This window comes from Neolamprologus multifasciatus, chromosome 12 (assembly GCF_963576455.1).
Source record: "Neolamprologus multifasciatus chromosome 12, fNeoMul1.2, whole genome shotgun sequence".
In the NCBI taxonomy this organism is placed as follows: Eukaryota; Metazoa; Chordata; class Actinopteri; order Cichliformes; family Cichlidae; genus Neolamprologus; species Neolamprologus multifasciatus.
The window spans coordinates 7,957,905-8,029,993 of record NC_140450.1 but is presented as its reverse complement, the minus strand read 5'-3'; the positions used below and the strand labels follow the sequence as shown (position 1 = coordinate 8,029,993).

The window sequence follows — 72,089 nt, the reverse complement described above, 5'->3', positions numbered from 1 at the left end:
TCAAAAAGAAGATGAAATGTTTAACCTTGTACCAGTGAACATGTAGTCAGATTTGAGTATCTATTTTCACAGAAAAAGTAATTTGTCTGAATAAATGTTGGCAAGTATCCTTTGCTTGCTGATCTGGAACCAAGTAAAATTAGCTTAAAATGCTTTTGTGGTCATAATAAGCTGTGGCTTCCAAAGCCTTGATAAAGGTTTGTTACTTAGCAACATATCTAATAACTTTAGGAAGTTTCACCCACTTTCAGTGTGCTGTTAAAGACTTGTCATGAAGTCATTCTGATCTATCTAGGTGGATGTTCATATTACACATCCAGATCTACAATAGAATTAGGTTTTGATTCTAGTCTCAACTCTACCCTTAAATTTCTTTCTTCTTATTTTTGACAAGATCAGATTTGTGTCATTCGATCTCACAAAGGTGTTTGCTGATTGTTCACCCACATATACTATTTCTATGGGTATTATACTTATTATTTTTAAGTCTGTACGCCTTTCAAATTTCAACGCTCTCTTCAATCTCTGGTAAACTGAATAAATTAGCAAAATATGAATTAAAACAATGCCATTTTTGTTTTGTTTGTTTTTGGATACTAGTACATGCCGTGCTGTTGTATTGTTTGGTTTATGCATGCTACTGGCAAATTAACATACTGAATCATATTGAGAAATGTTAAAAATAGGGATGTTACGTGTTGTTTATATGTTAGAAATTGGTCATTTTAGCATTTTGCTCTGTGGTTGCTAAGCAATGTGATGGCTTCACAGTATAGCATGGTTAATTCAACATTAGTGGATATAAACGAAATGTTCCTGTCATGAAACTAAAATGGTACGATCCTTTTATCCCAAATGCTAAAACTGATTGCTAGGCATTGTGATAATGTCAATAAAGCACCTAGCCATGCAGTCTGCCTTTACAAACATATGTAAAAGAAGGAACTCAATGAATTTGAGTGTTTTACTATAGAAACATGCCACCACTGCAAAATGACAGTTCTTCCCTGCTAGATATTCCATAATAAACAAGAAATAAACTTAGAATCGACTCACTCAGTAACTGCAGAGTTCCAAATTTCCTCTAGCATTGACATCAAGGAGAAAAAAAAACATGCCACAAGACCTACATGGCATGGGTTTCCATGGTGGAGCAGCTCCTGCAGGCATAATGTGCAGGTGGCCCACTTTTTGTCCATTGATCTAAAATGCTGCAGCGAGAGCACTGACAGGGACTAAAAAGAGAGCATATTTATTCTCTTCACTGGCTCCCTGTTAAATCCAGAATCAAATTTCAAATGCTTCTCCTCACATACAAGGTAATAATCATTCTATCTTAAAGAGCTCATAGTAGCATGTCAATTCAGAGCAGTTCTTTACTCTCAGACTGCAGGTTTACTTGTGGTTCCTAGGTTTTCTAAGTAGAATGGGAGCCAGTGTCTTTAGCTTTCAGGCCTCTCTTGTGGGGAATAAGCTCCCAGTTTGGATTTTGAAAATACACCCACTCTACTTTCAAGATTAGTCTTAAAACATTTCTTTTTCTGTTAGGGCCGCATCACGTGACTGAATCCTAGCTTAGCAATGCTGAAACTGGCCTAGGCTCCTGGAGGCACTCAGTGGTTTTTCTTCATTCACCTTTTTCCACTCATTATGTATTTATACACCACTCTGCATTTAGTTATTATTAATCTCTTTCTGGTTTCCACAGTGTGTCTTTTGTCCTGTCTTCTTCCCCTGACCCCCAGCCGGTACCAGCAGATGGCTCCCCTCCTTGAGAGTTCTGCCAGTTAAAAGGGAGTTTTTCCTTCCCGCTGTCAGCAAGTGCTCGCTCATAGTGGGTTGTTTGAATGTTGGTTTTTCTGTTTAAATGTAGGGTGTTTACCTTACAATACAAAGTGCCTTGAGGCAAATGTTGTGATTTAACTGTAAGCTTAAAATTTAATTTAAATATTGAATTGAACATAGCGTGGTACTGATAAGAACATTCAGGTGGCACCTGTGTTTGAAGTCAAGTTACTATATTCATAAAGGGTCTAGGAAGAGTTTGTCTCTCTTGACATAAACAAAGGAGGTTTTTGTTGAATTATAATAACATTCACAAATCTCTGTTTGTACTCATTAATCCTGAACAATTTCTAAACACAAATACACATAGCAATGATATTTATAAACACTTGCGATATTTCATTAACATTACACAGCTATTACTATTTTCTGTTATTCCTTCTTGCTTCATGGTTTCAGCTCAGTCACTAGCCAGATAATCACATTTATTCTTTTACTCATTAAGCTCTTTTGTTCATTATAAAATACAGACACACGTATTTGATTTTAAACCGTAAATATTTACGACTGTCTGATCAAATTATTTGTAAAATCAGCTAAAAACTAACACCAAACAACAGAAAACCCCTTTAGTTTAGACCAAGTTGGAGCGGATTCTATGGTAAGTTAGATAGCAATATGTGTTGAGATGGTCGCTGCAGTACCTGGCAGCTTGCTTAATAATCACATGGCTCTCTGTACCAGATGGCATTTCTGGCAACATACCTGGCAATCTTGGATGAGTCAAAACAAAATGACAATGGAGATTAACACAATCTTAATCTTCATATTCACTGGGAATGCCTTTTTACCCCACAAATATCTGCACCTCTGTTGTCAGTAAACAGTATAAAGAGGCATAAAGTTTTACCACTTATTAATGTTCTAATGCAGTAGCCACTGAATTTGATCTGCGCTGCGCTATAGTCAAAATTCATAATCTGCATGTTATGAGTGAACTATAGAGGATGCTTTTATCTGGATCCATCTGGAAATCCTTCAGAATCTCAAAGATGAAGCAGTGATTATTATTCACATTAAACAGATTAGACTTTTTTATGTCTCTTACAGAGTTATACCTTCATGAACTATCATCACAATGAGTATTTCATTACTTTTCAAACAAACAACAAATATATTTTTAAGTGACAGAAAAAAACAAGTTGAAACCATATTATTAAAGGAAATTCGGTTCCAACAAGCTTCCTACACTTGTAATTCTTAGTCTGTATGAAGCTGTGAAGTAATGTTGCATTCATCCTTATGTATTGCCCATATGTCCAAGTCATAATGGCCATTTATGCTTATCACTAACATAGTAATCTGGCTAAACAGAATGTAAAAAATGTGTTTTTACAAGAAAGAATAAGGAACACATGGCCAGTGCAGACACATTCAGCCTCCACTAGCAAGATGTAGAGTTTATATAGTATGCTATAGACAATGGGAGAAATTGTGTGTAATGTAAAAGATAGTGGTTGGTTGTGATAACCTTTGTTAATTCACCACATATGGAACTCCAAATAATGTTATACTGTACCAGCTAAATATGGAACACAAGTATTGTAAACCTTTAAAATGTATCAGACATTATGCTTTGAGATTATTTCTGGTGTCTATTAAAAAGGACAAAAGACAATGAATGCAGGGAAAACATGGAGTGTTAAACTGTTCGCCAGTTGGGAAAACATTCTGTTTTCAGATTCCACTGTTGCCATCTATTAAGCGTTACTAATGTGCATGTTTCACAAAATCTTTATTTACTTGGAGAATATAACCTGGAACAAAGAAAGTGTATGGCTTTTTTTACAGATTAAATATGTGTTCAAACTACCGTAACTAATTAATGCTACAAGCAATTTTAAATTGATTTAGTGAATGAATCATAGAAAGTGGCCTGAAGGCATTGCATGACGTGTTAAGGAGACTTCTTTTGTCACCTTTGGACAAAACGGTGAGCGATTACAATTGTGCTGACATACGGTGATATTTCAGCCTACAGCATGAAAATGGCAAATCTCTTCCCTGAGTGAATGCTCATCCTTCTTTAATGTGTTCTTGTCCAGGAAATGCTCTTGGGGTGAATGCCTCTTGGATGACCTCCCTGAGCTGATGAATTCCTTCACAAAAACACCCCATGATATTGCACGAGCCCTTGAAACAGACATATTGAAAAGTTGTCTTCTGTCAGGTGCAAGTTTTGCTATCATCACTTTTCATTAAAAAAAAAAAAGACCTCTTTTGGATTTAATAGAAATCCAGAACAAAAATATAATTCTTTCTCTTTTGACATAGAGGATCTTGAATTTTCCCTGTTCAGTGTGACTGGTATTTAGAGTGGGCATGTGATTATTTGCATTGTGCATCAAAGCAGTGGGGCACAGCAGAATAATAGCATTCATCCAAACTTTCTGCAAAGCACGTGTAGCAAATCCATAAATGATGTCTTACAGTGAATCAGGGATGTAAGTTTATTCAGATGCCTATGAAATTGAATTTTTTTAGCAGAGTCTGAAACAATCTGAGAGCTTCTGCAGGTTTATCATTTGAAAAGCCAATCTGACTGGATGTGTGACCCATTACATGCATCAATATGGTTTGTTTTCTATTACTGTACCAATAACTTAGATTAAGCTTGGCAGAATATAATGGAACTCACACTGTACCCCTTATCCCAGGGGTTGAAATCTGCCTGATAGTATTAATAATGACATTCTGCTCCCAACCAATTAATCAGTAGCTACAACAGAAAATAGATGCACTTTAGTAAAATATCGGAGAAGAATTGCTTATGTTGCACAATGCACTCAAAGATTCAATGGAGAATTGAGGGGACAGATGAGGAGGAGACAAGCGGATACCGTATACTTCAAAGGCATGTTTGGTGAAATATCTCACCCTAACATGGGAAAGTCAGTTCAAGCCTATAGTAGGGTTGGGTGATCTACTCCATAGTCTATCACACTACCCAGCCCTTTGTGAAATCTCTGAGGTCTGATAGCAACACTGACAGGGCAGCAGAGAAGGTTAACATGCACACATTGTGATAGTTACTATCCACCACAATTTCCAATGGGTGACCCAACAACAAAAAGTGCGCTTGTGAAAAGATTTGTTGCAAGGATGATTTTGCCAACTGTAATTTGTTAACACAAGTGGATGGATATCAAACAGCTAAAAACAGTATGTGATCATAAGACTTGCTGAAAAATTACTGTTTTCATAAGACCTAAAGTCTACTATCTCTTCCAGTGATTTTGTAATTTTTTATCTGCCTCTCCTTCATTCTTCACAGTGCCCCCACCACACAGGGTGGAGATTTTCACAGACAAAAGTCCCCAGTGGGGAAAAAAGGAGATGAGATAAATGGGCATCTCTGCTAGTGCATAGTCACATTAAGTTCTAATTTAAAAATCAAACAGTCAGAAATCCTCCCGTTTTCTCTCATTTGAGAATGACTGTGGATCAGTGTAGCTGCTCCACAGACACATTAATTACAAAGTGCAGAAGTCTGAACTTGTCAGTTATATGTGGAGATGCAATGTGAAACTATTGTGAAGCAGACTGAAAATATTATGGATCTCATAAAAATTATTGTATTATTCCAATGAATCAAAAAGAATCTGAGCTAACTCATCTTGACTGCTGACTTGATGTACATGTTCCAAGATTCCATCTTGTATTCTGCTACTATGTGCTGGACAGTCGCCAAGGTGCCTTTTGCACATCCTGCAAGTTGGGTCCTAACAGCTGTGGAGCCTCCTGCCTCTATGATCTAATGCTTAGGGCCTGCTCTTGTACTGCAATGATTAGAACTACTTTTCTAGCCACTGTGTAGGATTTCTTTTGTCAGCCACTTCCTCGATCTGTTGATGGTACATTTGATGCAAGGGCTTGGTCCTGTTGCCAGGGTGATAGTTACTCTTCCTTTTTCTCATCGCCATCTGTTGCCAGGAATTCTTGACGCGGATAATCTTGGGGATGCAGCATTTTCCTGATGTGTTTGCGGACGGTTTCTTCCAGGATTGGGGGTCTGGAATTCATTAATCCTCACCCTCCCTCTTGGTGCTGCTTGTTCAGCCTCAGAATGCAAGACTTCAGGTGAATACCTCTGAACATTGTGAAGCTTTTTTTGTCTTGACATTGGTTACTACTTTGGTGAACTTATTATTCCAGATTCATATTTGATGACCAGTAGGGCGTTTGTATTGGTGGCCTGGATCTTATTCCTACCATTCAGTTGGCTTCTCAGTACCTGTCTTACCTTACCGTTTGGCTGTGGCTGACCTTCATGCATCTTTGTCAGGATTCCCCTTCTCTTGTGGGATACCATAGTGCTTGTAGCTATCCTGCATATCTGCTTTTCTGCCTTCTGGTAACTCCCCCCATTCATTACATCAATCGTCTTCCCTCTCTTTGCATCCATTCAGTCAGACTTATACAGTCTGAATGACACCCCAATGTACTCCCTATAGACCCTAGTGAGGTGGATCAGTGTGTATTATTGTCTTGCTTGATGTCATCGAAGTACAGGTGGCTTTATTTGTTGAGGCCTATGCAGAACATCGGCAGACTGTGCATCACCTTGGTAAATTCCACGCTTGATGGTGACATGTGTTATTGCCTTGGAGTTGGCCGGTAGTGCTGTCTTCTAGAATCTCATTGAGTTCATTATAAATGTTATAAGTAGACTATTAGCCTTGTATAGCTCCAAGCACTCTAATATCCATGTGCCAGGTGGTATTCAGGTCCCTGGACTTAGAGTTCTGGTTTACTGCTCTATCAACCAGTAGCAGGTCCTTTGGCCCTCTGGTGTTATTTTCAATACCTTTCTGAGCTGTGCTCATATATTGACTTGGTTGCTACAGTGCCTGACAGGAGCTTCCATGTGGCCAGTAATTGGCCGGTAGTTTGATGGTGTTGTACCTTTGTGGGGATCCTTCATGATCTGCCCTGTTTGGATCAATACCTGCTTTTGCAAGCCAAACAAAAGCTGTGAGCCCATTTTTTGGCAGTTTCTGGAGCCTCAGTTATGGAGATTTTTGTTGTACCTCTTTCATGCAGGACCTGGTTCTTCCCTAAAACTGGACACCAGGTTCACAGATGGGATCTTGTCATAAAAGAACTGTTTTGTTAAATCAGCTGTGTTTCTTATGAGTAATATTGGTAGATTTAAGCTATCTACTATCATTTTGGATACATTTATTTAACAACCACTTTAATTTATCATGTCAATATGTGTCTTTATACACCGTTTACTATGATAGTATGGACTGACCTATCACATCTTCTGATTCTGAAGGTGAAACTCACAATTTCACAACACAATAAAACCTACCGGTAATTAAAATGCTTTAAAGAATTAGACTTTAAACTCTTTGAGTTAAATAAACAGTAAGAATTACATGCATATTGTTGAATGTGGTGTCTGTGAGGTGGAGCAGTGTTAGGGACGGAAGACCCTAGAAATCACAAAAGGCCCAGACTTGTTATTCGTGTTTTAAATGGCCAGAAATCTGAGCACCTGGTACTCGCTGGGTCATTGGTGTTGATAAACAGCCCCATTTACACTGTCCCCTTTAACATATATACTAAATATTTGGCGCAATGGGGCAGTAAAAATTGTCCTTATCGCCACTCAAGGGAATTTCTACTTCTCTAAAAGGGGACTTTGCTTGTGACAGAGCTTGCAAATTAAATTACCTCTCCAAGATTATGTTCTCTGGAAAATTAGGATCTCAAATGCAGGCTCAGCCTTAGTGGGAAGCTGATGAACTAATAGGGCACTTCTCATGTGACCCACATAATTTCTTGTCCTCAGAGGTGTGTTGCAGAATGCTGTGAATTCAGCCTGTCAGCACCTTCTGCATGCTATTATTAGAGATGTTCCCTTCTCTGGACCCTGACTTCATGTTAAAGGATGGATGTGATGATGGCTGTGATATTTTGAGTCCATTCTTAATATTTTCAGTGTTTTGCTGTCAGCCATCATCATCAACATTTAAGATGAAAAAGGAACATGACAGCTGTTCTTTTCATTTTAGCTTCTGACAAACTATTCTGTCATATATATTTTCTGAACAGGACTCAAGACATTTAACATTGTGTCTGTCATGTGTCGAGGCTTGAGCAATTTGTAAGAAATGTCTCCCAGTGCCTGCTTGCCTTGCATAAAGAAATCCACTGATCTAGCCATGTTTTCCTGCAAAATCCTTCGATATGAATCTGGCTTATATTCCCATAGCTGTCTGTGTGAAATAGCTTGGGCTCAAATAGGGGTAATATATGCATGCCTCTGAAACAATCAGTCTTGTTTATCCAGAGCCCTTGAACCCCCAGGATCAGAAAGTTTCTGCAATGAATTCTGATTTGCTAAATCCCTGTCCAATAAATTGCCTCAACTCTGCACAAACATCAAAACAAACTCTCTTCTTTTTTGTGCCACCAGCTGTTAGATTTGGGTGAGGATAACAGAAAAGAAAGGGTTGGATGATGGAGACATGGAGTATTCACAATTTGCTTTATTAATGTTTCTGTCCTTCTCACCCCATGTCTGCCTCTCCTTCATTTCCCCTTTCCAGAAAAGTCTTTGGAGTAAATCTCATTTCCACTTAAGCGCGCTGAAGTCTTTGCTAACTACGAGGCAACAGTAAAAATTTGATAGAGAAATAGCAGGGTGCTTTAGCAGGTGCATTCATTTGAAAGTTTTCTTGGTCAAGTCTCACACGAAATCTCAAGAGTTATATTTGATGTTAATGAAATTCTGTTTCTTGGATGTCTATGAAGTTGTTATAAGGAAATGAAGGAGTGTGGGTTGAGAGCATGCATTTTTATCTCAGGTGCTCATTGAAGAGCAATACTTTGGCTTGAGTCACAGTTTGCCCAGAGTGTAAAATCTCAGTTTATGATGCAGCTGTCCTTTTGCAGCACTAATGAAAGGAGATGTAAAACACAACAGAGAGAATCAGATTTAGCACTGGGGAAGTGATTAACTGCTAAAAGTCACAGTTGCTATTTGGACATCTGCTTACTTGTTATCGTAGCTTATTGTAACTAGTAATGCAGCTACGTTTACATTTGGGGTCAATACATGAATATTGTGATGTAAATCATGACCATGATGATGGCCGATTTCTCATTATTTATTCCCCTCATCAGACATCATTAGTGATGTATCTTCCAGGTTTTTAAACCTTTAGCACACTGTCATACAGAAGGCTTGGAGTCTGCAACCACAATGTATGCCTCAGATCTCTACTTTTTTTTCCCTCTAAAGTCTATGTTTATACTGAAACTATTCATTGCCTAAGATGAATAAAATAGCAGTTTAAGCTAATGCAATGTTGATATTTAGCACTGAATGGAAAAACTCCAACTGAGGTTTTTAAAGTAATGGATCATCTGTGACCTGATTGAAGAGAGGGCTCACAAATATTGCTGTACAGAGACAAATCTATACTAAACCATCTGGCAGTTGTTAAGATAATTATCCTAACAAGTGAGAATATTGATCCTGTTGTAGGGGAAAGGTCAGCAATCTAACTACATTACCACCCATTCACCTAGCTGGACTAAGAAAAAAAGACTTTCATTAAGTGATGTTTAAATGATTAAAATGTGAATATTTAGCACACAAAATGCAATGAAAACTCCACTAATGCTCACTTTAACTTTGAATAACATCCTAACCCTGCAAGAACTTTCTAACAAGCTTCATTTCTCTATTTGGTGCTTGGTTTGATCTTTTGCCAGATCCTGCGTGTCAGATACTTTGGATGGGATTCAACAGCCTTTTTGATCTGTGGAGGGTAATGGCTGTATATAAACTAGAAAATTCAGGAGGAGCATATAATTCTTCCTCTCATCACAATTTCAGTGTTTTCTTTTAACTTTCTCTTTATCATTTTTCAGTTTTTCCCCCTTTCACTAATTCTGTCTATATACACATTCCCGACATCCTAGTAGACTAGATAACACTCAATAAAAAATGCAGCCAACAGGAGAAACTCTGGCCGTGAAGTGATATACTGCATATCAGCCTATACAGACCTCTCAGATTACGCTTTTTAATCACATATCAACACCAGCAAGGCATTAGGTGGTGGATCTTATTGCAATGACGAAGCATTACATTAGGATGTCAATTGCACAAGATATTTCATCGCTATATTTCCCCCTGGCTGTCCAAAAGCCCTTTCTGTTGCCGAGTTTATCGCAACAGCTTGAGAGTAGATCACCCACCAGATGTTTGTAATCTCACAACGAGAAGCTTGTGACTGGGGTTGCAATCAGATAAAGGGACATAGGAAGGGATTATAAATGGTGACAGTGGGAAAAGGCTATAGCATCTACTATAATCACTGATAGATGGCAAATTCTCTTTTTGCTCCTGTTAAAGGCTGTTTAGTGTATTCGCCAACTTAATAATTATTAATACATATACGGCAACACAGTCTGAACTTTCTCCAGCAAGTTTTCTTGTAATTGCTGTAAATGTTCTTCAGGAATAGGTCTCCGAGGTTGTTGAAGGGCATTTGAAAGCTTTCCTTTTGATGCTGGCTCCCTTTTGTTCTGTTGCTCTGTTAAGATAATACTAGACTCTCAATAATGCCATAGTCCAGTCTTTGGGGAGGTCAGTCCACGGCTGATAGTGTTTTATGTCTGTTTTTTCTATCCAGGTTTGCTGTTATGGTATTGGCTTTTTGCCACTTTTAGTTCAGTAATGTGGCATACCTAAGCCTTCTCTCTGTTTCCCTCCTTAAGGCTTCTTGACAACCACTTTTCCACTGAACCAGTTCTGATGACTTGCTTCAGTAGATGGATAGCTAAAGTTAGTTAAGAAGAATTTAAAGGCCTGGAGACGTATTGCTCTAGACCCATTTAAGAAAATTGCATGAAAAGCTTGCTTATTGGAGGCAAATATAAAGAAGTTTTTGCACAGTACTGTAAGCCTGTTACTTTTTAGCACAACATTCACGATAATATTGACGTAACTGTGAATAAACTGGGGGAATTTAGACCTCATACAGAAGGCACAAGCTCATTTCTTTTAGCTCGTTTGTAAGGCCCCATTGAGAGTGTATGGTTGTGTGGGCAGGTTAATGATATCAGCTTGAGAGTAGTTTTTAATCACGAACAGACTAATGAGATAGGTTGTGCTGGAGTTACTCCAGCAATAAACGGCATCACACGTGGCTTCTTCCCTTTTCTCTTCCTTCGTTTCTCAATTTTTCTTTCTGCTTTCTTTACTCTCTAAATCCAAGAATGAAGAGACTTTGGCAAACTCCAGCGACAAATGAGTACACAATTGTGTGGATTAAAAGGAATCAGTCATATTTACACAAGTTAACAGCAGGACAGAGTCACCCTGTGGTGAGGCACCAGCAGGTTACTGGCAGTTGGAGAAGCAGAACTGAGAGTCAACCCCCTTGAGAAATAGAATAAAACACTGAACACATTTATGACTGACAGAAAGAGGGCTTCATTTACGTATCCTGGAAATTGAATATATGAATTAAAACTAGCTGAAGAAAAAACAAAGATGAAGTCAAATGGCTTTTAAAGAACACGTATTTTAAATAATATAATTATTTATAGTAAACCAAAATAAGAAGAAAAAAATTGTTTTTTTATTATTTAATGTTTTTTGACTCTGAACCCCTGCAAGGCTGAAGGTAACTTTTTAACTACTTAGTACTCCAACATGTTTCACTCCATTAGTGAGCGAAAACTGGACCCATGGAAGTGTAAAGAATTGGACATAAGTCCCTCTAAACCCCTGAGGGAAGTAAGTCGGTTTGCCATGCTCTCCCAGTTAAGAGCATGCTCCACCTGTGAAGATGGCCTAGTAGCAGACAGTACATTAATGCAACATGTTATTCTATGCTGACTGAGTCCCGTGGTTATATTTCTGTAACCCTTGGATTTTGATGCGGGCTGGTGTCAATGAAAAGTCTGACAGTTTTTAATCCTGTAGTATGTTTTGAAAACATAATCCATAAGATCTAAAGCTAATTTAGTACAAAAAACTTTTCAGTGCTGGACAGAGACAGTGCTTTATAACTCAATTTATATCTAATTTCTGAATTTTTAAATATTTGTTTTTCAAAACATGCTGACTATTCAAGGGAAGACTTCTATATGTCTAATACTTCCTGTATGTCTTGGAGAGCATTCTTAACTTTCTAACATATTAGGGGTTTTTTCTTTGCTAAGAGAAACTATTTTACAGAATTTTTGCCTATGACCCTGTCTGGGAAAAAAAAGACGATTTTATTTTATTTTATTGTATTTTGAGGCATAGAGAGGATGAGAGCAAGATGAGGGTGGGGTGCGGGACAAGGGATCATGTGCATATGGGTGGTTTATTCTTTTTAATCATATTAAGATGGATCATTAGATGGACCCATTTACAAAGTGTTTTCATGAGGTGTGCGGTACCAAATCCTATTGGAAATCGGCCTAATCTATTGCAAAAGCTCTGTAGCTTCCAGTTGTAGCTTTGGTGAGGACTCTGCATCCCTAGCTTCAAGCCTGAGTATGAACATGCATGGAGCATTAATTTGGCAGAGTTAGGGCTAAAAACAAATTGCCACTCTACCTTCCCAAATCCTGGTGTGATTGAGAAATAATGAGCAGCTCAGCCTACATAAATGGTTCACTAGATTATCCCCTTCAGAAACACACAGCTCACCTCTATCCTGGCCATGAAGTCAAATGGTTTTATAACGTACAGACTTATCATGGATATAACAAGATAAAGCCTGCGTGTGAGTCAGCTAGGACAACTCTCAGCAGGCAAAGGTTCTCAGTATTAATGTCAGTCTATTCATATTTCTTACATTCTATGATAAATCTTGTTAATTTGGCGAATGTTTTCCAGCCTTGTGCCTAACACATAGCGCATCTTGCATCTTTTTTTAGTATAGGACTAGTACTGTGATAACTCTCTAGACTTTGACCTTCCCTGGATGTTGAAAGCTTCATTTTCGGTCCACCCCCTTGAAGATTATCCCTTAGCAGCATTTCACGTTATGATAGCACTAATGGTAAAAATAGAACGATGATCCTCATCGTTCAAAAGAGGATCAGGATGGAGGTCCTGCTGATATGACCTTTAGAGTGGGCTCTGGAGACTAAAGCCAATACAGTCACAATTCTAAAGTTGGCTCAGGAGAACACCGAAAGTGGTGAAGGGCAGTTGAATTACAAGATCCAATTTACACCACAAAGAATGTATTGAATTCTATATTTACTCCACTCACAGGGTTCCATAAACTAAACTAAGACTGCATGAGTTTGTCACACTGCTACACATTTCTAAGCAGCTTGCACCACATGCTAGCAATACTCTTGTGTAAATTGCTTTTAAATAACTGACTTACAGCTAATATGAATAAAGATGGTATGTCCGATTATATGTCTAGATTTCATCTACTTCATGCAGGTATAAGTTTTTTCTTTAGAATTTAAGTAGTCCTGCTTTTCTGTGAGTTAGTCCTCTGACAAACATCGCACGTGCAGAGACACATATCATTAGATGCAACAGTAAAGCAACACTGGCCAATACCTAGTGGTACTGTGCCAAGATGCCAGAACGATGCCATTTAAAACTTATAAGAACACTGCACGCTTGTAAACACAAAACTGTATGACAGATGTTTAAAAACTTGCCTTTGAAAATGTTCAAAATGTTCACTAAGCAGATTAGTAAATGGTATTAAATGGAAATATAGTAAATGTAGAATGTTAGATAAGTGTGTATGTAATGCAGTAATGTAACATGTTAGCACTTAATAAATTCAGTAATTACATCACAGTTACAATTATGCCATTTCTTATGTGACAAAGGTTCTTCAGTTATCTGTGCGCTAAACTGAAAGAAAAAACAATTTGATAAATATGTTGGGTTTTGTTTTTTGTTTTTTTTCCCTGTGCACTTGCGCTACAATCAACCTTTTTCAGCTCCGGTGTGGGAGGAGAGAAATGATAGACCGGTCTACAGTTATACAATTTGTCAGGAGTGAAGATATGGCCAATATTTTTACTGCACAAAAGGACAAGCGCGCGATGGTAAAGTGGAAACTGTATCCAGGACAGAAACAACTGCATTACACTGCTAACAGAAAACTGACTCTTTGCAAGTGTCTGCACAGACTGCTTTTTCAACGTTGCTTTGCGTCGTCGGCTTTGTGTTCATATCTAAATGCTTAAAGAAAGATCGTATGTATGTAGCCTGCAGTTTTATATTGTTAAGTGGTAATTATGTGGCAATGCTTTTCAGGTCATTTTAAACAATAATGAAGAAGTAATGTCAAAAGTAATGTTTTAAGCAAAGTAATGAGTAATGTCTAATAAAATACTTTTCCTGAGTAACAATTCCAATTTACTTCCATTTATATATAAACTTCCATTTATATGTAAGTTTATATATTACTCTTTGGAAATGTACTCATCTTATATTTTCAATTAAATGGTAATTGGTACCTTGTAAATGGTAGTGAAGTCATGTGACTTTTTGATGCATTTTCATACAAGTTTACAAATATGACCCATGTTTAGTATATTCTTTCCAACATGAATAATAGCAGGTGACTGCTGGGAGAGAAAGGTGAGAATGAGGGTGAGAGAGTGACATAAATAAACAGTAATAGAGGGGGAATTAGAGTGAGATTTGACAGAAAGTGAGTGTGATAGAGTCAGGGCAGTTAGTATGCAGAACGCAAACACTTTTAGACCCTCTGTCGAAGTCTGGAACTCCTCTGCAGTGAGCAGTCTAAACTTTCTCATATAAGCCTTCGCCTGGGGCCATGAGCTCAGATATTTCAGTCACATTCACTGAAGCTAAGGAAAAAAAATGTCTTATTACTTATGATCAAAGGTTGGTGTTTTCTGGAGGAGACATAGAGCGTCTGCTAGAATTTACATTAGAAGTTGAAGGCGGGTTATTTTCAGTGAATAAAGAGACATCCAGAAAAAGGCGGGGATTGGTTGTTTTCACTGCTTTTAAGCTCACTTCCTTTGAAGAAAGTTTACATGGATAAACATTGCTTCATGAAATCTAAATATGATCAATGGGAATGAAGAGATAAATCTCTATTTCCCTGTTAAGACACACAGTTAGTCAACCTTAACTCTTTAAAATCTTCACAGCAAATTCCTTGAGCAGAGCCAACCCACAGCAAAGGCATAGGCAGTTAGGGTGAAAGATGTCAGGAAGATTAATCATGGTTACAGTGACAACATTATCAACAAAAATAGACTATTTATAGTAAAACGCAAAGAATCAGAATTTCCAACAATACTCGGTGTCTGCTAGCATGACTTTAGCCATATAACCAGTGTATGAAAGCACTGGCTAAACAAATCTCACGCCAAATAAGAGGAAGCCTCACAGTCCTTCGTTCATGAAAAATATTGGGTAATATGGGTCAAGCGAGCTTTCTTTGCACACAGGACTGAGGCATAGTGTGGGCAGACCAAGACGGGTCTGACGCTAATGAGCAGAGCAGTACACAGCCCAAAAGCTTAAGCCTGTGAGCCTGGGGTATGGCCTATACAACCTAGGAGTTACAGACAAATTTCCACACATACTAAAATATATTTTCAGATTTGCCACAAGAGAAGTGTTGCAAATGTCACATTTAACTCAAGACTTGGAGCTCTTGGAGCAAAATGCTTAGACTGTGCAGATATTGCAGATCCATGTTTTGGTGTAAATTTACACATTTGTCTAAATATTTACAAATTTCAGTGCATACAAATCTGAGTACACCCTAGACTGATGGAGGCTGAGTTACACACATTTGCAAAAATATGCTATTTAAATGCATCCAAAATGACTGTTTTCACAAAAAAAACCTGGGATGGTTGATGTTGTTTACATTTCTTCTTTTTCTTGGACTTTAAGATGGGAGAATATTAGTTTTTTCCTATCGTACGTCTGTAACCATCACTGTTAAGTTCACTATGAATACATAAAAAAACTCAATGTATTAATTACCATAACCATATTATTATGTTATCATAAAGTACTCATTTCTGAGAAACACATACTGCTGGGTTAATAACATTTTGGTCAGTGACATAGTTTTTGTAGTTTCTGCACTGTATAGTGGATTTTCATTCAAATAATCAACATGTGATGGAAGTAGTCTTTCAGCTGTATGTCAAGACTTTTGATGAATGTAATTGTTGAGTAACTATAGACATTTTTATACATTTTCATTTTTTTAAATTCTGTTATTCCAACCATACCACAGATGGTGTAATAATTTTGATAGTTACTTCTGATTCATGCATACTCAACAGCCTCTTCCCACTTCAACTGATCACATGTCTCCAGCTTTTCCACAGCCATCAGAGGGCTCATTTTAATTAGGACAATTAATGAGAAATTCACACTACCCTCTATCTGCCCTTCCTTTGGAGATAATAAAGAAACAACATTTAAGATGAGGTTTAATAATTTATTGAATTATATAATTAATTATGGATTATCTTTTAAATATAATTCTCTATTAATATTATTTTATAATGTTTTATTTATGGATTTAATATTTGCAATGTTGGAGCTTTAGCAGCAAGGCACTCATTTTTTTCTAGATTTTCTTTCTTTCTTTAAATATTATACTACAATGTATCCAGCTAGCAATGTCTTTTTCTGTTGAACTTAATGTTACTCAACTTAAGAAGTGGCAGATACTAATAAATAGTGTATTGGATAACAGTGAGTATTAATTTCTTTTACCAAAAATACTCTACTAATCATTGATTTAAAAAGGAGAATATATTATTCTATTAATATTATTGATATTGGCATTAGAAATTTTTATATTATGCATTTTATATATAATGTAGCAAATATCTTTTTGCAAACATTATTTACATGGATGTCAGCTGCAGATTGAAGAATTGAGACTAAATTCAACATTTTGCTTTGCTGATTATTTTTCCCTTAACATAATTTTTTGCATAGCCTGCAGTTATTTTGATTCCCAGCCAAGATGCTAATACATGTTGCATCCGGACCCTCGCTGCAGATGGAGTGCCCATAATTAGCTTCATTTCCCTTCATCAGTGTAAAAGGAGGGTGGAACTGTTACTCAAACCTAGAAATATAGTCAGTCTCAGGGGTGGATTTCAGCATCTGATGAAAAAGTTCTTGACGTCCAGCAGAAGCCTGCAGGCCTGGGTCATCATGATTCTAGACACTGTTAAATGGAGTTACAGCCTCAACGTTGCACAGTTGCAGATTTCACAGCCTCTACTGGGAACTTTAGGGGCTTGTAAAGAGTCCAAAGCTGATGGGATTTTAGTCCCCTTGGCAAGCAGCTGAAATAAAACTGGAATGATCCCGTCTTGAGTGGCTATATACAGCTGCAGTCCAACAGTTCAAATTTTGAACTTTGTTGTAGCAATATTTTAAAAATAAACAAAATCACAAAGGGAAATCCAGAGAGAACAGAATGAAAAACAGAAAAATTCTAAAGGGAATGTAAATGTAAAGGGATAAGAGAGAACGTAAATGAAATGTGCTTTTTAAGGGTGGATCATATATTGTCAAGTGTTCCAAATTTTTGTGCTCCAAGAAACTCCAGCTTCCTCTCAGCATGAGTCTCTTTTTCAAATCTCCAATCCACCGGCGTGGTGCTTGCTAGAATGAAAATGCTTCTGATGATCAAGCTAATTTACAACTGTTCTCTTGATGTGAAGCATATTTTTACTCGAGTAATGCCTTTTAAGTAAAAGGGGACTCATATCAAAGTAATAATTCCTTCTGGGGCACTAGATAGGTTTTGTTTGAAAAAGCAGAAATTGTGATTTAAAGAAAATCCGTCTAGTACTTATGTGGTATGTGCTAGCATGAGCAGTGCTTTGTAATCAAAGCAGAATCATAGCTAATGAGACAACACATTAGTGAAAACACAATTTCAAAGTAGAATTTAGATTACATTCCTTTCCTTGAAAACAGAAAGCCAAAATCTCAGAAACTGGGACTGTAAAAACAGTGAGGTCAATAAGTATTTGATCACCCTGTGATTTTGCAAGTTCAAATATCCAGTTTTATTGTGGGATTGCAAATGTTTACAAAAGTATATCTAATTGCAAATTTGTATTTATTAAATATGCATGGAGAGCGTGGCAGATGAATCTGGGATGCATGTTTACTTTTTTAAATATCTGAAAACTAAGCTGCATAAAAGCAAATACTATTAAAAATGGCCTTGTAGCTGCCTTATGACCTCTTGTATTTTTCAAATGTACAAAATCCTTTTGAAATATTAAAAACATTTACTGTTAATCAGCAATAAAGATACAAAAATATATCTGCAAATGTAAAAGTTTATCTGTAAAAAAACAACAACTTTGCCTCTAGATGTTAGAGGTCTAGTTATAGAAGGGCCCTTTGAGCAATTTAAATATCTGTCATCAGCTATCAGCCCCTACGTATCACTGGCATGTAACAGTCCACTTTCAACATTGGTCTGAGATTGGTAGGTGGAATTGGTCACAAAGAGATGTATGGTATGTATGTCCAATCTAGCCTTTCTTTAACAACATAAGCAAACTGCTTTTATGCTTAACTGACTTTTGTGTTTAATAACAATAGTATTTGTTTTGTTAAAAAATGTGTTTAAAAACAAGTTTTGTTGTGTAAGCTATAATCCAGATTAGTGGCCTGTTAAGTGGTTAAAGTCTAGGTTGGCTTTATAATTGAGAAATAAAGTAATATAGCAGTAATAAAACTTTACTTAAAAGTAATTAATTTTTTTAAGTTAAAAATTAATTTAACTTAATTTTATAAAGTAATAAAATTAAGTTAAATTCCACAGTTGAAACATAAGAAACATTATGTTACATATAAACTAGAGATGGCACGATACCACTTTTTTATGTCCGATACCGATACCGATATCATAAATTTGGATATCTGCCGATACCGATATGAATCCGATATAGTGTGTTTTTTAATCAGTAAAACTGTTTTTTTAATATCTTGCTGCTTTTTGTATAAGTTCATACTCAAGTTAAAAAACAACAACAACACTAAAGCTATTCTGTTATACCTGTATGTAAAAAAACAAACAAAAAAAAAACACACTGCACTCAAAATATTTCATAGATCAGCAACACTGATCAATCTAATAAAGTTAAACCTACCCCATCCTCCCTATTCTGGTATTTTAAAGAGTACTTAGCAGAAATATTAAGCAACCTAACTAATAGGGTTGCAAACTCCCAGCAAAAGAAAATAGGGAACCACCCTCTTCCTCATGATGCTTAATCAATGTAATCAACTTTAATTTGATGCAGGGTGAAAAAAATTCACAGAAATAAATTATTTTTCAAGAATAATTAAATAGATTCAACATCTTTCTTCAACAGAATTGCAGACTGCACAGATGGTACCTTCCCAAAGGAAAAAGTACTACTACTAAAAAGTACTAGGGTATATTAGACTTAACAGTTACTATATACAGTAATGGACTTCTATACTTTTTACATCAGATTAAAACTTTGGGTGTAAGATTCAGATAATTATTAAATAATTAAAAGCTAGATATTTTAAATGAGAATAAGAAAGAAAAGTATATCTTTGTGCCCCCTTTTGCCTGTTCATGCCCTATCGGCCCCCCTGGCTAAACTTTGCTAGATCCGCCCCTGCACAGTTACCAGCCAGCTGCATAGAAAAAGATCCTGGTCTAGAAAGTAATATTAAATAAATTCTAACAACAGCTTATCAAGCTTAATAGTGCTGCTGTTGTTCAGCCGCTGGTTTCCTCTTTCTGGTGAGAAGTGGGCCAAAAACAAACAAGAGCGACGGACTCGCGACAGAAAAGCCGATCAGCTGATCATTAAGCAGTTTCACGATTGAAGTAGCAGCAGGAAGAGAGAGAGAGAGAAAGGCAGTTGCTCTATATATCGGTTGTTAAGCTTAACGTGGGAATGCTTTACAAACATTCAGAGATGAACTTACACACTTGCTTTACTTCTCTCTGAGATAACTTCCTCGGAGATGAAATGTTTGCTAGCAGGCTACAAATACACACAGCCGCTCTATCACGTGACCACACTGCTCCGGCTCGCCATGTCGCCAGGTTTTGTGAGGTGCTTTTTTGATATTTAATGGATCGGATTACATTTTTTATTTCTCTCCGATATCCGATCCAGTAATTTAGGTCAGTATCGGACCGATACCGATACGTAATATCGGATCGGTCCATCTCTAATATAAACCCTGCCATATGTTAGATCTGGTCATTTTGCTTATTAGAAACTTTATATATTGGAAGTTTTTAACAAGCATGTAATGGTTATATTTAAATTAGGTGGTCTTTTTTTAAACACATATCTCTTTAGGCCTAAACTGACAGTCCCAATACCACACTATCAGACACAGTAGTAGATGGTGTTTCTAATACTATATGTGTTAGTCTAATTTGATCGTATGGGGTCTACATTGACCTTCTGTGTTGTAAGTTATGATTGCACAGCCATTAAGGATCAAATCAGTTTCTAAAAAATGTTCTGTTTTTTCTCCCTCTGCTTGCTTCTTACTGTCTTTGAGGCTCGGGACCAGCACTCCTGCTGTTGGACAGAAAGACATCAACTCAGTGGTAAGTATTTTGGTTTTCCAATATATTAGCTGTCAGTGACATTTATATTAATCAGGCTGAACTTTAATCATACTTTAGGTCAGCCTGTTTTACTTATTGTTTTATTTGTGCTTTGGTTTGGGGAAGTTGTTTCTTTACTGATCTTTTCCTGTCTTCTGTTATTAGACTTGAGATATGACTGCACTATGCTGTTGCTGTTGACTCCAGTTTGCTTGCAGGACAACAGGAGAGATGAGTCCTCCGTCACAGATGGTGTGGTCAGTGAAGATGGTCGCCAGCAGGTTCAAGCTCATTGCATCTCCAACCCACATCCACTGCCACTGTACTTCAGGGAAGTGAAAGACTTTCTTCTGCACTTACATTTGGATCACCTCGATCCATGATAGTCATTCAGGCAGTAATGCCTGGACTGGAAACAAGCCATCCTTAAAATATTACAACATTCCAGCTCCTGTGTTGGAATGAAAAACAAATGTGTTGTTTAAATTAGCGACTGCACTTGTGACAGAACAACAAATATATTTTATTTTGATTATGTAAGTAATGTAAGTACAAAACAAACTTGTGGTAGGCCTAAACTTATTTTCTGAATAATTAAATCTGAGACTTTGTTTCATTGTAAGATTATAACAGTGATGGCAATATAATTGTTTGTTGTTCATGAGAATAGTGTCCAGTATGTTGGCTGTTATACTTTTTTGCGTTTGAAAATAAAAGTTGGGCTGATTTTAACATCATTACAGAAAGTGTTGTTAATTATTTTTAATCACATTCAGGTTACCACAAATTGTTTTTTTTTCAGTTAGTTGAACTTGAAATGTTTGACAGCAGGTAAACAATTAGTATTGTACAATCAGAAATATCAAGTTATTCTTAATACTGCAGACCATAAGTTGTCCTAAAAGTCATCTTAAGTAACCTTTACTTAGTTTTTTTTTGAGGCAACGAGCTTGCATAGTTTTTTTGAGTTCTGGGAACTAATTAGAATTTACAGTGTAGCTCAATGCCAAATTTTTTTGTTTATTTGTTTTGTTTGTTTGTGATTATTGTCTGGCTAGATATATACATATGATTTGATCAAGTCACATACAATTACTGGGACCCTTTTAGCCTACAGCTGCTTGTGTATCAGCATAGGGAAGACAGCTTATTTTGGAAAGACTTTGTTGATTTCCCTGTTGATTCCTATTTAAGATCAATATCCTCTCACCTCCCACCTTCAGTCCTTTTAGACTTTAGGGTTAACCAATGACAGCCGAAAGCTGCAGGAGTCCCAGCCTTCTACTTTTTCTACTTTGCAAAAAAAGAGATGTAGGGCTGATGATAAGATCTTGACTTAATTTAGTTATAAATATAACTCCACATTATCCTGGCCTTGTGCATAAGCTGCCATGGGCCTACCACAGGCAACTAGCCCCAGCAGAGCTGTATGACAAGGAGACATTTTAAAGCTTAAATTATTCCGTATGCAGATATTTCATACTGTATTTTCTATGTGAAGAAAGCAAAGCAGTTCTTAATAAGATGCCTTGAGGGTCTCTTCTGTTCTCAAAGTCAAGGTTGTGATGTGAGGAGTCACTTTTTAAATATTCTTGCAGCATTTTCATACATTGCTTAATAATTCAATCAAAATGATGAGGGATGTGGCAGTGTAATATACAAAACTAGGTCTAATCATATTCTGAATTTTGTAAGCTGCCGGGAGCGAATCATTCAACATCATCATACTACATGTGCCGCAATCATTAAAGACTTGTAGATATACTGCATGCATGTATGTTAGATTATCCACTGATTTGTGTGATTTTTCAGAAAATCGTAGGTACATGGAAACACTGTGGAACAACAGCGTAAAAATTAATTTCCATTGTAACTAATTTTTGAAAAAAATATTTCTTCATCATTATGAGAGCAAAGTCAAAATAAACGGGCCCATTACCTAAAGTGAAAAAAGTCTGAAAACTATGTCACTCACAGGATAATTTTGCTGTTGCTCTAGCAGGTTCTCTTTGGACTGTGTTGAGCATCACAATGCAGAAACTTTGAAGAAGCTGAGCAAAAAACAACCACAACCTGGTTGAATAAAATTTTCAGTTGACTCTTTTTTTTTTTTTTTTTTTTGGATAAGAATTGCACCCCCTCCCAACATCTATAATAAATAGAGAAAATCTTTTTTTCATTATCATTATCGTTATCATTATCATTATCGCTATCATTTTCAAATGATAGCTTAAAACCTAAACTTCAGATCTAGAAAAAATTGGATAGAAAGTAATTGTCCTCTATGTTTAAAAACACCACACAATAATAACATCTAAGAAATAAGAACTTTTATTCATAATATATTCATACTTGTACACAAGTAAAATAAAATGCATATCTATGGTTCCATTGCAATCTCCATAAACAAACTGATAGCATTGTTTTTTTTTGTTGTTTTTTTTTGGTAAATGCTATCCATTATCCTTCCTGTCATGAAAATATAACTAAAATCAGGGGAGGCAAAACATTTTTTTTATAAACATAAAAAACCAAAACATTACCCAACAAATGCATGACTTTGAATAAATAATGGGGAGAGATTGTTTATCTTCATGAAACAGACCAAACATTCTTTGTGTGCTTTCTGTCTCTGATTTCCTGTACGAGTGTTCTTCTTCTTATGTTTTTTTTTGTCTTTTTTTCGTCTTCCAGTGGTCTGTCTAAGCAGTAAAAGCTTTTGAGAGGGAAAGGGAGGAGTCTCCAAAGTGTAGCTTAGACACAGTACAGTTGAGTACATAGAGAACAAACAATTTTGGGCACCAATTCATTATTTACATTAGATCTGTAGTGTTCTGTAAAGGCATCCATTTTGTTAAATGTACTCTAACGTCTTCATTATTGTTTTTCCTCAGCAATGTTGGGTCAAAGTGACTCCTCTCTTTTTAGTCACTGCCAGCTTTAGATGCCCCTGCATCTTCTGTATCATTGTCATGAGCATCAACATTCTTGAGTCCAGTGTTCTGAGGGAAAGCGGGAGTCCTAAGACATGGCTAGAGATATCCAGGTCATGGGAATGAAGAGAAAGTGCAGCACTTGCAAATTAGAACCCCGACCTTTGATGCAGTGGGTGTCTGATTTTGGCTTTTTGGAACACTTCTTTTTCTTTTTGTTTGATGCTGTGGATGATTCCAGGTTGTCTATAAGGTCAGGGTTTAAGTTTTCCAAAGACCTTTCCAGGGTGTTCGACAAGGTTCCTAGTGGTCCATCATTCTGCTTGTTTTGGGTCTCATTTTTTGTTCTTTCCGGATCCTTATATTTGGTTTTGGACATGTTCTCCTTTTCCTTAAGGGGGTTGTTAGTGATTTGGCGACTCTTTCCAGACAGGATAGAGGACTTGTCATTATCTCCAAGGCAACACCTGGGGATGGTGTCCCCCACAGGGCTTTCAGTGGAAAGGAATTTTCCAGACTGTGGCTTGGAGCTAAAGAGATTGGTCTGGATTTGAGGTGTTTCCACACATCCCTCCAAATCTTGGCTTTTCAGTCGTTTAAGGTCCTTTCCCGCCAGGAACTCGGGGACATTGCACTCCAACTCAGAGCTGGAACCTTTGAAACGTTTGAACCAGTCCCACAAGCTTCTGGCCCGACAATCGCAAATCCACTGATTCCCATTTAAACGCAAATACTGGAGAGAAACCAGTGGGTCCATGGTCTCCCCTGTCAAGACGGTAAGATTGTTGAAGAACAAGAACAAGGATTTCAGCTTACCGAGGTCACTAAAAGCCCTGGGTTGGACATAAATAACCCGGTTTTGGTGTAGCAGCAGCCGGTCCAGATTGATTAACCCTCGAAACATGTTGTCTGTTACTATCTTGATCTTGTTATTGTGCAGGTGGAGATAGGTGAGGTTACCAAGATCCAGAAAAGTGTCATCATGCAGGGTTAGAATGTTATTGTCCTGCAGATAAAGGTACTGTAGAGAGAACATTCCTCGGAAAACCCCGACAGGGAGCTCTGACAGGCCACACCTGTGCAGGTGAAGGGTATGCAGCTTAGTTAAGCCCCGGAAGGCTGTTGGGCTGATGGTGCGGAGGTTGCTGTTGTCTCCAATGTCCAGTTCCTCCAGTTTTTCTAAGCCATAAAAGGCTCCAGCCTCAATGTAGCTGATGTTGTTGGAGTACAGCCAGAGAACAGTAAGATTATGGCAAGAACTGAAACTGGTGGACCGTACCACCGTCAGCTTGTTGCTCTGGAGAAATATTCGTTGGCTCCGTGCTGGGATCTCAGTAGGGATGGAAAACAGTCCTTGTTGTTGGCAAGCCACAGTAGGCCTGGGTTCTCTGTAGCACACACACTTGGCAGGGCAGCTGTCAGTCTGAGGCACAAGGTTCAGCCACATCACCAGAAAAAGGAGTCGCCCCCCTAAAGAAACAGAAAATCATCAGTGGATTAGTAATTAACGTAGGCAGAAAGATTTACTAAAATAGGTAAAAACAAATGTCTCCAGGTCAGGTTGTAACATACAAAAACCCTTGAATCAATAAGTACATTTCAATCACACAGCAAATGTAGAAACAAGCCTGATGCAGAGCAATGAAAATTGTGGCTGAAACAGTTGTGAAGTTTCTACTTGATAATTTTGTGTTTTGTGACAGGATGTTACTATATAAGCAACATAAGACTCCACCAGTTAATGTGACAGTGCACACCAGCAAATTACAAAACAGACAAATTCCAAAATATTTAATTGCATGAAGTATAATATTCAGCACATTACTACAGAATACCTAATCCTCTTCGTAACAGAGATTCAGCATGAAATTCAACAGTCATGTTATTTGGATCTGGGGACACATTGCTTCCCTGATGACTCTGATGACTTAAAGACCTAAGCAGCTGAAGAAGTCTCATTTAAAATTGAGTGGGTGTGTTTTGTATGGAATTAGCTTGCTCTAATAGGGGGGGACACAACTAAAGATGTTTTGATCATCTAGAAACTGACATTTAACGTGAAGATTGCAAAGAAGCTTTCATGCCAGGGATTGATGCCAAGGGCCATTGTGGAAATGGGCTACAGGAATGTACAAGACATATTATATGACACACCGCGAGGTTTGTAAAAATCCATGTTTAAAGTAATGCATATTCATGACGCCACTGTTAGCATGAACTTGTTAAACACGACAATGACTGACATGGGCTCAATCATGTAAACAATGACTTTTGACATCATTCTGTTGTAGGAACAGCTGAGGTAAAAATAAAGTATCTATTGGGGCTGATATATCTTTCACGTAGCGATGAAGGTGTCAAAGTGTCACAAGCATGTCTAGTATCATCATGTAATGGCAGGTACTCCTTTAAATCTCTGAATCCTCTTCAGCTCCTGTTCTTACTGAGGATTTCCAATCTCTGCTCTCATGCACATGTGAGGAATCCCAGGTTTGCAGGCATGACAGGTAGTGAGCCTCTGGAAAATGCATGAGCCTTAGTCAGCCCTCCCTCCAGCCTCACTCTCCCTCTTCTCATTCCCTTGCAATGTGTTGTGGTGCAGCTCATCTCTGGACCTTGTTAAACGGAGCTCTGGTGTGGCCTGACAGCAGCCCTCTGCTGCACTTTCCTTGCAATCTCCCTGCTCAGCCGTCAGACTGCCACCGGAAAGCTGTCAAGGCTTTCCACTCTTTCTGCATCGCAGCACTTTTCCCTCAGCACTGCCTAACAATAGCAATATTTTATCGCACGGCACGCTTCGTGTATCTCCTATGCCGTCTTCATTTTTTTCCCCTCTCTCTGCTGTCTATTCATTAACAGGCTATTTCCACCCACACATTGCATGTCAAAGCCTGGGCTCCTCAGCTCTCTGCATAATGTCTTATCTTTGTTAGCATCTGTTAAAAGATAGCATATGCCACACAATGTCATGAACTCCAAAACGCATCTTCACTGGATCAGACCAATTACACTATAACCAGAAATCTGACAGTCATAGCATCCTGGCAGTTTTGTATTATGTTACACTTTCATAATCAAGTATTTGATGTCATAGTGTATCGGTGTATCAGTGTCAGACCTTTCACCTTTCACTCTACAGAAAGTCATACACAATAATCTGAAACGTTACATAAAAAAGTATGCTTTGGAGCTGTCCCGGAGTTCAAGCTGTGGAGTTGTTGACACAAAATACAACAAGGTTATGGTGAAAAATCCATTCCTTATCAGCTTCTGCCAGCTTTGGTTTCAACTCTTAATCTTCTGCTATCTCTTTTGTCAAAACATGGCTCAGAGCACAGCTTTCCCGCTTTCATACCCTGCCAGTAGCCTCTTTTCTAAGAGCTATATTATTGCACAATAGCAACCTTCTAGTCTGTTTAAGCGCGGACAAACTTCTTTGTTTTCTCTTGAGAGACACCCGAGTCAAGTACATCATTTCACCTTCTCTCTCTCCAAGACCAGCACCTCTATTTACATTTTCATTATTGGGGTGATCCATGTATTCTACAAAAACTAGTCTTGCAGTGTCTGTTTCACTGGCTGCTATTCTGTAGGTGAAAGTATCACTTTATTCACCCATCTTTTTGAATGGCAGTCTTTAAAACCTGGACTGAAACGTACTAAGAAATGCAAAAAATACTTCATACGTTTTATTGTTTGAATTTCAGGATTGGGATAAAAGAAAAAATAAATCAATATTCTGAGAAAGAAAATCGTGAAAACAGTCTGTGTTGTAGATAAACAATATCGGCAGCCAACTCCCATCCAAAAATACTGGTATCAGTACCCTAGTAGTAGCTAGAGGATACAATACTGGAATGCAAAAACAGAGTTGTCAGCAAGAGAGGTATGAGTGGGTGCAGACTGCTTTGTTTACTTATTGTATGAGTGAGAAGTCACTTAGCCAGACTTCTCACTCATTTTCATGTGCCTCAGGCATGTTTGGAGTTGGTGCTCCTTTGTCTTAAAATACAACATACATTTAAATGCTCTGGTCCTTCCAAGGAACACAGAGGGCATACTGGGGCAGCAAATTCAGAGTGCTTCAGATTCATCACGGTGGCTTTGCTTTGAAGGGCTGGGGATTGGGCAGGGACAGCTAACATGACAGTCTTATCCCCTTGGCCCAGAGTGAAAGTGATGTCTCTGTCAAAGATGAATCACAGTAGTTCTCCAGAGGGACCTCCTGGCCTCCTTCTGAAATTATACATTATTGTGTTTTGAAAGTAAGAGGAGAAGAAGAAGGAGAAGAAGAACTGCATATGAGAGCAATGGTCCCTGACTGAAAGGTCATGTATGCTCCATGAATCCCTCTTTGTATGCATATTTTTCTTATATCAACGTAAAGAGAAACTATGGATGATACTACTAGACCTCTTTCCTAAAAATTACAGTAGGGTTATGTTCACATAAAATAAACTGTTTCCATAATCAAATAACTAATGTCATTAGAGTGGGATTAGAGTCAGAGGTTTCACCATTTACTCTGCAAAATGTACGCTGCTGATTTAAGAGTTTATATTATTGAATGCAGATTTTTTTCGCGGATACATTTTCCCAATTAAATTCTCACTTCCAAATACATTTACAATGTTTGACAAACACGTTCTTGCTTTCGTACTGTATCTCTGTCTTAAGCCACATGGTAAAAATGATGAAGAAGCTTTAAAAATGTGGTTAATGTTGCGAATGGGTGTATATATTCACCTGAACCATGATATTTTCCTAAATCTAACCAAGTAGTTTTGATGTCTGTGCCTAGTAAAACCCTGATCTGGGAGAAAGTTCAGCATTTTTACCAATGCCGCCACCATCCCCTTTTCTTCTGAATTTGTCTGTCTTTAAAATGAGAACTGCTACCTTTCTGGCAGAAAGTCATACTGCTGCAGGGAGAAAATATGTTACCCTTAAAAGGTAACTGAAAATGCAGTTTTGTTGTATGGAAACATATTTTTTAGGATACCGGGTTGATATGACAGTTGCATGAAGTCCAATTTTAGCAAAGCCTATGCAACTAGAAATGACAATCTGAGCTATAGAGTAATATAGGGCAATAACTTGAGGCACTGCATACTCACAAATTGTAGCACTAAGAAAACATTCCAAATTCATTAATTCTTTTTTAAAGACAAAACTACTTTTATGCTGTTTATGCGTTTATTTGTTTTCCCTCCGTCATTTAAAGTGTATCTTGACTTTTGGAACTCTACTGTATCAACTTTTTATGTAAGTGTTATGACACTGTGTCTTTCTGTGTTCATTTATCCTCAGGGGTTGACTATTTTTGCTCTGTGTTCCCTGCCTTCTGGTATTAATTACAAAACAATATGACAGCTCTGTCTACTAAATTTCTTTCTTAAATACATTTGTTTGAGATTTATCATCAATGTTTGTAATCAACATATATTTGCCCTTTATTTTATTGCCTTCCTCTTGTTACTCTGCAGGCAGCAAATCATTTATTTGATTCAATAGACACTATAACCATCTTAATCTTCTAACATGGCTAAAGCTGTGAAAGATTTTATTGTAACACAAATCATTATGATTTCCTAATAGCACACTGTTGTCATTGGCCCTTTCATATTCACATTCAATTTATTGCCATTTACCCCAGTGTATCATGGAATAAGTGGTTTCTGTATTAATCTATTATTATTATTATCATCATCATTATTAACTATTTTACATAAATAACGTAACTTGACATGTTTTGCTAGTTAAAACCAATGTACAGCACACTGGTATGAATGTGAAGAACCTGAACAAACGTTTATATTAAGAAACTAATTACATTTCTCTCTGTAAAGTTTCTCTTTTTGTCTGTTTAAACTTTGGATACATTCTAAAACTTTCATTGCTGTAGAGATTTTTACAAAATAATGTTTTAGGAAAAGCAAGAATTACAGGGTAGCCTATAGTCCCTCGGTCATGACAGAACCGGAGGATATTCCATTTAAGTTTGCTTTGAACCTCTTTTCCTTCATAAGCCTGTGAAAAGTTTTATTAAGGAGAAGAAATGGTCTTCACTTTCAAGAGCTTCACGGAATTGCAGAGGAATAGGTTGGAAGGGCATATTCATATGGAAAAAAGTTATGATCTGAAGTCCACATTGACCTTTTTAATGCTACTATATTCACTGAAAGTATAGTTTTCAAAAGAGACACTTTTCATCTGTTACTCAATTTTCATTGGTGTTAGTCTTACTTGTAAGTCAAGTTCTTCACTTACATATTCCAAAAGTTTTTTTTTCACATAACCTGCAGTAAATAGTATAACATTTACTTTTAAAGTTTTGTAAAAGGCAATTTAGTATTTATTATCGAAAAAGTTTTCTTTCTTTCTGCATCCGGATGTGAACTTGTGTCAATTTCAACCAACCTCCCAGAAGAATGTCCACAAAAACTCAAAACAAATACACAAAGACAGATTTGTGCTTGTCCTTACAATATTGATGAACCAGATGCTATAATCTTAAATAAAGATGCACACATCAGATCAAACAGGTTATTTAGGGCACGATGGACCAGAGACTTCAGCTGGAGTCTCTCAGCTAACCATAGTGTTGCTGGGGCACCAGTGGCAGCTTTAGCAGCCAGATGAGCACACAATTAGAAGACGAACATGGGGACAGATGAGGTCCTGTTTGACACACATCTGACACAGCACTTGCCCAAGCAGATGGCTCATGAATAACTGAAGGAACCGGAGGTCGGCAGGCAGAGGAAAAAACTGAGCCAGCCAACGGTGTGTGTATGTAAAAAGGTGGGCCTGCATAGATTTGCATGCATATGCATTTACATACATTCTTTTATTGCCTGGTGAAATTTAAAATAAATGGCAATGCATCATGCACTGGATACTTCTGACTAAACCTAACTGTGGTAGACAAATAGGTGGTCATGTCAAACCACTGAGAAATGGCAGCAGTAACAAAAGGCAGTGGGCTGGCAAGATCCTGACAGTTAGAGACTGAGCTTGCAATCAGAGGGCCGTCGGATCGAATCCCTGCTTGACTGGCAAGCAAGTGGAAGGGAAAGTGGAGGTGAAGAGTTCTCCCTTTCAACAACTGCCATCAAATTACCATCGACCCTTCAATGATGCACTGACCTCACAGCTGCTCAAATTGTCACTCAACAGGATATCATTCGAGACTGTGTTAGGCTCAACATTTGCAAACTGTTAGCGCTGTATACCACTGTGGAAGTAACTTGATAAATACAAATACTCAACTAAAAATGTGCACAAGTACTATAACAATAAATATTTTCAAGCATTTCTTTTTTGCCTCTATTTTTATTTAATGCTTTTTTGTATTTCAAATGCCAAGAACATTTTACATATAACAAAACTATAACATCAGCTTATGCAACAAAATGTAATACTATAAGAGGACATGACTTAATGTTTCCTTGAGAGCCATAAAAACATTATTCAGTTCTTTTTAAGCAGTGCCATGTTCAATTGCAGATAAATACTGAATATGCTCTGGTACTGAATATCAATGACATGTTCAATTGGCGGCATGTCCCCTAGTATATGATGGATAATTCTTGCATCGGCGATTGTGCAACTCTACAGTGCTTCTGCAACTATCAGTCAGTTTATCTACTAAATGGTACTGCCTTTTCTTCCAAGTTGCATTAATAATAGCTAAGATAGAGTTAGATATGCTTGAACGCCACTAAAATGAAATATTTGTGAGGTGGTGGCAAAGTGCCATTGGATTAGGGGGCAGAAATGGCATATTCCTCACAACTCTATTGTATGTTGGCAGCAAACCAAGTGGCCTTCAGTGCTTCTACAACTCACTATGAAATGTTCCATCGAAGGCGTTAGGAGTCAAGTCTACCCGTGAGGTTTTGCAGAATGGCTCAAATTCAGCTTCATACCCACCCCCACATGTCACAGACATGGACAATTTTCTTGTGTGAAACCATGCAAAATGCATAATTCAAGTAATGTTAACTGAAAATAATGCTAGCAGTGTGCGTGTTTGTGTGTGTGTGGTGGGGTTGGCTTTGGGGGACTGAAGGAGTTCAGATGCACTCCTTGAGCCACAGAAGACCAAAAATTCAGAATGGCCTACTTTAGGGTTTGTGCCATGCAGACTGCCAGTAGTGCAGTTTTTTGCTTAACAGAGTGTATGAGGCTTTACCTTATCTGCACATAGCTGGAAAGAAAATAAATGAGGGTAGCAGCTACAGTACATGCCCCATGTGCCTGGATGCTGTTTTGCTCTGAGCGAGACTTTAGCGCAGGTGTTAACAACATTTACGATGCATTCTTTTTGGGGGGTTTAAACAGAGCAGACATGAAGTACCTGAGAGGATTAATGTGAAAATCTTTTCTGCAATGAAATTCAAAACAATGGTTAAACAACAGTTTAGAGCCAAACTAATAAAACAATGAGTGCAGTGTTTGTTTAATTGCATTTGTCAGTAATTTTTAATATTTTTTTTTATCATTAATGGGTGTTAGGTTAGGCTACTCTTAAATGCATCTAATTTTGGATGGATGGATGTTTCCTAAGGTTTGCCACTATGATTTAGAAAGTACTTTGCATGGTCCAAACTGTGTTTGTTTTGATTTTTGTATTTAATTGTTTGCAATGTAACCAGTTCTATTTATTGAGTCATAGATGTTTCACATTAAATAAGTTATGTTGTTTCCAGAGTGTCTATTGTGGATGCACATCACTCATGTTGAATGCAATAAAATATTTACCACTCCAAAAAAATAAGTCATGGTCCTGCATGTGTAAGTTGATGGAGACTGCTACAATCACATTTAATGTATTGCCGTGGCATGGAAACGACGTATCACTAGCAATATTGTTCTCAATTATTTGAAAAGGATTACAGCCCATGCAAACGAAAGCTTCAGATAATGACACCATCACACATTAAGTGCTAAAAACGGAAAGTTTCTGCTCTGCTCTGAAAGTGTCAAAGCAGTGACAGCCCCCACAGGCGACCCTGTATATTGCTGAATCTAAAGATGATGAAACACCGTTTGGTCGAGCTGAGAACATGCGGTAATAAGTGGTTGCACAGCTTGATGTCATTGTAGCCTGTCTTTGCTGTGGGCAAATTTGAGCTTTCAAAGAATAGTATACTGTGTTTAGCAGGGCTGGAAGTAAAGTGGAAACATTAACCACTCAACATTTTTCTGATGGCTTCATTACTACAAAATTCCTATGTTTGGCAGACGCCCTCTTATACAAGCAATGATTGTGCTTGTTTAAGAGAAACAAGCTCTAGATAAATTGTTGCATTTGTGTGAGTTACAATTGGGGGGAAAATGCATCAAACAACCGCTTAATCTTTGTCCAGTCTAGACAAAACAAACGTCATTCTGTGAGTAATCCATGTAGTTGTTTGGGAGAATTGCTTTGAAAAAAATGAGTAGCTGTTGGGAAAACCAGCAAGGAATTCAGAATTCCTACCACCTTGTTGTTTTCGTTCTTGAGACAGGCGCTCAACTTAACCTTGCAAAACCCTTGCATCAACGATCAAAAAATTGCAAGCATATACATTAGTCACTCTGAGGTAATTCATTGGTGGGTGTACAGCAGAGACTGGTATTTTCAGTTGGCAGATTTCTCATTCATGTGAAAATGCAATGAATGACACAGGTATTTCAATGCCTAGGGGTGATAGGTAGAGAAAATGAGGCTGAAAATACTTCTGAAGACAAACCATTATTGACACCCATTTTTACTGCCATAATGTGTTATCTAACCTTCTTCAGTCTTCTCCACTTTTGCAATATTGCACTCTGCTATACTGGCCTGCTGACTATGCAGGCTGGTTGGAAATGTGTCCTCTTCAATCACCTCGCACTGAAACTAGGAAAGAAGAAAGGCCTGTGTAGGAGCCCTTTTTGGGTTGATACCTTATGTATGCTGCTAGAGGTCACCTTTTGGGTTTTTTGGTATGGTGTGTTTATGTGTAGGTATTTAAGGTAGACACACGTAATTAACGCCAGGTGTTTTTGTTTGGGAGGAAGCAAACAGTTTGTAACCGCTGCGCTGTTATGTTAAATGGTGTTGGAATAAAGATTCTAAAGGTCAAGATAAGTACAGCTGGAGTTATTGGGCTGTACCAGTGATATCGCGTCACCCCCGCCAATGAACACCGCAGTGGCTTCAAGCGTAGGCTTATCCTCTACAGCCTGCTTGAACTACAGACCATCTCAAACTGGTTGCAACACCTGTCAAGATGTTGATATTTCACAATCCATTAGTCATCACTACATTGCAACATCATTACATGATTAATCAGTACGAATTCCTCAGACATCTTAATACCAGTCAAAGACCTTTGTGACAGTTCCCCATCACACTAGTTGTGTCCAGGACTAGATCTCCCTATTAAGACATACACAAATGCGCAGAAGATTTGAGCAAACAATTGCTAGTAACCACATGTAAAATGTGTTTTTAGCAGATTAAAAAAGTTAATCACAACAGTAATATGTCAGGCACTCAAGCTGAAATGGTACACTGTCCTGCCCCCTTTACTTGTGTACTAGTATTTTGAGTTCTGTGCTCCGGTTTGTTATTTGGTAATTTCAGCTTGTTTTCATTATTGCTGATGTCCGAATAATGTTAGCTAAAGTTTTGATTTCCCATGATGCCAAATTCATGGATATTACAGTACTTTGAGTTTTTTCTTGTTACTATAAAAATCTGTTTACTGCCTCTGTGTTCTTTTGTATCGTGTGTGCTCTTTGAGCTCTATCTTTATTAGTTCATTTTCTATTTGGTTTCATTGTGGGTGGCAAATGGGGTGGCTGTAGCTCAGGTGGCAGAGCGGATCAGCCACTAACCAGAAGGTCGGTGGTTCAATCTGCTCCAGTGGCTGCTCCAGTCTGCATGCCAAATATCCTAAGCCCATGTTGCTCTCCGATGCATCCATCGGAGTGTAAATGTGTATGAATGTTAGATACTTAGCACTTAAGCTTAGAAGTGCTTGTGTGAATAGGTGTGATTGGGTGAATGAATTAGCTGTATAAAGCGCTTTGAGTGCTCGGACAGAGTAGAAAAGCGATATATATGAGAACCAATCCATTTACCATTGTGATTCTTTGTTCTTAGTTTTGTATTTGTTTATTTCTTCAGGTTTCGATTTCCTAAGTACATTGTCATATTGTTTATTGCTATTCTTTGTCTTTTTTGGTTACTGTTAATTTCATGTTTTGTTAAGTCTTTTTGGTACTTTTGTCAGCTACTAAAAAATGCTTTGCTTTTTGTTACATGTGCCCTACACTCCGCTAGTGGTGATATAATTAAACTGAAAACTATCGATATTTAATGAAAACATTTGTCTATAAACAGCTCATTTACTTCACGTCATTCATTTTGAGGCAGGGGTATCTTCTAGTCTCATCTGTTAGAGATGCTTTACTGAAGCCTCAGAAATGGTACTGGAGGCAGAGTTCTAGATTTTGAAGTAATACAAATCATTTTTGTGTAACAATGTGAAGAATTTCTTGCTGTTATGCTCCCAGAGAATATGATTACTGAGTTTTGATTTTGTTTTCCCCCTTCGAGCCTTTTTTTTCCTCGGCAAATTCAAATAGTTTGTCTGCAAGTTATCTGTTTTTGTTAAGTTTCACTTCTCTCATCAGCAATGTTTTTAGTCACAGTAGGCGGCTCTGGGAACATGGTAGAGCATTTAGCAGCTTAAGAGACAGATTTTTCCCTTAGGCGCTGGTGAAGAGCAAAAGGCAGATAAAAGGAGAATAATAACTGGAGCAGGCAATAGATAGCCAGGCGAATAACTTGAGCGAATAAGTTGAAGTCACACAAATGACTGCTAATGTTGTTGTTGAATATGTACAAATGTATTTTTAACAGCATGTTTACAATATCATCATTAGGTTTTCAATACATTCATTTTTTTCATAAATTGTTTCCACTATGTTATAAAAATGAATGAATGCTTTTGTGTTTTAATATTTATTTTTTTATCAATTATTATTCAAACACAGGGCAAACACAGAAGGACAAATACCTGCTCTCAGATCCACGCCTACAGCCAATTTAGAGTCACCAAATAAGCTGACAGCAGGTCCCTAGAACTGTGAGAGGAAAGCCACACGCAGGTACAGAACATGAAAAACCTACACAGGGCCCCAGCTGACCAGCATGTTTGAACCACAGCACAACAGTACGATTCAAAACAGTGTAAGTCGGGGGGTGTTGTTTTTCTCAGCGAAATCACAGACTGCTCAACAGACAAAATGATAGAGCTTGCTGTGATATCTGTCATACAGCACAGCAGTTATCAAGCTGTCATCTGGCAGCAAATTGTTTAGCTATATGACACAAGGTATACCTTTGAAAGAGATGAAAAGGCAATCGTGCGGGATGTAAGATCCATGCCTTCTTAAAAAAGGTATGGTATTTTAATAACATTTTAATGACATTTAATTGCCCTCTAGGAAAAGGAAATCAATGAGATCCCAAGAGGAAGAAGATGAATATGGGAGTTCCAGAAAATAAGATGAGGGGGGCAGCTAATGTCCAGTTTGCTGCATGATATAAAACACTGAGTTTGTGTAATTGTATGTAGGCATGTAATATTTATACTATTGACTCATACCGTAATGTCAGCAGGTTAACTGATTCCAATAATTTACAGCAGATCCAATCACTGCATGTGATCTTTTAGGGTAGGAATTATGGATCCATCATCTCACGCACTTATTCTTTAGTTTGTTTTATTCCCTCTGTATGACTCATCAGACACACAGTAAATGAACTACAGAGATGTCTGATGAGTCATAAGAAATCACAGGAAAATGAAAATGATGAAATACAAAAATTTTGTGGAAGACTGCAAGCATTAACTAATTCTGTCCAGCTTCCTTGTAGATCCATCTATTTTGGATGTGTAGGCAGCCCTGGAGGCATGTTGACCTGAAAAAGACAAACCTCTCTCTTCCTTTCATCTTCTGAGTCAGTTCCTGCAAGCAAATGTATTACGGCCAATATCATGAGGCCTACTTCTGCTGTTCTGCCCTGAAACAACAGCAGTGTTCTTAGCAATGTTTTGCACCTATCAAATTGGATTTTTACCGGCCATTCTTTCAAAAATAGTGTTGTCAGAGGAATGCACTGGAATCTAGTTGCGTAATGAAAACTATTGAAAACCCGGTAAATAATTGTGGAGGCAGCAATACTGTCTGTGAGCAGATGTAGGTGGATTTTGACATTTGTGAGGTATAGGATCTCATATCTTCCCCTGCCTCCGCATACATCTGATTCATTCTTCATCCTAGACCTTCCACTTAAACCCAAAGCATGTGAAATCTGGAGGTTTGAAGCGGAATTTGGCCAGCATCCGTCGATTCACCACTGACAGTATGTGCTGAGGCAAAGCAGACGGTAGAAAACTCACTGTGCTTAAAAGAAAAATGACAACCACTGGCAATTTACTTGAAAATGGAATACAAATGGAGTGGAGTTGCAGGCCTTTATGAAAATAAGTGGTGAATAATAAAACCACATTTGTTTGCATATGAACAGAATGACTGGAATGACTTGAAAGGGGCATTCTCTAATAAATTCTTAGTGTTTCATTTCAAAGTGAATATTTTGCTTGTGAGAACGCAAAATAGACAGAAAGGATAAGTAAGCCTTTCAAACTTTCTGATGTAAATGTCATAACACAAAACACAGAGTTAGCCATCTTATTGTTCTGAAACAGAGCAGGTATTTGTTGATTCTAGGATCTCAACTTCTGCAAAGGCCTTCATCTAGAATCTTTAGTTTCAATGAGTAGGAAAGAATGGGATACTGGGCCTTTCCAACAGATATTTTTTAGGGACATGTTTTCCTAACCTCAACCCCTAAAAACAAAAAGAAATGGCTGAAGCCTGGTTCGTTTAATAAGCGCACTTCACAGAGCGTCTTAAAGCGAGCACTCGCTCCTTTGGAATAATGAAAGGGGAAAGAGATGTGCATTATTTACCACCCGCCTCAGTACCGCCGCACCCTGCGTAGACAAAGTGGCCTAGTGCAGGAAAATGGATTTTCCTGCAGGGGAGCTCAGATAAGAAGTTTACGGGGAAGGAAGGACAGAAAACAAAAAGAGGGGTGAAAACAGAGAGACATTAGCCAAACCCAGAATCAGTTAAATTTCTTCACATCAGCCTGTCTACTATCTCCACCTCATCCTCCCTGTTGGCCTGATAAGGGCAGTTCTTTACATCAGAGGCCTCCACGGATCAGTAACCTTTTTTACTGAAAAGGTCGAGCATTGGCCCAAAGCTCAGTTCATGCTGGGAAGTCATCATCCCTGCTCTTTATCTCCCAGGTGAGGGATGATCCAAGGCTGAGTGCCATGTCAGAATGCCCCCAATACGCCCTCTAACCTCTTCAATTCCTGGGCTGCTCCCAGAGATAGAGAGAGGAAGTGTAAACTTGGTTATATACGCACAAGTGTGCAACACATCACACTATCCAATAAGACCAGAGTGGCAGACCACTAGTGGCTCACAGTGACGCTGCAGTGTCCGAGCAATGGGTTGGTCAGCCTACACCCCTCCCTTCTGAACAAAACAGTCACGAGTTGAGAAGAGGGGAATAAACACACCAGCATATGGCGGCCACCTGAAACCTTAGCTTGCCTCCCAGAATCCAAAAACCTAAAGCAATTTGCACACATCACTTAACCGGATTCCAACACAGGTGTGTATGTGTGTGTATCTGTTTATATGAAATTGCATACAAGTATTTGTGTGTATTGTTGTTGCTGTCACAGTTCCAAAATAACTGTAACACTGTAAATGATGCGCTGGCGCAATTTGCGTGTCACTGTAGTGTGGGATGACCCAACTGACAAGACTTCCTGCTTTGCTGCCTGGGTAATGAGTCATTCCAGCCCTGGAGAAAAACAATCTGGTATTTTTAAACTGCATCCTTCAGCTGTTCCTTTCTCCCTCGAGCTCCATCTTGTAAGCTCTCAGTGGCTTGTAATACGAATGCCATTTGTAGTTCTTGTGCTAATGGGCCTGATATGTCTGAATAATAGAAATGCATTGCAGACCTTTTAATGGTACTCTTGGTTCATCCATGCCCCAACAATTTTGATTTAATGCTCTACGCAATGCAGCAAAATGTGAGATTACCATTTAATCAGTAGTCCAGTGCTATTAGCGTTTTTTTCAGGTTATAACACTCCAGCGTTTTGAATGTTAAAAGCGAGGCAAACACTATGTGTTACATAAATTTTAGAAAGTATGTTAGTCTCAGTTTTAGAATCACACAGCACCGAAATATAAGAATATGAGTTTGAGGGAGCTGTTGGATAAAATAAAAATGAGATGGCCAACACGTCCCAAAATTAAACAGTGCACAAATATTTAGATTAGAATTAACTGATCTACCACTGCAAGAATACAACAAATGTTGAGTGTCTTTGAACGTAGCTGGTAAATTATTTCAGAAGTTGATTTTAGGGAAAAAAATGTTCATATTGTGTTATATTATGAGCCTGTTTTGTTGTGTTGAGATTTATCTGACTAATTGCATCACATTGTAAGTTCAGTAGGTTCAATTTGTATATATGCAAAACTCAAAAGCCACCTCAATCCCAGGTCTGTGTTTGTCTTATATAATCTCACACCATATATCTTAACAGCTGCAAATTTACTTTGGTGAAGTGACTCAAAAAACTAAAGATGACCAACAATTATTAGTAAGTTGCTGCAAAACTCACTAAATACAACATGTTATCTTTACGGGAATTTGATGTGTGTGAAAATGAATTTCTTATGATCCATGAGTTTTAAGGAGCTTGGAAATAAAAGCAACTGGACTAGTTTCTTCAAGATGTTTCATCTCCCCATCTGAGAAGCTTCTTCAGTTCTAAGTCTAAATGGTGGAGAGGCCCAGGTATTTAAGCCCTAGTGGGAGTTGTTACTTAAGAGGGTCGTTGACCCACTATTGATCATGTGGCTTACTACATGAGCCAAGGTGTGAAAAAGAGTGTGGGTCATTATTAGCAGGGGTTTGGGGTGAAACCATTGTGAGACCTTGCCTCACCCTATCATGAGATCAAGATGTGATAATGGTGTACAATAATGCACAGATACTTTAGCACAGTGTTTGTTATATCTTTTTTATGTGTGTTGAAAGGCAGGAATATGAACTGCAGATGACTATAATTTACATACTGCATTCTTGCTTGTCACAGTCAAGGGTCAAGGAAAATGTTACAAAGTGCGGCCAGTGGTCCTTGGGCCACAATTTGAGAACTGTGGTTCTAAGTTGTTCTTTTGGCATTTCCACATCCCAGAATCTACTCCTAAGAAGCCATCAAGTCTCTTAAGTTAATCGTTGTTTCTATTTAACATTCTTTGATTGTTTGTGTTTACATACATGGGTTCTGTTCATGTTATGCAATTGTATTAGGTGGTCGTTTAGCATGCTGTTCACATATGCATGCTGCTGAATATGTGGCCCTGTTAGAAAAACAAGAAGGAAAAAGAGAAAGACAGACGGCGCTGGACAAAATACAGCTTGATCCCCTCTCATCTGAAAACCTCTAAAGTCGACTCTCCTACTGACTGCATTCTGCTTAGAGGAGCTTCAGCACGGTGCCACATTACCTGAGCAGCCATCGCCTGACAGCAGGGATTTCAATCATTGTGCTTGGCTCATATCTGTATTTCCTCCTTCACCACCTCCCCCACATTCCCAATGCAGCCACCTGCCACTGTCATGCTAATTTACTAGTGCACACTGATGTGAGCACTCATGTTTTAGGGCTTTCTCACAGACACCATCATTGGCTGGCAATTAAAGTTTTGTGCAATTTGAAAAAGGAAATACGAATAGAAACAAGAACAACTTTGCACTCTCCTGAGGAAAATTTGACATGACAATGGAAGATGGTTATGCACGTTTTCCAAAGAAGAAAATAGCTTTGAAACAAGTATAACAGAGAGCAAGTACTGTAACGACATTCATCTTCCCAGGTAGGCAGCGCATTTCTCCAGGCCATCTATAAATAGCAGCTGTGCAGCAACTGCAGTGGTTAACAATAGATTATGTTTGCGCTTTCACTTCTGCTGCAACTAAGGTAAATGACCTGCAGTGAAGCAGAGTAAACAGGAAAATAGATGCTCTGTGTTTTTTCTAAGAAAGAAATTATGAGATTGCCATTAGTCTGGCTAGCAAAGCAAAATGCAAGAGCGCTGCAATGAATTGAACATATAAACACAAATCAACAAATCTTAATGTGTCAATGTTGGTTCTACGATTTTACACAAACTCAACTTAACCAAAATGCTAATCTTCATACACATTTACAACATTCACAAAGCTGTTGGGGCTTTTAAAAACAAAGCACCATGGACTTTCAGAGCTCACTGGGAGCTTATGCAGTTTCCACATATCCATGTGAACATGACATGCTATGTGTGATTAATGGTATTACTGTCTATGCCAAGATAAGAGCTCAATTAGCTGTGTGGGCAAGGACCTTGACTCTATCTCCAATGACTAATCCCATGGTTTTAGTTATGATTAGCGAAAGCAGAGTTTTAATCTTTGCTTCACAGTGCCTGGCACTAGGCCAGACACAACTGATTTTTTTTTTCTTTTTTTTGTCGTAAAAACGCACTCTGCGATGAGTGACACGGTTCAGCTGGCCTGACCATTTGTACGATAGGGCCTACAGGTTACATCACCCAATCCTGCCAATCACTTCTATTTGTGTGCTTTGGTAATATCAGTGGTAACAACCATTAGTAGGAAATGAATTAATCTACCTTGGTAGTATTAAGGAAGTGCTGCCTCCTGAGAGTTACCATCCATACTAAACCCACTCATCCTCCCAGAGGGAAGTCCTGCCTACGTGATTGGACTGGTGCTGGTTTCCTGTAAATGTATTTCTTGGTATAGCAGTATTGTCAAGGGAGATCATCTGAAGTATATAATCTCTAAAGAACTTTGGAATTGTCAAATAACTGTAGATCCAACATTACTTTGGCACAAAGAAATTCCCAAGCCTCTCTTTAGTTTTCATCGGATGTTCAGCTCTTTAAGATTTCACTCAAAGACTTAAAAAACGTTGCTGTTTGATGTTTATAGACATATAAATGATTCTTAATACAATAAATAGGATAAACAAGTTAAAAAGCCTACACTGTAAAGAAACCAAAAGAGAAAGTTGTATATAGCATATAATAAAGTGGTAATGTTTTAGTTTTTTTTGTTTTTTTCTTTCAAATATTAATCGCTGTGTAGAAGAAATTTGTGCAGCAAAACCCATTTTGCACAATGATGCACTTTGTAGAACCCACCCTCTGCAGGGGAAAACGTAGCACACCATCTGTTCCCCAATCCCTGGCAACAAACAAGAGACAGACCAACACAGCAGACAGACCAGCAGACACAGGCGGCCACCACTCGTGCATTAGCAAAGAATTGTGGGAAACAGGGGGCTACTGCACAAATGCAGGGCAGCTAAACAGGGGATGAAAGCAGTCATCAGCTGTTAGAATTTGATCAGGAGGCCTGAGCTGACACTGCACACCAAGGAATGATGCAAATTGAGGCAGACACTGCAAAGGAGCTGCCGTGCAATAAGAGAGACTCTTCATAGCAAAGGAGCACGAGAAAGGAAGCCAGTGGGATGTGGCAGGAGATGAGGGAGAGAACGAAAGATTGTAGCCACTATGCAACGGAAAAGACCAAAGACAGACTACCCAAGCAGATTAGAATAAGGAGGGAAACTCTAGAACGTCTGAAGACGCAGCCAGCGACAACAGAGATTTGACATTGCGTGTGGTTAGGCAGAAAGAAAGAGAGAAGGAAATATTTGGGAATGCAATTCATTTTTAATCCAAGATGCCAGACGTTCGAACAATGTCCCTCAATCAGAATACTAAGTGACGAACGTTAGTTTTGGATTAAGATTAATGTGGCTGGCTCACCACACACAAACCCACAAACAAACACACAAACAAACGTGAGTTCACGGGCTGTCACAAACGTATTCTTCTGTGAAGCAAACACGTACGTGGTGCACACACACACAACATGAGGTGTTAAAGGATGGAAGAGAAAAGAAGAGACTCAAATGCCTAAATATGCTCTGGACATGTGAGAAAGGCTTAAGCTTGCCCCCTAGTGTTCATTCCACTCCCTTATGACATCAGAACAACACACTGGAAAGTATTAGAAAATTACAGCAAGATATTCGGTTTCTTAAACCCACTAAAATACAATCTAACTATTATTAATTTGTTTTATCAGATATTTTTTCAAGATGCTTAATTAACAAAGAAACATTTTTTGTTTCGATTACTGTTTTGTGCCTTTTTCTTTCTTGGTTCTAGATGTACAGTAGTGGCAGCCACTGGAATTGTCTGCATAGATGCATGCAGGCACACATGCTGTTACAATTCGACTCCAAGGTTCTGGATATTTTCTGTAACTGGGTTTATGTATGTTAATAAATAATAAAGCAGTCTGTAATCAAAGCCATGAAGAAACTATGTGCAAAAGTGTGTGTGTGTGTGGGGGGGGGGGGGGGCTAAATATGGTGAGAAGTAGACAGTTTCATGACTAATGGTGTATACGCTTGTGGATCGACATCAAAGTCAGCACTACATTAATAGAAAGATTGATTATTTGAAAGATAAAAAAAGAATGCAATCCATTAATGAGACCTTCTTCCGCTCGTCTTTCGAAATTCTCCATTTTGTATTGCCAGCAGCAGATTTAATTTAATAAGGTGCGATGATTCAACACTGAAATGCCAGCACCAAGAAAGAAAACACACAAAACCATTCACACTGAACATGCTCCGACTACAGAAATGACATACTGTTGTTTAATAAAAACAAAATTCGATTGAGACACTGTAAGATGAATGTGACTCAACTACCATAAAGCACTACATTAGAAATCACTGAAATATAATTGAACAAAATAGGCATCATATCAGCACAGCGCTGTGATAATCTCTAGCGCGGATGCAATTCTGCATTGCTCTTTGCCTCACTTCCTTACCTTGTTGCTCCTGTCACTTGTTTCAGAATGTCATAATTCTTCTGATTATTAATACATATGCCTTTGGGCCTAAATGGTGCAATCCTATTGCCATGTTACTCTGTGGTGTTTTTAATAGTTCTTCTTCCTTTTTCTCCCAAGGCTCTGCAGTCTGTGAATAAATACACTGGAAACCCTGACTGTTTATACTGGCTTCCAATCAAAACGCTTGTTTCACGGGGGCCAATTCTTGGTTTATGGCAGGAAACACCTACATGCAATAACAGCCTGTGTTAAAACAAGCTGCTTATTCCGGTTGTATAATTTCACAATTAAAATTCAGAGTTGTGTTAGGTTAAATGCCAAAATAAAAGAGATTATTTAAAATGACAAGAAAAACAGTGCCACGAATGCAGGAAGGAATGTGAGAGATCTTTATAGTAACGGAAATACAAACCAAATGCTTTGGTAGCACATTGCAGCAAAATTCTTAATCAATCCTGATCGAAAGTTGCTGATTGCTGCCTTGCTCCTTCAAGTTTTAGTCTTTTTGTTATCGAAGTATTTTCTGCATCACTTACTGGAATAAACTGGTTGTCTCAACTATAACTGTTTCACACTGTACATGATACAAAAGGGAGAGAAAGCCACCAAAAGAAAAGAATGATACTAATATTAAAAAGCACTGCATTTAATGATTTTTCCACATTATTCCCTCCGTTTTTTTTCTTTTCTCTTTTTCCACTTGAGAGCTTGCGCCAACCTAGATATGGTTGGTTGACACAGAGCTGAACATGCAGGTTATGACTTATTTTCTGTACAACAGACGAGGCTGACCAGGATCTTATACGGACAAGATAAGCACCTGCCCTTTATAAGCGAAGTGGGCTATTACATGGGTCTGTACAATTTCCTCTGTAGAGGCCACTCTCTGATACAGCCGACAGAGCTTAAGAGTGAAAATGCAAAGCCATCACCTTATTGCAAGGAAAGAGAGACTTTGTGGATTACAGTTTTAATTTTTTTTTTTCCTAAACTGAAGCACAAAGCAAGGATCAGCAAACAACAGCAGGAAATCCTCTTGTATATTTAAATGTAATATCAGGCCTGTTTGTGTTTGAAATAGCTTCTACTTTGGCTTTTTCATATGTGCATACAAGAAGAAAGCAATTTCTATAAGAAGCTTGCTGTTCAGTGTAAGCTGACCAAGATATATTTTGCAGCAGAAAGGAGCCAAAAAGAAAATAAGATGCCACATCAAAAGCAAATATCAGTGCAATCTTGTCACCTTAGCTAATGCTATTATTCAAACGGTAGTATCTCTTTTTCTGTCAGTGGTCTTGTACAGAGCACCGGACTATTTCTTATGGTTTCTACCTTATCCTCGAGACTATGTTCTCTTACAAAGAGAACTTATCTGATGGAACATTACACTTAAATCAACGCTTTGAAGATCAGGGTTGAGGTCACCATTTGGATTCTGGTCGTTAAAAAGAGTAAGACTAGACACACTCCCCAATATGAAGTCGATAAAGTATCTACTCATCAGGAGCGTGTGACAGTCTGAGAGATGAGACCACATCAATCATTTGAACTCGAATAGCCAGTGTCCCTCCGTGGCTCAGATGAAACAGGGAGCACAGACTGGCGGCTTCTTAAATAGGCACCAAAGGAGCTAAGTGGAGAACATATCCATCTGTCTTATTTGAGGAGGTCAAGAGGTGTTAATGTTTGGGTTTTCCATTGCTACTGAAAACCAAAAAATCTGCTGAATTCTGCCATTAACTCTTTAATTTCAGTTGCTTTTTTTTTTCACTTACAAAAACCAATATCTGCTCATGCCTTTTGGAAACAAATGTCACGTAGATGCCTGAATAATAAATGAAAGTAACAAAAGATCAGTTCACTTACCCCATCTCTGGGAACAGAACTATTGCTTTCCCTTTTTTAAATCATGGCTTCTACAGTTGGTTAAAAAAAAAAAGAAAAGAAAGGGGGAAAAAAAGCATGTGTGATGAACCCAAACCAGCTCTGGCAGTGGGCTCCCCAGGGCAGCATCAATGCAGGCAAGCAGCAGCTGTTGCGTTCTTGCACCTGTTGACTACGCATGTCAACCAAATCTGAATATGTGCCTGTGAGTGACGTAAAAGCCTGTCTTATGATGTTGGGAAACTCTGGAACTGTGTGTTGGTGGTGTGGACATATTTAGCCTGAGATATCGTGCCATCTTCTGACTTACTTTCTTTTTCAGGGCCATATTTTGACATTTTCTATCCAACATCAAACCAAATAGTTAAATACTGCCATTTGGATTCTGCTTGTTTTCCCTAAACAAGTCAAGTTAAATCTTGTCACACTGTAATCATTTCAAAAATACCATCCTTCTTTTACAGGCTGGATTTCTTTCTACAACGCATTTTAATATGAAAGCTACAAGTAAACATAGTACAGTACTGCTGTTTTACTCAGTGCTTTAATGGGATGAGATGATGAGATGAGATAGCCTTTATTTGTCAGTTGCAGGTCTTTTGCCCACAACCGAGATGACGGACCTTGCCGACCGTACATAAAATACACAAACATCACATTGGGGAGACAGGTCAGGCTAGGTAGCAAGGAAAACAAACATATACAGGAATGCACAGATATCAACACACTATAGCACAATAAACACGGACAGGCAACATGGGAAAGTGTTCCAGTGTGTACATCTGATCTGAGAGCGCTGCAATCTTTCGACTGCGCCTCCAGCTGACCCGATGTCCACATCAGAGGGGAGGTAAGCGTTGGAGGTGGCGTTGGATCCGGGGTAGGGATGGTGATGCGTCATTGAGTGCTTATCAGTATCAGTATCAGTATGGACACGCACACAGTATGTGTGTGCGTGTCCATAGTTCAGCTGAGACAGTGTCCTTTGCCCTGCCAGGCTAAGTAAACAGTCTTCCAGCCAACCCAGGTGGCCTTGCATGGAATGGGAAGGAACAGACTCAACACAGTCATTATCAGGGAGTTTTTGTTCGGCTCCAGCCTTGAGCCCACAGCTGGCGCCGAAGGAGTAGCCGGATTATGATGGTAATTTTTCTTTTGCAACAACTCATGAGAATTTCAAAGCTGTTCTTTAACACTCCGACACTGGTCTCTCAATCTCCCGTTGGAGAACCGAGAGCTTCCCCATGATGGTATCAAACTTGCGTTCGTGGTGTTTTCATTCTTTTGCTCAGAGAGCCGATTCTGAGAACTCACGACTGCAGTGAGCTGTTCTACGATGTAATCCAACTTTCGCTCAAAGGTGTTGTTTTGAGCAGGCCTCTCCTTGATGTAACCCAATATACGATCAGAGGTGTTATTCTGAGTATTCACGGCAGCTGTAAGCTGTAAGCATCTAGAACGTATTAGTCATTAGAACGCAATATAACAAATCATATACACTGAAGAATCACTAAAGAAAGTGGAAGTAATTGATTGTTAACGAGGCAAATTATTAAATATTACTGTTATATTGTCTATGGACTTTGTGTGTATGCTTAACAATTTGATGTTGATTATCCTCCAGATGGGCATTTGATACCAAATTGAGAAACGACTCAGCGTGTCCAAACAGTTGAACTGGCTTTGCTCCAAACTCTAAGGAAAACTGACAAATGTTGTCATCGGGATTATTTCTACTTGGCTTCCAAAATACATTTGTTACAGGCTGAATTTGAGTAATTAGAAACATATGAACCATTATGAGCAATGGCACACTAATTATAAACTATTTTTTTGAAGAGTCTGCATATTTCCTTAATAACAGAACTATATTTATATAGTTCAGCTTTTACCTGTTAATCGCCAAAAGGGACACCATGGCATCTACAAAAGTGTATATATTTTTTTATTCATTTTGTTTGTTTAAAAAAAAGAAATAAAAAAATATGAATTACAAAATTCTTAATATATGTATTAACATGTTACTATTAAAGATCGATGGCCAAAACTGCAGTTTATATAATAATATCATAAAGAATGGCATCGACAGCTGAAAACAACTTTTTTATTTAAAACTTAAACAGCTATAAAAAGCGATAGGCTACAGCTATACTGCTAGGTTAGAAGTTCCTTACTGTATATTTTATGTTTGTCAGTTCTAGTGGGGTTTTTTTCAAGGTTTTTACTCTAAATATTGTGATGGGTGTTTTTGTATCAGTGTTATGGACCGAAATATTATAACATTGCTATTATCTATTATTCATCAACATTATGTGTATTGTCCATTTTGGATTGGGGAAGAGTTCCTGTCTCAAGTGGGAGAAGAGTAGTATGGAAGACTGACACACTAAACATAAAGCAGAGCTGTCAGTTCATCATAGAAACATCATTTGACAGTAATCAGTTTACTGTTTTCTTTGCTTTGCTAACCTCACATTTGGTCACAGGCTGCTGTTAGTGACAGAAAGTATAAGATCATAGATACAAGCGTCAAAAATGAGATTCCTCTGAAAATGTCTGGGCTCAAACTTAGAGATAAGATAAGGAGTGCAGTCATCTAGAGACAGCGCTTTCAATGTTTCTCCACACTTAAAGCTGTATTTCAATTTTCTTTAACATCTCTTCCAAACAAGTTGCTTAAGTCTTTTTTAATTTCCACACCACATTTGGAATGAAACATTGCCTCATCAGAAGATAATTATTCAACACACTGTGTAGAGAACAGCTGCAAGACTGTAGTCTTTGTCGCCAACATGGAAAACAGTCATTACAGCAGTTACTTGGAGTGTTTTTCACAAATAAAATAGTATGGTCACCAGGGTATCCTATTAAAAAAAACTAGAACCTCTGGAATTTACTAAAACCAAAGTATTTGCCCAATAATAGTTCATATGTCATCATAGAAACATCATTTGACAGTAATCAGTTTACTGTTTTCTTTGCTTTGCTAACCTCACATTTGGTCACAGGCTGCTGTTAGTGACGGAAAGTATGAGATCATAGATACAAGAGTCAAAAATGAGCTTCCTCTGAAAGTGTCTGGGCTCAAACTTAGAGATAAGATAAGGAGTGCAGTCATCTAGAGACAGCTCTTTCAATATTTCTCCACACTTAAAGCTGTTAACTATGGTCGTTCGAGTATTTGACCACAATGCCTATTGGATACATCCTAGGTGATGTATTATGTGTCCAACTAGAAGACTCAATGCATGCTCAACTTCCTTTTTCTAGTGTTGGAAGGCCTTAGTATTCCCCTGGAAGAACTGGAGGAGGAGGTACCTGGGAACAGGGAGGTCTGGGAATCTCAGTTTAGTCCCAGTGTGGCTAAAAATGGCTGGGTGGATAATATTGGCATTACTAAAAAAAAACTAGACTATCTAAAAATTCTAAGCCTATATATGACCATAGGAGCATTTGAACTTTACATCATTGTCCCTCAAGCTGACAGAGAACCCAGCGTCCATCACTTTCATCTGCTTTCATCATCATTTCTCAGATAGATAAGCCACGCTAAGCACATTCTCAGACTGTCACTCTAGTACAGTATGCAACTAATGATAGAAATACCACAGACACACTGTCATTTATCTTGTGACTACCATCATTTCTTAGTTAATTACCCTAGCCAATATGCTGTGTCAGTTATTACCCACATTATACCTCAGGTAAATTACTTCTATGCAGTACCAACATCTCTGTCAGGTTGACACTATGGTATAGGTAGTTGTATATGAATTAGGATGACATATTGATGACATAGAATGGAAAAAAGCCTCAGCTCTGTGATTCATGACTGCTTCAGTGGGGAAGTTATACAAAAGGGGGAATATAGTGTAGGAGGCATCATTAAATGAAAGCCATGAAATATAAAGTTGAAGTAAAGACCTCTATGCAAAGTAGTGAAAGAGAGACAAGAATGCTGAGGGCTATATTAGTATGCATGATTTTCCTCACTCTGTCTTTCTCAGTTCCCAGAGTTCTCCACTGCAGTCTGATCTTCTGTGTCATCGCCAGCCCTACTACATCATCTTCCAAGATCCTCTATTCCCTGTTTTTATCTTAAACATGCAATGTCTGCGACAGCAATGTAGCATGGGGAAAGAGCAGCCGAAATCTTCTTTTGCGAGGCTTAGGAAGCTGCTGTAGCACTCGATCTCTAACATTATGCTGCTGGGTAGCTCCGCAGTGATGGAAGGAGGACAATTGGTCCTGCTGAGATGACATGTTTAAAATTTACTGCAAGTTTTGAGATGCAAACAGAGCAGAATGTTCAGGGACATTTTCCAAGACACATAAGGCCAATTAAATATATAAGGAATGGGAGTGATAGTGAGATTGTTTGTCTCACAGACATGTTTTCATGTGCAATGAAAGTTGATGCAGAATAAGGTATTTCCTTTTCTCCACTGATCTAAGCAGCCTATAGGAAGCCTTCACTGATTTATTTCAATTTTCTTTAAATCTCTATTTGGTATTCCAAACAAGTTGCTTAAGTCTTTTTTAATTCCCACACCACATTTGGAATGAAACATTGCCTCATCAGAAGATAATTTTTCAACAAACTGTGTAGAGAACAGCTGCAAGACTGTAGTCTATGTCCCCGAGATGGAAAACAGTCATTACAGCGGTTACTTGGAGTGTTTTTGTAGCACATTTTCCTCACCAATAAAACAGTACTGTCACCAGGGTATCCTATTAAAAAAACTAGAACCTCTGGAATTTACTAATACCAATGTATTTGCCCAATAATAGTTCATATGTCATCATAGAAACATCATTTGACATAACTAGGTCAACGAAATGAAGAATTTCAGGCAATATGACCTATGATTGCTCAGTGATGGAGTAAGACACTGTTTGGCAGGCAGATCACTGTCTTCAAAATGCATACCTTTCTCTTTGTTATTCCTTATCTCACTCTCCATCGTTTGTGTTTGTGATATTTTGAGCTTCAGTCATGTTAATTTGGGTTGGCATCATTGAAATTAAAGGATGATAAAAGGAAACTGGTGCTATGTTAATATCTCTTTGAAGATGGAGTCAATCTGGCAACAGAATGCCGAGCCCTTATTTTCTCTTCCCTTTCCTCTCTTCCTGTATTGAGCACAGTGGATATGAGATAACTGCAGACTCAGCTTTGTAACAGCTTACCTTAGGTGGAGGAACTCTTAAAGCCTCTCCTTTCATCTTGCTCCTTATGTTAGAAACCAGGCTTTGTTTTGTCTTTTTAATCGACATCTGGACGCTGAATATTTACCTATGTAATTTCTGCTTATTCCTACATCCCACCCTGTAAAGAGACACACACTCTACCTTTCCCACTGGATCTTAAAAAATGTTGACCTTCACCACAGTTTTTTTTATGATGGGAATATGTACTGTATATATAAAGTAGGTTATATGGAACACTTTTTGCCCATAGAAAAGTAGCATCTGTCTGTGGACAGTCACAGCTATTATGCAAGTCTTTCGTGCATTTAACCTGCATAAGCCTCCATTAGAATTGTAGATAATGAAAATGTTATAAAGTAGAAACATATAATGCATGGTAAAACTCGCCAAGCATTTTTATGCAAATGTTAATGATGTAACCTATAATTTGTCCCAAGAGCTATTCGTGCTCTAAAGTACTGCTACAAAAGCAGCAGTAATATCTGAGTGTTCAAAAAGTATGGCTGCTAATGCTTGGAAACTAACTAACACTGACGTTACACAGCGAGCCACAAATCTTATACTGTGATTGGCAAAACATTTAATGCTGTTTCTTTACAGATATAGAATCTCTTTAATGGATCCTAACATAGGGCTTTTGAGCTAAAAGGTGCTAAGTAGAGAAGCAATCAGTTACAGTTTTGATGACACCCATATCAGCACTTTGTACCGAATTCACCATCTTCACTTGTCTCAAACGTGTCACGCGGCGACTTTAATATGCAGTTAATTGTTCTCATCTGGACCTGCCAGTAGAATGAGCCCAGCTGCCACTGAGCAAAAAATGCATTATTTTGTGCCCCCTTTAATGACTTTAATTAGTTGTAAACGGAGTTGATTCTCCTGCTAAGTGGATGAGGAGTCGATAATGTAATATAGTCCCAGTATGCACGGCTCCAACTTTATCTCACTGAAGAGGTGGTGCACAGGAGGATAGTTTGTATAGTAATGTCAGTGGGCTGGATAAACCCATTGTAAGGTTAAAAAAATCACATACCGACAACGCTCAATCACTGAACTGATATGAAAACGACAATTAGTGTGTTCCTGTACTGGCAGAGAAATCATTGCAGAAGAGCTGTTTCAATGTCACTTACATAATGTGGAAGTTTTTACTGGAGCAGATGAAACATTAAAAGGGTCTGTTATCAAGAGAAAAAAATAAGAGCTATCTTCATGTAATTATTAAGTAAACATATCCTTGGAATGATGTGAAAGACAAAAAACAGGTAGTTTAGCAGAAGTGTAAGAATTGAACAAAACCTAATAAGAGCCTATATTTACAGTATTTCAAGAGGGAAAGATATCTAAAGTAACACTGCCAACTCAAACATGTCAACATAATTTCAGCTTTGCTTGACAATATTTGCCCAATGAAAGCTCTTCCCTGTAAAAACCCTACAGATTCAGTAAACGAGGCAGCCTTGAAGAAAAGAGCCCCATAAAGTTCATGTCAGTAAACTATTTCTCCTTTCATCCACTCATCTGCAATAAAGTTTCCAGTCTCCAGTTTCCATTTGCTGAGTAATGCCTTGCCTAGCCAGTGGTGAGGTGCAGTGCTTTCACACTGGAAAAGGTAATGGCTGTTTATGGTTTCTAATGCGTGATGCTATAGCTTTTGAAATAAAATGTTCTCTATTATAATGTTATGTGTGGATAGAATTTGTCATCAGGAAATGCTGTGATGCTACAATTGACCTCCAAAGAATTTATGAACGTATACTTGCTCTCTTACCTGTTTATGAGTCTTTAAGGGAATAGTGTCCCTACATTAAATTTGGCTGTTCATTTACATTTACTCATAACTTGTTTACCTCCTCCCTTCCTCGCTTAAAAATATGAGCATGCAAAATTTTATACTTCAATGAGAAGTGACATTCTGCAGTCAAATCCCAGATGAAGACAGCCAATGGAGACTGGAACCCCGAGAGTAAAACAAACGGGGGTGGTGGAGCAGAGTAAGCAGATGGCTGATGGAGACTTGGACAGCGCACATTTGACAATTGATAAAGTGGAAATGAGGAGGAGCATTGAGTGGGAGTAGGGGCTGATTGGCTCAGAGCTCACAGATAGATTTGTTTTTTGGATACAAGTAGTGACATTAAAATTTAGAGCTCAATTCAAATTTGTGGGAAAAGAGAGGTATTGGAGAAAAAGAAGCACTGTAGATATGACCAAGAGATATGTGAGAGTACAGGTCTTCCTCAATTAAGATAGATAAAAACTTAATTTCAGCAAAGGGGGCTCATTTGGAAGAAAAGAGCAATATTAACAGCAAAAATGTGAAGATTCAAAATTTTAAGTATTACTGACAATTTGATAGATCATAGTGTACAATCCCAGAAGAAGGTAGGGGATTATTACGGGACCTGAAAGAGAACAGCAGGGGCAGTCTTAACATAGCATGGAAATCTCATCTCCAGAGTAGAAAAGATATGAAACAGGCAAAGTCAAGAAAAATGACAGATAAAGAACAGTTACAATTATGATGAGAGAAGAAGTCAGAAATAGATTAAAGACAGCGAAGATGAAATCTTGCAAAGAAGGCTAGCTGACTAGGTCACAGGCAGAGGACTGGGAGTCGTTGATTGGCTAGAGGCTGCTAAAGAAAGGGAGAGAGAGAGAGAGAGTGGAAGAACGTAGGCTTCTGATTGGTTGGCAGTCATTGGAGGACAGAGAAAGAAAGAAATAAGAGCCTTTGATTGAAAAGAAGCCAGAGAGAGAATGAGGGCATTTGATTGGCTTGAGGATGTTGGAAACCAGAAAGAAAAAAAATAGAGCCTTTGATCATCCAGAGGCTGTTTAAGGTCAAAGAAAGCGAGAAATTAGAGCCTTTAATTGGCTGGTGGCCATTGGAGGCTAGAAAAGAGGCCATTGATTGGTTAGAGGATGTCAGGAGGCAGAGGGTAAAAAATGAAGCTTTCTGATTGACTGTCAGAGGCCTGAGAAAAAGAAATGACAGCCTTTGCCCAGAGGTTGTCAGCAGATAGAAGAACGAGAGACTGTAACTGGTTTGTCATTAAAGGGCACTAAGACAGCGAGAAACAGGTGAACCAAACAAAAATAAATATGATGAAAATAGACAAATGTGAACAATAAACATCAACTAAATATATGCTGATCTTACCCCAAGAATCTTAAGACCTGAAAGATCTTGTGATTAGAGGCTGATATCAGAACCAGGAGTCATGAAATGTTGGCAACAGATGACCAGCAGTGACCCAGATGTTTAGGAGATTAGGATAACATTTCATGTGTAGCTGCTAAAGTAGCAGCACCTATTCTGATGGAGCAGCCTGAATACTGACAAACTAAGTTTTGGACAAACTGTGATTAAATGGTGATAAAAGGCCTGGGATAGAGTTTAAAAATGATAACATTGAAAGATAAGACAGAAAGCCCTTTATTATTGAAATGTTTTAGAAATCATACATCATACATAAGAATCACCAGATGAGTGGGGCAGATGCCATTACAGTGTAGAGAGACGGTGCCATTCCAGCTTTTCTGGTGGAAGGGCAAGGGTTGCCCAGGACGTTGGGTGGTTCATACTTTGGCATTTGTGCTTTGGCTGGGGTGAATTTTTCGATCTTCTTTGATGCTAAGAAACCTAGTTTGGAAACTCTGAGCAAGTTCAACACAACTGCTGGGCTCTTGCAGGACTGGAGAATTGACAGAATCTGAGAATGAACTGAGAACTGACAATGCAGACTACGAGCTAGATTAATAATACTAACTACTAGCTGCTGAAGACTGGAAAATCTGCCATTGATCTGAAGTAATACTCCAGTATTCAAGAGTTTAGTAGATAGATGCCCCAGTGTTTTCCTCAAATATCTCTGGTTTAAATATCTCCAAAAATATAGCTGCGTAACATGACTGGGAAGAAAAGAACATACTATGAAATGTATCTTCTCAACACTACAGCAAGGTTGCATGGCAGATGGCTCGAAAGGGAGCACGACAGATAACAATGAATTTAACAGAGACTAGGGCCTAGCTGATGGGCTGAGAGAACAAGGGCAGATAGATTGTTCAATACCTGGTATAATGTTGACATTTTCAATTAGGTTCATTCAACCTCATTTAAATGGAAAAATGGGAGCTAAAAATCAGCAGCAAAAATGGTCAATATTACAAAAAGGAATGGAGATAGATATGACAGAATAGATCTTTCTAATTGAACCTATATAAAAACCCTTAATCGCCACTATTGCATGTTATTAACTCTTCTGTAGTGCTTTCCTCTGTCTCCTTGTACTTTTCTGTAAGTGTTTCTGGCTCTGAAGCTGCATGTTCCTAATCTGCAGTTATAGGCCTTCCCATTCAGGGGATGGTTACTATTTGATTTTTTAATAATTTGCTTGTGCTCATCATTTCTCTCTTTGCTTTCCCCTTACCCCGCCAATCAAGATAGATGGCCACCCTACCTCAGTCTTGGTCTGATGGACAGCTCTACTTATTAATCTGTTGTCAAGAGCTTGCTCAAAGGGAATAGTTGGATTCCTTTATAATTATGTAAAGTATTATAATGCATCAAAATGCCCTGAGTTAACTTGAATCTGTGCTACATGTATAAAAAGTGTTCAGATTACTTCTATTGGGCAGTACGGTGATTAGCGCAGCACAACAAGATGATTCTGAGTTAGAATGCATCATTTGGCCGGGGCCTTTCTGTGTGGAGTATGCTTGTTTGGTATTATTGTAGGGCCTTTACCTTACAATATAAAGAGCATTGAGGCAATTGTTGTTGTGATTTGGTGCTATAAAAGTAAATTTGAACTGAATTGAAATTTAATTCCCCCTGTGTGTATGTGGGTTCTTTCCAGGAAATCTGGTTTCCTCCCAAAGTCAAAAAGACAGGCAGTTAGTGGGGTTACATCCATTGGTGATTCTAAATTGGCTGTACATGTGGGCTGTATTTGTGACTGTCTGTATTAAATATCCATGCATACTGGCAAAACGTCCAGGGAATACCCTAACTCTCGCCCTATGGTAGCTGGGATAGGCTCAACATAAAACCTGGAAGACCAAAGCTAAATACCTAGTTTCCTGTGCGATAATAAAAAGCTGCTAGTATGAAGTATGAAGAGTAATTTACACGAACTGACAAATTATTTATTTATTTTTTTAAATGCAAGAGAGACTAAAAAATCTCACAAACGAACTAATCACAAATGTAGCAGGACATATGTTATTATGAGGGCACATAGCTATGATTCCCCCCCACTAAAACACTTCAATAGAAAACTATTCTGTTGTTGCATTCATTGCTTTAATTCACACTGTCATTTTTATCTAATGTAGTGCATTACATTTAATGTAAAAAACATCTCATAGTTTTCCAGAAGAATATATTTACAGAAAGGATAACTGCATTTGACGCAAAGCCTAGATAATATTCCATTTTGGACATGGACAGGTGAAAACTCGACAGCCAGACATTTATTCCTGTTATACTTCTTTGGTGTCTGGTGGAAGTCAGCTGCCTAGGGAGCATGTGTAACTGGGAAGTGTAATGCAATTCAAGTAAGTGAGATCACACAAAAAAAGGCAGGCACGTGGACATCTACACAAACCCTTGCACTGTCTGTTGGCTAAACGTATGTAACTAGGACCTGAGCAGAGCCCCGCGGACATGGAAAGTATAATTCCTGCTTAAGAGTACATCTCTTTTTTTCTTCATGTTAATGTGAGTGAAAACCCTGAAAAGCATCTTGACATCCTAAAAGTTTGGAATTTTTTATCCCCCCCCTTCTGCTCCTTCTGGCAGTGTGAGTTCTAAACAAATGCTAATAAAGTGTTTTTATAATGAGGAAAGCCCACATTTGTCTTTGTTATCTGTTACTTTCTTTTTTAGACTGTGCATGAGAAATTTTAGTGATTTATTGGTGCTGACAGTCTCAATCAGCATTGTGTGTACTAATTGTGCAATGCTTTAAATGTAAAGAACATTCATTAATATGAATGTGTAAAATGAAAAAGTCCCACTCTTAAGCTTTAAAAAAAAAACCAACACTGCATGCACTTAGAAATAATGTATTTAGCTTGCTCAATAATGTATTTTGTGACACTGTGGGCTGTTGACATTAGATTTTAACTGTGATATTGACTTTCGGAAAGTACTACAGCACTTTAATTTCTGTGCATTTCCAGTAGCCAAGTATTATAAATCCTGAGTGATTGTGAACTGCTGATGGAGTCTATAGAGTTTCCAGCTCTAATTTCCGTGTCATGGTAGAGTAAACAACAATAAACAAAGGAAAAACCTGGCAGGGCTCAGGTGTCTTTAACTTGGAGAGGAAGGTGAAACTATTTCATGGCTTTTTCTCCAGAGTTAACTGTGGGAAATGTAAATGTAACATGTACCACTCACCCTTCCCGAAAATATGGTCAGTTTGCTAGTCAGCAAGTAACGGGGGCAGGAGGGGGGATTCAAGCAGCAAACATGTGTCCGTGCAAGTATGTGCTGTATGTGTGCAGGTGTTGAACTTGTATTGCTAAAGTGTGTATGAGCTGGGAGAAAAAGTGGAGGAAGAGCATGCTCTCTCTCTCTTGCCTCATATTTCTCTTTGGTATAATGTGCTGCCTGTTCATGCGATGCCTTTTTAAGGCATGGTGGGAATCACTTCATAGTCAGGCACGAAACTCAATATGCTAATGCCTTTCTAGGGAGCTTTGGAGGGGGAGAAAACATAACTTGTCAATTACCTATAGCAAAACCGCAGGAAGATTTATTGAAAACCAGAAAATTCCACATGACAAAAGAGCTTAAACGTGACAGATCAAAATACAAGGCACCACCTGTTTAACTAATTATAAAATGATGTGAGCCTTCTCAGACTCATTGCCATTGTGTCAAAATAAATTATGTTTAAGGACGCATATGGCAATTTGTATCTCTATTAATTACTTCTTGAAAGTGCTAGGTGCAAATTTCAAGCTTTGATTTATGTTAACAAAGGAAAGGACTGATCTGTCAAAACTCATTATCCAAGCAAGTGGACTGGGCGCTGTACTTCTGATAGTGATGCAAAATACATTGTGGAAAAAAAAAATTGCTACACAGATACACCATACCTCCGAAGGCAGTGCTATATCCAGCCAGTTTCCTTCTAGCGATGGCACACTCTTGCTGGTTGAAGACCCAAGATGGCACAGTGGGACCATCAAGATTGGTTTTAGACTATTTTGTTTCTCACACAGCCATCATCAAGACCCCTCGGCATAATTTGTTTACAGCTCGGAGATTGAGTGTTGGCAGTTCTCATCTCTCCCCCCGGAATAATTGCTGTGATGATAGGCTTTGCTGGGAACACGTACAGGCATGTGAAAACATGCACCATTTTAGATTAGAGGGTTTGGAAAGCCAGCCAAGCTGATGTGACCGCAAAAGTGACATATCTCTGTTTCGCTCATCAAATCAATTCTTGCTTTGTGCTGTCTGATGTTCAATGTCAAAGGACTCCATGCTTTTTTTAACACTTATCTAATCTCTATTCTACACTTAGAGTTGTGTCAAAATGCAACACTGCGGGATTTAAATACTGTTATTTCAATTTTGCACAGTGCCCAAATATGATCAACAAGAATACCTTCAGATGGATAAATTTCCATTCGGAAACCCACCGACTGATAATATAGTAGAGAGAAATTTGCTTGTTTGGTTTTTTTTGTTTGTTTGTTTTTCATTTTATCAGCAGCTCTAACTGGAATAAATAATGGTATGTACATAAAAATGAATTTACTTACTTAAAACAATTAATTTTTGGACTCCAGTTAGGCAATTTCGTGATGTTACCAATTTTCCAGTCACAAAGTGGAAATGCCCTAAGGCATAACCTGTTTTATCATCTGTTTACTAAATAACCATCATGTTGAATTAACTTCAACATGAACAGCTTCAACAGCTTGAAATTAGAAACTGAGATCATAGGTCATTAGGGAAGTTTACGTTTAGATATTTACACATTTTTGGTTATTTTTCAGCCCTCGGTGTTGCTCCCTATTGACTGTCAGAGAATGCAGATTTTATGCTGTATTTTATATAATCTAAGGAACCAATAGGTTATCAGGATTTGGACCACTTGGTTAAACAAAGAGCTCCATACACTCTTGACCGATATGACAGAAAATTCAAAAGTTAAAAGTTGAAACCACAATTTATTTATATATTAGATGGTACAAGTAGACGAAATAAAGGAGTATAATGAATTCAACATACTGTACACATCCTCAGCTTACGGTGTGTTTACAGGCTTGGATGCTATTCTGATCGTAGGATTTAAAATCCATGGATGACATATGGTCAATTTGAACCTCATCAGTGGTGGAAATCCATGTGCTCTATTTTCCTGCCAGCCATTGGAACCATACTGAATCCCCCTCCATCATCATCCCACTATCTTCCAACCCCTTGACACCGCTTCCCCTGAACCCAGCAGATTACAGATATCATTATAATGGATGTCCTGGCAGGCCAGCTGCGGTCACATTTAATTTGCCATGGCCTGATATCTACACGAGATAATCAGCATTTACACCTGAGAGTGAAGACAGAAATATACGCCACAGTGTGTATGCGGTAAAGACATCGAGGTAGAGACAGGAGAATGACCAAGACACTGCGAGAAAACTGGGAGAAAGTAAAAGTAAAAGAAAGACGTAAGGTAAGGGAATAGGAATGTATATGTATTCAGCACACATGCTAAACAACAAAAGATGAAGTGAAGCACACTTGTAAGATTTGCATTTTAATAAGAATAATCTACTTTGGACTTAAAATGACTTGAGAGCAAAACCTAAATCTTTGTCAACATTCTTCAACACAGACCTTACATCTTAGCTTGGAGAGGGGTGCCTCTCCATCATACTTTGTTTTGCTTTGTGAGGTCAGCCCTGTTCAATTACATGCAGATAAAGAGTGGTGTTGTTCTTTCTAAGTGAAGGTTATAGGGTACTCTTCTTGGAGCAGATGAGTGGGATCTTCATTGATTTCACTGTTATGCTTGTGAGTATGTTTAGAAACTCTTTCCTTCTGCCGCAGTTGCAGGATTATGCATTTCCTGCTCTACAAATCCTTTTACTCCCACCAGACATTGAGGACACCGATTTGTGTATGAAAGAAAGTTATCAGACGTGGAAAAAAAAAAAAAACTGTGGAATTCTTGTATAAAGCTGCCAGAACAGGTACACATTATATATGTTTAGCACATACAGAATGAGCTTTCACATCTATAACAGATCAATTTCCCCTGAGTCGGGGAGTAATGACCTATTTCTTTTGAAGGGCTCCCCATACATATTTCAGTGGTGAACTACCAAGCTCACAGGCAGACACATTACTGTTGTGAAGGTTTTGCAATATAAGGTAAAGAACAATATGTCACAGAATTTCTGAAAGCCTTTGTTCTACCACTATCTCAAACAGAAGTATCTATCTATCTATCTATCTATCTATCTATTAGGGGTGGGAGAAAAAATCGATACTGTGTAGTATCGTGATATTTTGTTTGCTAATAATGTATCGATACAGGGACAGCAGAAATCGATATTTTGTTACAAAAAAGGTTTTTGTGCTCTGACTTCAGAGCATGTTGATCAGCTCCTTTTTCTGAGCAAGAATCCTGACATTCCTTCACTGTCCAAATGTGTTTAACTTTTTTGGCAGCAATAAACATGACAGTTTACTTATTTTAATTTAAGACATGTTTTATTTTAATTAAGTTTAAAACTTTTTTATTTAATGTAAAATTATATTTTGTTTTAATTTACTTTCAAATTCTTCAGTTGCTGAATGGGCTGCATAGTTTTCATAAATTGCATAGTTTAGAATAGCTATAATTGTACCAGATGGTTGCATTCAGTTAAGTTGGACTAGACTGTAATACAAACCGTTCAGTTTGTCAACAATAAAACTGAAATGAGAGAAAGACTGAGTGCGAGACTTTGATATTAGATATAATGAATATTGATAAAGTTTACCTTTATGTACAGAATCTGAATATCGCAAAATATTTTTAAAAATTGCAATAATATCGTATCGTGCGTTAAGTATTGTGATAATATCGTATCGTGGGATGTATGGTGATTCCCACCTCTACTATCTATCTATCTATCTATCTGACTGTCAACTCAAGGTGCGTATTTACTGCTAGCAAACACCTTAGAAAACTAATATATGCAGTCTTCAACATAAAGTATTTGTCCTTCACATACAACACCCTGGAGTGATTGTTAAGAACTTTGGTTTGAATGAAGATAAATAAAGGAAGAACAAAATCCAACAATGCATAAAGGGAGAGAAAGGTGACCCCGCTGGCTTAAGCATCTCAACAATGTGGTACCAGACAGTAAGACTCTGCATCAAAACACCAGCTCCCATCTGTTAAGTTTGCAATCTAACGACAAACACAGGCTGACTCGATCAGGATGATGAGGGCCCTAATTTAAGGACCTCGCTTATGAAAGGAATATGGTGAAAAATAAGAATGTATCTATTCTTTCAGGATAAAAGAAATCGGAAGTTCCTCCTCTCTTTCTAAAACTTTTACATCATAAAACTGAGATTACACATTTACATTTTATAGTCCTGCTGTAGAATATGCACATCAATCAGCAATGAATGTGTGCAGATTGCATATCATATATGCAAGCACAATATTGCTAATTATATGTCGGTTTGTTTTTACTAAAGATACCTACTGATAGAACTCCTTTTCTGCAGCAATTAAGCTCTCAGCTGTTGATCTATAGGAGCTGGAATTTGTCCTTTAGCAATACCTGTGCATGCAGGAATCACTCACCATAGGATTTATCATGTTTTTACTTATATCTCCAATCCTTGTAGTTATTTTTACAGCTCAAAACCATGATATTCAACAATTGAACCTAAAAAAAAAACCTGATTCTAGCTATATATGCACTATGGTGTTGATCTGTTATGCTAACCCTTTGCCTTACACTGCTCACATCTTGGATCAACCAGCTGCTTTATCTGAATGTCACTGTAGCCTGCAAGAAAAGGAGCCGAGCAGGGTTGACTTATAAGGCTGACAACGGCTCCATTCATGCGTCTAATTTAAGAGCGGCTTCTGCTCTGTCTAATTAACAATTTACTAGGCCATCAGTCAGCCTCCCCATTGTGGTATAATCAGCGTCACTGACGTTCAAGCAGCTCATCGCACCCTTTCGCATCTGCAATAGGATTAGCGCATCCACGCAACTTTCATCAGTACACAAACAGAAAGGTGGGCACTGTGTGTTCCAAAGATGCAGCGAGAACAACTGTGACACCACAGAATGAAAGATGACACTGCAGCAGAGTGAGATGGGCACTGTGTTCAACAAATTAGGCAGCTCAGTTTGTGCATACTAGGACCTCATCCATATAATCTTCAGGGAAAAAAGGGTTCCCATCAGTATGTATCACTGCTGGGTCAACACAACTGAATATTGTGTGCACATTTCACTTGTCATTTTATAAAGTGTTGTGTAAAGTAAAAGTGGAAGGTGTGATCTGCTCTGTTATGCGTAGGCACCTTGAAAGGATTATAATACGGTGTCAAAGTGGATTTCTATTTTTTGTAAAAAGACGTAACGAAATCCCTTCATAAAGACTCCACCTGCGTCAACACCATATACACTCATAACATTAATTCATTTGGCCCTCCTTCTTCCCCCACACCATCTTCAAGACAAGGGCCAACACTTACATTTATTGTGATTTCTTTCATTTATTTTTTGTTATGTGAAAAAAAGACTTGTAGGGAGTGGGGGGTTAAAAACTGCAGCATTTCTCCTGCTGGTTCTCTCTCCAAATATTCTGACAGTACAATAATAACCCACAGAGAGGATTAAGAACTGGTAATCTGGGGGAATAGTGTATTTCATTTCAACTGCTTTTTTATATTTTTGCCCCTTAGCTTCCTCTGTATAAACAAATAGAATTTTGCTCATTTATCCACTTAGTTTCTCTTTCTCTGTCTTTCTGATTAGAAGTGAAAGGCTGTGAGACTGGGATAACCTAGAGCGGATGGTTCCAAGGATATCTTAGGCCAGCATGCCCGTATGCGCATCAGTGGGAGTCTGAATGTGTGTGTGCATGTACTGTATAAACAAATGCAGATCTACTTGAAGGGCGCGGCCAATTAAAAGAAGCCCCTCAAGGAGCAAGCTCATCAGGATGCAGTGAACATCGCAGATCCACTTTCAGATAGCCTGCTTGAATCTGTCACTGTAACTAAGGCATTAATACAACCGAGCTCCGTAGCATAAAACTTTGACATCTTTATCCTTTGACGTTGAGAAACTGGATGATAAAATTGATCTATTGTAACGTTTCACAAACTCAGATCTTATAGAAATTCATAATTGCATGTGAAATCTTGTTATTATTTTAATTCAAAAACTCTGCCAAAGATGTCATTACATCACCCAGCAGTGCGTTACATGAAGAGAACAACTCAATTTTAGTCATTAAAAAGTCTTTTCAACATGATTTAAATACCTATTGTTAAAAAGTTAACAGTATATTTTGCTAAGACATTTAAATATGCATCTGGCTGAACAGGTGAATGTTGAAATTTCATTTACTTTGAATGAAACATTCGTTTGTGGTGAAACTAAAGGTTGCAACCAAAATACATAGAACCATGACTAAATGGGTGACACCAGTGTATTTAACCACAAACCCTGTGTGCAGTGGCAATCCAGAGGTCACTATGTGAAATAAGTGGCAAGAAAACCTCCTGTTTATCTCCTTCAGTTGAGGTAAATCAGTGACTTCTTGCATGCATCATTATCATCATTATGGCAAAATCTCTGAGCTTTGTGAGATTATTTTGAAGGAGCTCAGATTTTGCCAGTTATGCTTAGTTTATGTAAAAATGTAGTTTGCTGTTGTTTTGGTTTACAAGCTTAAATTGTTTTATGTGTGTATTATATATGAGTGTAGACTTGTATATAGTTAAAATGTATGGATCATATAATGTTGAATTCTGAATATTGATTTGTAAATAATGGAATTTGAAATAAGGGTGTAGGAACAGGAAAAGTGTAAACTTCATCCTACTCCTTTTCGAGCAGAAACATTTTGTAGACGTGGAGATATTCATGAAAACTTGATCTATCATCCTTGTTCTGACTCCTATTCTGACAGGTGACAAATTCAAGGAAAAAAACCTTCAATGTTTCACGCCTACAGTGAGGGGGTAGTTGGCTCTTTTATGCTGTTGGGGGACATCCTGTTACAGTGGTTTGAATTAACTTATCATCCCTGTCTATGGGTCATCCCAGTCACCACATCTCAACTGAAAGAACGAAAAGAGATTCTGGACCGGTGTATCATCAAAACATCAAAATAAGATTATTTAATAAATGATACACCAGCAAACCTGAATATTTTAGAAATTACTGATCTAATGGGATTTTCCCATATTAACATCTCTAGCATTTACAGTGAATAGTCTGTAAAATAGAACAAATATCTAGTGAGCAGCAGCTATCTTGACAAAAACACCATGTTGATGTGAGAGGTCAGAATGGCCAGACTGGTTCTAATCGATAGGAAAGTAACAGTAACTCAAATAACCACTCGTTACAACCAAGGTATACAGAAGAGCATCGCTGAATGCACAAGACTCTGAACTTTGGAACACATTGGGCTATAGCAGCAGAAGATCACACCAGGTACCACTCCTGTTAGCTAAGAAGAGGAATCTGAGACTTTTGACTGTATCTCTAAATTTGGTCAATAAAAGACGGGAAAAACACTGCCTTGATTTCTCCTGTGACATCTAGATCATTGAATCAGGATTTGGCATTAAGCAGGGGTCCATCCTGTCATAGTGGTGGTGTCATGTTTCCCCATTTGGGCATGAACATCATTTAAATGCCACAGCCTACCTGAGTATTGTTGCTTACCATGTCTGTCCTTTTATGACTACAGAGTACCCTTCTGGAGACCAGCAGGATAACACATCGTGTCACAAAGTTTAAATCATCTCAAACTGGTTTCTTAAACACAATAGTGAGTTGAATTAAATTAAATGGGCTTTAAAAACAACATCTCAATTCAATGAGCATCTTTGGAAAGTGGTGAAACAGGACATCTGTATCATGGAGCAGCTGACGAATCTGCACCAAATGGATGACGCTATCAATTCAATATCAACCAAAAACAGTGTTGTTTGGTTTCATTGCTTACCATGAATGACTAATATGACAAAAACCAAACAAACCTGTAACTCTATAACTCACACGGATGTAAACAGCATTCGAAATAACATCCCTAATCATTTTTCTCTCACTTGCCACGCCATCCATACAGTACATTATGAAAGAAACCAAAAAAAAAACCCCAAAAACATTTATTTCATTTTCTTAACTTCCTCTCCTTTCTACAGACCTCCCCATAAACTAACTGAACACTACACCCACACACACATTATCTCTTCCAGCCCTCCCCCTGCGCTTGTATAAACATCCATACAAACACAAAGATGGATCAATTTCACATTCCCTTTCAGGGTGCGGAAGATGCCTTGCCTTGTTGTCAGTTTATATCATGATGTTGGATTCCCCTAATGCTGCAATGCAAATCAGCTTTGGTTTTTTTTTTATTGTTTATTTGTTTTGTTTTATTAGCACCATTTTCTCATAGCTTAATGCATTCAGAACAATCATCTTGCCACCTCAGATGATGCATCTTGTGGCCTATTTTTGAAAATGGGGCAGAACTTTTGGCGAGGCATTGCCAAAAAATAACAGAGTTAACTAATTAGGGGGAAAAATGCCCTAAATGTGTAGTGGTTTCAAAGAGAAAGCGTTCAGTTCCACTATAATGGGTTTATCCATTCATTTGGGCTTCATTGGCTTTGCCTGGCAGTAGACAGGGAGCGACGGCACCCCCAAGCAACAGCTTTCCCACAGAGGCATTTGATCATATGCTGACTGGGTGAAAAAGAGTGTAAATTAAAGTCCCTCCTCACTGTGACACTTTAAACACAAGAAAAGGCAGGCCATATTTTCTCAGCCAAATCAGGTGCCTGAGAGATGGATACCAATTATAATTGCAGCAGAAACAAAAAAAATAAATGAATACAAATCAGACATAGGTGTGTGTCAGACGCCTGGTGCTAAATCATGCCAGCAGTTGGGTAATGAAAAGTTGCCTGTAGGGTCTGAGGGACCCAGAGCCATTCTGTGCCAATGAAGGGGTGTGCACTTGAATTTGCATCACCTTGTGACATATCAAAGAGAATGCACAAGCAGATGTGCCTCTTTGATTTTGCTACTTGTGAAAAGCAAAGTTATTCTGTATCCCCACAATAATCTGCAGCTTTCTCACCCTATTCCTGCAGTTTTAGCCAAGTCGTGAACGTGAGGAAGATGGAGTGTGTACAGCATGTTGCATAAGCACTGTGGCAGTGGTGTATGCATGTGACAGTGCTGGGGCAGTCTATGCACGGGTGGGGCAAAGTGGAAATGAAGATTTTCCACAATATCTTATTTGAACCAAGTGGATGTTACAGCCTCGGTGCTGCTGACCAAACAGCACATGTCATATCTGTGTTATACACTCTGCACTGCAGTAAACCTGACTAGATCACTAAAACAAAACAAACAAAAAAAAAGCCACAAAAAACAAAAAACAAAAAACACAGGGTTACAGTCAGGTGCAGGAAGAGACACAATGACACACCAGGTGCTGCATCCTCCTTCCTTTGCCACCCTCCCTCTAGCTCTCCGTGAGTGTCCTCACGCACACAAACACACACTCAAACAACTGACAAGAAATTAAATTCTTAACCATTTCTGGCGGAATTGAGAAAGCATTCTTGCCCTCATTAGAATAGCTCCAAGTCCAGTCATGAAAGCTACAAGGCCCAATTTCCTGTCACTTTGGCGGCACCCTGAGTGGGACGATGCCACCAAAACACCAATTATAAGCCAAGGAGCTGGGGAATGAAGCGGTATTACTGGGCCGCCAAGCGGACCATCTGCAGACTTCATCAAACGCTCAGCCCACAGCGTCCAGACGGGCAGAAGCGGATGCCCGGTTTAAGTTGCGATATCATGCAGAGCATATTGACCACTGCAAACAGTACACGGCCTCCCGCTCTCTCATGCGCACTCTCACTGACACACGCATACAAAAAGGGAAAGCAAGACACGCACAAGATGAGATCCGAATTATGACTCAATTAAGAGCCACTGATTCAAGGTCGTTTACAGCCGATACTTCTGTTCCTAGTTTTTTTTTTCTTCCGTTCCAACAATAAAATTATATTTGATTGTATATAAAGGCTTTATTTTTCGATTTCTTTCGATTCTTTTTTTTATTGTCATGCTGATAGCCTGATTTTAATCAAACCTCGGGGGTGTTGAACGGAGTCAACTCCAATTAGGACACCTGATTTATCTTTCTGTCTGTCCTCCACAGAGCGGTGACACTGCACCGTTGTGGATTTTATCAGTGCGCAGTAACCCAGCGGGATCCTACTGTCTGATATATGTGAAAACTTTACAAAGGTGTCCAGCTGTCTGATGTGTACTCACCATCAATAATAACGGTCTTCATGATTCAGATGAAAGTGAAATCCAGAGGCTTTATAATTCCGAGAATGAATCCCACGTATACGGAGACAGATAGGAAATCCGCTAATTATTGCAATTTATGGGTTATTGCAAATCCAGTGCAAGACGGGAAACAGGCAGACTAAAGCACCCCTGCACCCTTCAAACTTTAGCCGTAGGTCTTCCCGAGTGGGGAGCCACGTCTCCAGCTGCACCCTGGCTCAGTCATGTGGACGAGAGATTCAAAAACAGTCAGCAATAAACATCCAATTTGGGATCAGTAGACTCGACGCGCCAGTCGACACCTCCCCAAATATAGGACGCGCAAACAGCTCGGGAGAAGAGCTCAAAGTGTTAACGCAGAAGTGGAGAATCAACGGCACAGGCGAAAACCGAGTATTGAATCCATCTTTTGAAATCGCAGCACATATCCAGTCTGATTACTTGCCCCTCTGTATTTCCCAAGTACACTGAAAAAAAAGTGTGTGGTATGAGCACGGATGTCGGCCGCACTGGTGCGCGCCAGTGTGCGTTTACCACGGAGAGGTGGAAAGGGAGGGCGGGGCTGCAAGGGGCGTTTGGCGGAAAGAGACAGAAAGAGGGAGAGAGAGAATTCGAAGATGAATGTTTTATGGGTCTGTATCACGCTGCAAGAAATATCCCTCCTAATTCTGAGCGCATGGGCTATTAATCATGGCAAATAAAAGAAAGACTGGATTTTATGTCCGAGGCTGTTTATAGAAAATACTGGACACAAACAAAACTGAACTGAAAATAACAATAATAATCATAATTTTAGGTAACTGGTGTCATTCCTAGAATCAAAGAGTGAATCTGATACTTAATGACTTATTTGGAGAGACATTTCTTACAGTGCTAGGCTGTGCTCTAATGAATGTTTTATGTGCAGGGGTGGTGGGCTGGTAGTGGGTAGGAAGGTGACGTGAGGCGAATCTATTTGGATCGGACATGGCCAGGCACGCACATGCATACGAAAACACCCCCAAAAGACAGGCTGAGAGCCAGGCTTCCTGGAGGGATCCAAGCTTCCTCCTGGGGACTTCACAGTTTGGCTGTCCTGACGTAGGTGTAGTTGTTAAAGCCGAGAGAAACAAAGATCTCAGTTCTACTTGGTTAACTGAACCGTTACAATAACATGTGTAATCCTGAGGCTCACCTGAGACCCTTAACTACTTCTGGAAATGTTTTCTTTTGTATATAGAAAAAGAACAATGAAAACAAAACTGTGCTAGGTGAAAATGTCTATTGAAAACCCAATTAAAATATTTTTTCATATCTTTATACTTTCAACAGAATCCAATATTATGAATTCCTTTTCAGTGTATCGGATGTGATAACCTTTATTTTTACGAAAGGATTAAACTACTTAACTACTGCACTGTTAACGCTGATTGGCTCGAAGACCAATTCACCTTGTCTTTTGGCCTGCACCTTTGATGGGTTTTGCTGAAACCCTGGAGGATTGAAGAAGCAGCAGCGGCCTATTATCTATAGGTATCACACGCCCCCTACCGACAGACACAAAAATAGATTTTCAGCATCACAGAAAGAGAAAGAGAAGCCTCATCTCGAGATGATGTCTCCCACCTCGCCTTAGATACAGCAAGAAATCACACTGGCAATGTATTTGTAAGCACAGGCAGAGAAGCTATTTAAATTAAAGTGGAAGGTACATTTCTTATATTTAGTTTTCAATAAGAAATTCTGGAATTAACGTTGATAAAAATTACACATACCATTCTCAGATTTGTATTTAGAAAAGCAGTTTAACTGTTGATTCGCAGCACATACAGGCACAAGATTAAACATTGCATATTACAATATTGTACGTACATGGGGACATAAAAGATACAAGATTGCCATGGGGAGCAGGTGAATGGAAACGGCAGCCAGGTGGGTGGTTTAGCTGAGTGTAATGGAGAATGCAGCAGGCTAATCCCAAGCTTACAACTACCACCAATATTGAATCACACTATCAGAATATGTCGGTGAGCCACTAGCCTGGTATTTGCTCACAGTGGAGACCGTCAGGGCCAGATGGCCAGTAGAGACAGTCCAAAGCCGCCTCAGCAACCCGCTGAGAACCAGGTCACCCTGCCAGAAAGGAAGTGCTGTCACCTTTCACAGTCGTCTCCGCCTCTCATGCTTTATCCTAATGCATCCGTGTGGACAAACACATGTTTGTGGATAATCCTGCCATGCACTTCTACGTTATGCATTTTTGTGTCCTTGAGTGAATGGTAACAAAATGCTTTTCCTGTGCTGTTTTTTCATGTGCTGTTTTGGAAGCTTTTCAGAGAAAAATAATACTAATCACGATGAGCAGGCAAAAAGTTGCATTTCCCAGTATTAACAGCAACAGGAACTGCAAGAATGTTGAGTGTGTGTTAGGTCTTCGAACCAAAATATCACGAAACAGACATGAATTGCATATGAAATGAGATCTTAATTCCGTCACAGCATTTAGTGTTGACGTGGTCACAAGACATTTCCATAGTATAACCCCAGTCAATTTTATTTCCAGTAAAAATATTATTTTGGTTCAGTTGTCATGACGTCTTCTCGTGCTACGAACTTAGGGAAGCTATGCAAGTGATTATTCTCACTTCCCCTGCTCATTATTACGCTTACTACTGAGTCCTCTGCCAACCCTATTACAGTATATCACAATGATATGCGCCAGCAAGTGAAAAGGATGCAGGTAAATTGTCGTGGGAGCTTTGAGGCTGGAGGCCTCGCACAACGAGTGACTGTAAATTAACTAAGGGTGGATCATTGCCATGCGAATAGAAAAAAAAAGGAGATTGAGGATCTTTAATTCATGACAGTAATGAAATGAGTCAAGCTGTTGAGTCTCAAAGGCAGTGGATCCCTAGGCTGAGACTCTACTATTCTTTTCATCCCAAGTCTGACAGATCAAAAGGAGAACAGGGGCATAAATGACTTCCTTTGGTAATAGGAAAGTTAGTTGTGTTCCACTGCCACAGGAACTACAGCAGGACCAGTGTTAATCACAGTATATGAATGACAGCTAAAGCGTATTCCCTTTACACACTTTGGATTACAGAATGAACAGTTTGAAGATACTTTTAAGTTATGTTTGAGTTTGAAAAAGGTCACGGAGGTTCCTTAGGGCACCCCATGGCTTATACATTCCCCTGCCTGATAACGCTTCCTTATGTTTTCCACACTTCCAACACTATGTAAATATTCTACAATAGTTATAAAGATGTAGGTGGTTACCTTCATGAAATATTATTTGCCTTATCTGTCCATTGCTAGTCTAAATGTGAGCTGGAATAGTACATTTGTCACTTTAGGCAATATGCTTTTTAAAAGTTTCCCAAACCAACAGCAGAGGTTAGGAAGGGTAAAAATGCTTGGATTTACTAAAAAAGAAATAAAATGTGTAAAGAAAAGGAATGAAAATGTAAATCCTCCTCAGGGTGAGAATCCCTGCTGGCTGAGTTTCACAGTATGAGTCTGTGAAATATGATAGGTAAAGAAAATCCAAGGCAATTCTGCCTTTTTTAAAAAGCAGTTGTTGAATGAGAGTTATTTTAAGTGTCTCATAATCCTGAAATTGGTCATTGGTATATTTCACATTAAAAATACACATTTTAACTTTGGAAAGTGGTATGTGAAAAATATTATGTTCAGGTTCTGTTCCTTGGAAAAATGACTGAATTGGTGTTATATAAAATTTAACCCTTGAATGACCTTATATACTGACTTTTTTTTTTTAAAAAATTGTGTTGTGAAGAGATTATTTACTTGTACATCTTTCTTTCAAATATAAGAAATAGCAGCAGACTTTGTTTTATGTATTTAGAGAACTCTATTTAGCAAATTAAAAGCTAACCTAAAAAGTAGAAATAAAAGCAAGGTAGCTTGTGTGATGATAATATAAAAGAAATACAGACCCAATTCTCATATTTTATTCACTATAGAACGCAGAGAACCAATTGAATGTATACATTGAGACATTTTACTATTTCATTAATATATTAGCTCATTTTGACTTTGATGCCAATGACACATCTCAAAAAAGTTGGGACAGGGCCATGTTTACCAATGTATGACACCTCCTCTTCTTTTAACAGCACAGTCTGTAAGTGCTTACAAACTGAGGAGAACAGTTGTTGGGTTTTTGGTAGAGGAACGTTCCCATTCTTCTCAGCTAAAGGATTCTAGCTGGTCACTTTTGTCTTCTTTGTTGTATTTTGGTTTCATCATGTACCAAATGTTTTCATTTGGTGAAAAGTTTGGTCAGTTCAGTGAAAATTTATATAATGTAGTCATGCTGTTGTAATAGATGCAGTATGCCATTTAGCATCCAGATGATGTCTTCCCTGAAAATACATCATCTGGATGGGAGCATATGTTGCGCTATATACTTTTCAGGAATTATGGTGCCCTTCCAGATGGTTGCAGGCCACAGGCACTTATTCACCCCCGTACAATCAGAGATACAGAATTTTAAACTGAGTGTGGATAACAAGCTGGATGGTCTCTTCTCATCAGTCAAGGAGGCAGCGTACATACAAAGAACTTCAAATTTGTCTTTGTCTAACAGCAGAACAGTTTTCAACTTTGCCTCAGTTTCTGGATTATATTCACGTAAGAGCTATAACCCGAATTTGTGAATGGCAGTCACTCATAGTGATTTCCACGGCAGTATTATGCCTGTTCTTAATGCAGTGCTGCCCGAGGGCCTGAAGGGCATCAGATACTGATTTTCAGGCTTGCCCTTGCACAAAGAGACTTTGACAACGTTATGCACTGTAGATGGGCAAATAGTCAAAGTTCTCACAATTTTACATTAACTCACACTATTACTAAATTATTCTACAATGGGTAGGGGCATTGTTTTGCTGATTG

At 38.4% G+C, this 72,089-nt stretch overlaps 1 protein-coding gene and 1 long non-coding RNA gene across 2 annotated transcripts; one reads left to right on the top strand and one right to left on the bottom strand.

Annotated features, from left to right (window-relative positions):
* The first annotated feature begins 18,666 nt into the window (after nt 1–18,666).
* LOC146506358 (uncharacterized) lies at nt 18,667–21,190 on the top strand. The gene is made up of 2 exons (XR_014877222.1): nt 18,667–20,444; nt 20,610–21,190. It is a non-coding gene; the product is annotated as an uncharacterized LOC146506358 (long non-coding RNA).
* Nucleotides 21,191–22,759: 1,569 nt separating this feature from the next.
* Nucleotides 22,760–67,750, bottom strand: rtn4r (reticulon 4 receptor). The gene is made up of 2 exons (XM_085181301.1): nt 67,170–67,750; nt 22,760–24,847 (listed from the first exon to the last, which is right to left on the bottom strand). Exons 1-2 carry the CDS (start codon nt 67,189–67,191, stop codon nt 23,466–23,468), a joined length of 1,404 nt encoding a protein of 467 aa, XP_085037427.1. The 5' UTR covers nt 67,192–67,750; the 3' UTR covers nt 22,760–23,465.
* Between the last annotated feature and the right edge of the window lie 4,339 nt (nt 67,751–72,089).

Bases quoted from the DNA above. Each gene is read 5' to 3' on its own strand.
- rtn4r (XM_085181301.1), bottom strand. From the start codon at position 67,191: ATGAAGACCGTTATTATTGATG. The intron at 24,848-67,169 runs GTGAGTACACAT...CTGTTTCTTTAG, and splicing joins GAAGACCGTTATTATTGATG to GGGGGCGACTCCTTTTTCTG.